Source organism: Melospiza georgiana, chromosome 4, assembly GCF_028018845.1.
Source record: "Melospiza georgiana isolate bMelGeo1 chromosome 4, bMelGeo1.pri, whole genome shotgun sequence".
In the NCBI taxonomy this organism is placed as follows: domain Eukaryota; kingdom Metazoa; phylum Chordata; class Aves; order Passeriformes; family Passerellidae; genus Melospiza; species Melospiza georgiana.
Genome location: NC_080433.1, coordinates 17764422 through 17836510, shown reverse-complemented (window position 1 = coordinate 17836510; position 72089 = coordinate 17764422). Strand labels below are relative to the sequence as shown.

General features: G+C 39.5%; 1 protein-coding gene across 1 annotated transcript; it reads left to right on the top strand.

Annotated features, from left to right (window-relative positions):
• Positions 1-12680: 12680 nt before the first annotated feature.
• On the top strand, positions 12681-58230 carry SYT10 (synaptotagmin 10). Its single transcript, XM_058022142.1, has 8 exons — positions 12681-12871; positions 25729-26086; positions 32175-32739; positions 43695-43815; positions 44146-44317; positions 45805-45934; positions 47010-47172; positions 51747-58230. The coding sequence occupies exons 1-7, from the start codon at positions 12721-12723 to the stop codon at positions 47079-47081; spliced, it is 1569 nt and encodes a 522-aa protein (XP_057878125.1). The 5' UTR covers positions 12681-12720; the 3' UTR covers positions 47082-47172; positions 51747-58230.
• Positions 58231-72089: the final 13859 nt, after the last annotated feature.

The following is a 72089-nucleotide window of genomic DNA, read 5'->3' as shown; positions in this document are numbered from 1 at the left end:
CAGGGGGAGTGCCATATTAATGACACACCAAATATCAGTGCTCCTCCGCCCTTGATCTCAAAAATAGTGTGCTGGAGATTAACCTCAGCATGGCCAGGTTTCAAGGAGTTATGTGAAGAATTAGCATGCAGATGGAATAATTTCCTTCTTCTCCAGCAGATCAAATTTGAGTCACTCACTGGGAAAGCCATGAGAAAATTTGCTGTCTTTTTGTACATAATCTGTAGATAAAAATAATGTATAAAAATGTATAAAAATGTGTAAAAATATCTTTGGAAGAAATTCTGTGATTGATGTTTCTTTCAGTCCAGATGCAGATGCACACACCTCCATTTTCTGAGTTTAATCCAGACATAATAGATGATTTCCATGTAAGCATAGAAGGTCTTTGTGAACAGAAATTAAGTGTTCATGGAACACTGTGTGTGTACAAAGTGTTGTACATGAGTGTGTATGTACATGAGTGTACATGAGTGTGGGTTCATGTTACTAAGTATTAACTCAAAAAGTATCCATTTTAGAAACTAGATACATAACCTAAGTTTAGATATTTGTGTGGAGAAAAAAAACCCAACCCAAAATCCCAGGAAATACAGCTACCCTTTCTATTTATTGAGCAAAATGGACCTCTTATATAACAAAGAAAAATATCAAAATTTTCATGCCTTATATTTGTTACATTTCCTTGTTACTTGTTGTTTCATGCCCTTGTAAAACTCTTCTAAGTGACACAGGTTGATTCTTTTCTTGAATTTTACTTAAAATTAAGTTCATTTGAATCTGCATTTTTCTTCATGAAAGCCAACATAATCAAATTGTTTTATCCAGATTTACACAGCAGTGCTCTTTTTATAATGATGCGATAGCTGCATTCATTAGGGTTATACTGGTATAAAAGTTAGATAAAGCTAGTGAGGAATCAGAACCCTTTTCTCCTCATATGCAGATCAGTTTCTGCTGGAAACAAAACCTGCATGTTTTCAACTTTACATATTTTAAATTAGCTGTACCAAAAAAGGGAATGATGTCTATTACCAAGACCTACACTCACTATTCATTATATCCAGAAAGAGAGGACAGGCTCAGTTCATTACAAGGTTGTTAAATTTTTTATTAGACCCTGGCTAGTTAATCCATTAAATGGAACAAACTTCTTTTCCTCAAAGTTTAATAGCTTGCTTATATCACACTGTGAAGAACATAAGAATGTGCACAAGAGACAGCTCAAGTTTTGAAAAGTTTTATCTTTTCATAGAGTTGCTTATCAGATGAAACAGATGTAAATATATAGTAGCCTTGTTTAAGACACAGGAGAGTTTTTAATGAATACTTTGCATCATGTTTAGTGTCTTTTATACATTATTTTGATCTATGATTTGTTCTGAGTGCCCTCTACTGAAAAGTGAGACGAAGTGCTTAATTATTTAGTATCCAAAGATGTAAGGCTAACAAAAAACAGTAGAGAGTTGTGCACTTAAAAGACACATGTATTGATACATGAAAGGCTTTAGAGCAAATTTACTGCTTCAGAGATAAATGCATTATGTGAATGTGTTTATGTGTATATTAAAATATGGTGTGTTTGTGCCTTCTGCTTTCAACTCTCTGAACATATTTTTTTATTATTATCTAAGATTGTATAACAGCAGGAATCCAGTGCATTTGTCGAGTAACAGGCATCTCTTGAGAGTTTGCACCAAAACCCCTGGAACTCAACAAGAATCTGCTCATTAATACAAGTGAATTGGCCCTGAGTAGGTACTGTACAATATTAATCAGGTACACAGACAAATTCAGGACCGTTCTGCTATTGTAGGACAACAACAAATTACATATGTATTTTATGCATATACACATATATAAAAATGCAAATCTCTGTCTCTCTAAACAGCTAAAATGAAATGTTCATCTTGAATGCTGTTTGAATCCTTACTGTTCTACAAGCTTCCCATCCACCATGAATTATCATGGCTTTGCTCAACAGAGATTATACAAAACTCATACTTTTAAAATGCTGCATTATTATATTTTTTAGTCTTTTATAGCCTATTGGCATATATTTTTTAAAAACAGAGTCCTCTTTGATTACTCCCAGCCAAAGGACATGCAGATTTTTTTTTTGAAGTAAAAAAATAATAATAATTTTTAAAACTGCATAATTTTCTGTTTGATAAAACCAGCAAGATATAATGCTTCCTCATGGTATTGGTTAGTAAATGTGGGTAAGGGATTGTTATCTGGTACTGCCAACCCAAGTGCATGAGCTGGAGATCCCCTGCCAATAAAGCTCTCTCCATCCCACTGCAATAAATATGATGTGTCACCTGCTCCTGGATCACAGCTCAGTGCTTCTGAACCTTATTGGCCACCTTCACCAATTGTCTCTGCATTCAATGCACTGCTCACTAACATTTGGGGCGTCAGTCTCACCTCCTGTTCCAGCCTGCTTTTCTTCTTCAGTTCCTGTCTTATCTTTATGCAAAGTTTTCTGCTTTTCTGGGGGGATTTTTTGCTAGTCAGAGCCGGCATAACTTTAAACATTCATTTATCTTTTATTTCCCCGGTTTATTTACAATTTTTTTGATTTTAACTTCTCCAACATGTTTCCTTAGTCCCTCTGAAGAATTTCTTGCTGTTAATTCTCACTCAAGTAGCTGACTATTACTCAGGTCAGTCTTTTTTCTATATCAGACTCTATCTTCTTTAGATTTGTTCACCAAATATCATGTAAATATTGTACACTGCAACTTTTTCTAAATTTTTAATGGATCTCTTAAATATCAGTCTCCCTTACATCCTCATGATCCTTCTTCCACAAAAACTGCTTTCACCATCACTGCCATAAAAAATATTGTTATGAAATGATTAGTTCACTAGCTCCCAGCTTTGCTGTTCTTTCCAATGAGTTCAGATTACCTTCAGAATTAGAAATGATAGAATGTTATTTTGTTGAGGACGTAGAAAAATTGAGAAAAGTTGCTACAAATATAGTTTTTATTTAGGTTAGTTCCTCACACAGAATTTGTATAAAACACACATAAGTGAATTTGCAAATGTGCAGAAAAACACATTTACTTTATTCTTTTATTGAGGATGTTCCACTCCAGACCAGTTTGAGCTCATTTTTTGAAGAGATTTACCACTTCCTAGAGGGCACACCTGTGTTCATTGTAAGTAATTCCACATACCCCCACAGCAATATCAGCTGGATCCATGGATATTTCATAGAGTCATGCTCTCATGTAGGAGACCAATGGAAGGGTTCTGGCCTCCCAAGATGAGTGGCTGAAGGAGAAGGTTCTACAAGAAGACTCCAAAAGTATTTTGGACTATGGCTTCCATCTCAGACGATGTTCATCATGAAAAAACATTCCAAAACTCCCATGAGATCAGTCTGTGTGTGAACTGTAACGCTAGTGAAAGGGTAATTCCTTTCCCCAGAACCTCTGACTTCCATAGTTTCACAGAATAATGCAACATCTGGATGCTTTCTGTGTGAGCCACTGTCTTAGAAGACTGAACTTCTCAGTCTCAGAGTTGGACTTACTGCCCTGCACTGCAATTCCTGTTCCTGTTTGGGCTGGCCATCCCTCCCCTGTCACTCTCATATTTTATGAAAAATCCCTTAGCTAGGGTTTTTCTCCTGAGAAGCTGAGAAGCCTCAGAAACGAAATGTAAACAATAATTATCTGATTGCTTGGAATGTGGTTTTGAGGTTGCTTACCAACAGCATCTTTGATTGGTTCCATGTGAATTGTTTTAACTTGATGACCAATCACAGCCAGCTGTGTCAGGACTTTGATCAGTCATGGGTTTTTTATTATCATTCTTCTCTAGCCTTCTGATGTCTCCTTTCTGTTTCTTTAGTATAGTTTTAGTATAGCATTTTTAGTATAATATCATAAAATAATAAATGGACTCAGGATTCTCATCTCTTCCCTCATTCTGGAAATCCTCAAACACTTCCCAATCAATGGAGAGTAGATATGCCAAAAGAAAAATTTATCTCATCTGAAGGTAGCCAGTAAGAGGGCTCAGATAATTCACAGTGCAGTGCCCACTTCTGTCCATAAGCTATGAGCAGATGACAGATAATACATCTACACTGTAAATAGCTAAATGCAGGAAAGACTAAGAAATTCTTCTGCACTCTTCTTTTATAGGCTAAGGCCTTCAGAACTCAAGGGCTCTGAGTTTTACCTGATTTTAAGCTGATGGACAGGCATAATGGGTTCACTATCTATTAGTGTATATTAGAAAAACATTTTAGGCTGCTCTGAAATAGAGCAAAATATGAAATCTTCATCAAAATATGAATATATTACCAGTCTCACAGCTAGACCTACAAGTGGCTTCTTTGTGAGCTTCTTTCCATTAAATCAAATGATAATTTTATGTGGAGAAGAATGCAGCAATATATTTATTCTTTTTGGGCAGAAGAAATCGCTGTCTACAGTGCCTGCCACAGAATTTGTGCAAAAGCTTTTAAGTTTACAAAAAAAAAAAAAAAAAAAGCCTCTTTTATGTTTTCCTGCTTTTACTTTAAAACCTGCATTTTCAAAGTTCATCTCCTAGTTTTCTCCCTAAGTGCATCATTCACAGTTAAGAATATGAAACACTCCATGTTCACAGTTATTTGGCAGTGATTCTCCCCTAAAACTGTGTCTTGATTTCTGAATTTTACAGTAAATGGAAAATGCTGTAATTGCAGTAGGCCAGTATTTTGCTCTCAGTCAGGTAATATATGACTTTATGGAAGCATAATTATATTATTTTATCATTATATTTGCTGCCTTTGACTATATGCATTGTAAACTATTTGGGAAAAACATTTTTAATAGAAAAAGCACCTGTGAGAGCTAATTCTGAAAAACAAATGTAGCATTTTGCAGGTATAGATTTTCTTTTGAAATGGTAAAGCATCCTCTACAGTGCTACCATGTTCCTGCTCAGGTAGTCATTTCTGGAATTAAAGAAACACTACAACACCTCCCTGTAAGGACACAGAGAGCAGCTGTCAGGAGAACCTTTCCATGAAAGTTAGTGAATCACGCTTTAGAGACTCAGATGTCCTACCATGAATGATTGAAGCTGCTTCCACCTCTTTCATGGTGTGCCTCACCAGAATGTATTTATTTAAATACTGTTCATATACATACACCATGACTATATGACAAGTTAGACACCCCTGATATGAAATCTTGATGAAACATTCATGGTTCAGCCACATTTGAGACATGATTTTTATATGTTTGGGTTATGTGTATTTACCCATACATATTTTTATATGTATGGGTAAATATCCGTATATCCTTACTCTTTCCAACATGCCCATATGCACCCCAGGACTCTTACCAATGTGGGGGGGCAATCTGCCAGCATATTCAAACAAGTTGAAAAATATTTTCTTTCCATAAACACTAAAATAAAAAGAAATGTGCTTAAAATAAAATACCCCTAATACAGCTTTCACATTATTAATTGCTGTGACCTTTAGGCAGGTTCTGCTGCTGTCAATCTCCCCAGTGCTCACACACCAGATCAACAAATTTGTAAATATTGTACTTTGTGATATGATTAGTAACTCAAGAGGGCTAACCAGACTTGGAGGTGAGGTGGAAGGCATCAGCATCCTTACCATTTATTTAAGCCTTTTGCAAAGCCTCACTTGTGGGTCCCCACCAGGAAATCTCATCTCCTTGAGGCTGAGGGCAAAAAATTTGCAGCTCACTTTTTCTGGTGTGGGAGACTTGGCCGTTTTGTCAACCTGTGCAGGAAAACACCTGATGCCACAGCCCTGTGTCCTCCCTTCCCATCCCTTCTGGGAAGCTTTGCCCACTGCCAAATAGCTCTTCCAGCCCTTCCAGACTCCAGTCAGCAGCAACCACACTCTGCTTTTATGGAAGACCCCACAAGCAGCTCTCTGCATGGTACTAATTCATTGTCTTTGGGTATTGTGTCTGACTTATTCCCCTGACTGTAAACAAAAGCAGCGATTCAGGGCTAGGAAGAAATCCCTGTATTGAATGATTATGGAAAATCGGAGCTGTGTTAATTAGAATTACCAGGGATTAGCTCCTTTCTCTCACTGAAAAACAAATTAAATTACAAATTATTAGAGAATGGAAAAGCTCATTTTAAACCCAACAGAATTTATTTACCATGATCCAGGTGGGAAACTGGCTCTCTGAGAACCGGAACATGAGATATCACTTTATGTCTGGGCACATTGTTAAGGTTCCTCAACCCAGCCAAAATATGCAGCAGGAGTTATAAGTGCAAAAGGCACAGCAAGGGGAATCAGATTAGTTCTCAATTACCTAAAGGGACTGCTCTGGTTGAGGATTGTGAAGGACTACTGTGCTCTTGCTGGCACTGTCAGACCTTGCAAGAGCCCCTGTCACTGTGCAAGGACGTGTCAGACACCTACAGGAAGCTCTGCCTGTCCCCCAGCAGAATGGGAAGGCAGCAGGGTGACACTCGTCCCCAGATGTGTGAATGGCACCTTCTCTCTCTAAAAGTTACTTTTCTGTGCTCATTTTCCAGCGCCTGTTGTGAACAAGGAAAGTTGTTCCTTGTTCCATGATCCACTGGTTAAGAGCTGAGAACCGAGCAGAGTCCTGACGCAAATGAACATAATTTCTATTGTGATTAAAGGACACTGTACCCACTTAAGTCAAAGCTGAATTTGGCCAGTAACATGCACCAAGCTCCAAACTAGTGATGACAGAGCTAATTAAGAAATAATGACAGTGGAATAGAACAATGTCACAGGATAAAGGTCTCCTGCTCTCAACAAATGCTGAAATGAGGCTCATTTATCATGAATGAATGTCGAGGCAGAGATGCTATCTTCTAAAAGCATGGAGCTTCACTTTTTTGACAATGCTGAGTAATAATTATTTGTTTCTTTTATGTGGAACTTAATGATTTATATGGATGTAATAATTTTATTACCTACATGTACATCTCTCCAGTGGCTATTGATAGTGTAGGTGAACAGGTGTTTATTCCATAATAGTGGATCTATTTCATTCTAATTATCTTGGGATATGAATTTAATGTATTGCAGCAAAAGTGTTGCCCTTCAAAACAAATGTTTTTGCTGTAGCTGCACTACCACAAATTATTTCAGTGAGTTTTGTGCTGTTGCATTAGGACCTAATCACACATTCACTGAATAGTGTTGCTGTGAGAGCAGGTTACAACCAAATGGGCCACAATACCCTTAATTTATCAGGATTTTTAAATTAAATACTTTTTAAGCAGAATAAATTTGGAGCTGTTATAGGAGGCACTCAACCATGAAAATCAAGTAGAGAGGAACAAAACTGGAACAAAAATTATATTCACCAAACAAACTCCTTGTGTCTGTGTTTAGGTTGATAACAGAGCTTGAAAATCATTAAGGAGCATGCTCACAGCTGTATCACTAGAAGGCACACAGAGACAGAAATTCATTAGGTGCAGAGGAATAACCCAAATTAATCAGCAAAACCTGGCTGCATTGAACAATTCTAGTAGCAAAAAATACCTTATTTCACCAAAGCTTAGGGTTGGCTTGTACTACCAGAGAGTATTTTAACAAAGCTGGCTTTCAGGAAAAACTTTGAAAAGTATGCTGAGAAAAGAAAAATATTTTTTTCCTATTATTCTATGGATTCTTCATACCAACCAACTTTGCAAATCATTATTTCAGTGTGATATCTTGTCCTGAAGCTGAAGAAACCTTGCTAATTCCAGTCACAACCTCATTCCTCAATAAGTGCAACAAAGAGAAAGAAGGGAAGGCAGTAGGAAGAAAAATGGCAACAGAGATTCTTAACATGCTATGACCCAATAGAACATGTCCTTTTGAGGCGCCATGTCACACACACATGCTCCAACACGTTGCTTCTCTGTGACCTTGCTTTTCTTTTGCTTCAAAAATTCTGTGAAAATGATAAATGAGAGGTTGTGTGGAGACAGCCACAGAGAGGAGGCAAGGAAGCCCTTCAGAAATGGCAGATATAAAAGGTTGATTGGACCCAAAAATACTTCATGTACTTAAAAAAAAAAAAAAAAAAAGAAAAAAAAAGAAAAAAAAATGAAAAACAAAAGTATCAGAGGTGGAAACTGTCTTAAATTTACCCTTCTTACCTCTTCCCAACAGCCTGGACACATCAAGTGAGGACCAAACTTTATCCATCCTCCCCATGAGCCAGGACGAGCTCTAGGGATCTGCTGGCTGCTCTGCCATTCCTCCTGCTCAAACAACCATAAAAAACACCACACTCCATGCTTAGGGTTTTGCAGTGAAAAAAGGGATTTTATGTAATTACATGCTAAAAAGCAAACAACAACTCACAGTGGATGCACGGCTCCAAGACACCAAGAATTTGTCAATGCCATGCATCACACAAAAAGCACAATTTGAAATAAAATACAGTAGTAATCACTTTGTCCTCTCTCCCTAACCAATTATTCTGCAGGACTTATAGTAAATCTTCATAAATTGTTCCAAGCTATACATATTTTAAAAAGTGTTTTCACAAAACTGCCAACACTGTTAGCTGCTGGCTCTCAGAAGTGGCTTCATCTGTTTGTGCAGGTCCTGAAGGACTGTCCTTGCTCAGATTTGTAGTCTAAAGTACCAACTGCACCAAATCAAGTGGAAAAAAAATAAAGTAACAGTTGCTCAGTATTTCTGAAAATTGAAGAAGCATCTGTTTGGACAAAATATGGGGAGCTCTCTTTATGATTATGAGTTTTATTCACAGTAAATTAGTAAATTAAAAGTTGGAAGAAGCAGCTCAGAGGAGGACTCTGTAGTACCACATATTATGAAACTGTGGAAGCAAGAAGAAAAAAATATAAGAATGGTAGAAAAAAAATTAAATTAGATGGTTTTTGTATTACTGCTTAAACTAAGGAAGGGTCCCTGTTTATAAGTGCTCATGGCAGTCTTCCTTTCTAATTTGCAGGTTAGGAACATTCAGCTTTGACTGGCTCCTGGACTGCTGTGTGCCTTTTTATTTCCTTCACTTCTTACTCAAAAGTAGACGATTAAAAATATGTAGATAAATCAATCTTTAATGTTTCAGGTTTTATTTTGCTGTTTACAAGGAATTTACAGAGATGTTATCAGAGAAAAAATGTAACTGTTACAAAAACATTTGTAACTATTGCAAAGGCAAACTGTGTTTGCAACCTATAGTTTCCATCTTTTCTTCTACTCGCAGCTTCTTAAAACCTGAACGTTGAAATGTCTCTTTTCCCCCAGTCCCAATGTTTGTTGGTTTGTTGTGGTTTTTTTTTTTTTGTTTTTTTGGGTTTTTTTTTTTTTTTGGCATCCTTATTGGATTCCAAATCAAGACACCAAGGCCAAAATTTTTATCTGTGTTTATATATAGGCTACCTATGTTGCCTAATCTTCAAAACCCCTCAGTGAAGTATCCCCATTAAAGGATGCTTCTCACAAAACCGAGCATTTCGCCCTGTTTTTCCTGTCCAGAGCACAGTACCCTTACCTGTTGTTGGGCACTTCATGGACAACATCAGGATGTGAATACATGCAATTGATTTGGAGAAAAAGAGGAATTTTCTCCCTCAGCCAAGAGGAAGCTGTCAAGGCAGTATGAACCTGGTAATGACCAGCATCAGAACAGCAGGAGCTTGTATGGCGTGGTCTGATGGCCCTGCCTGGAACCCACTAGGCAAGAGGTTATTTTGTCCTAAAACACCGTGTGAGACCCCTCCCACAGGGAAAATTAATGGTCTTGGTGGATACCAGGGCACAGGATGCAGCTGCATATTAATTTAAAAATTGCCAGGCTATTGAAAATCAAAGCAGTGGGAGTTGTAGCTCGAAAACAAGCTGTTATGTCCTTCCATATGCAGAAAAAGTTGTTTTCCACTGAAAGAACATATTGGAGGAAAAAAACGCCATGATTGGTAATCTGAATTTATATTTAAGACTAAAATTCTCAATAGAAAAGCATTTACTTCATCAATAGCTTGACTCCAAAAATAAAAGTTGTTTCTGGAACTGGTTTAGGACAAGTTAGTCAGCATATCTCACCAGAAGAATCATTAATCTCCTGGTGAAACTAATCTCATGGTACTTAGAATGAGAAAAACTATCCTATTGATTAATTTAAGTTTATATCCACGCTGCTTACTGAACAACAGGATTTAGATAATTTAAATGTCTCTGATAAAGGTACAGTAGTACTAGTTAGGGTGGCTGGTGTTTGCTATATACCTAAAAGCATTTTTTAAGATATTTAGGCCATCTAAGAGAGATGAGTTGGTATCCACTTCCAGATACCTACCTGAAAATCTCCAAAAGCAGGAGCCTTTTTTATTATTGTTTACTGTAGAGTACATCTTTTTGTGCTTTTCTGCATCTATGTACATGTCAATAACATCTATAACACCAAGGTGGTGTGATTTTCACTGAAATGAAGTTCTTGTGTGCAAAGACAAGCAGTTGAGAAATGCACCAAAGTCTCACTACACAAATAAAAAAGCAGGATAGCAAACTGGTCTGTGTGTGGAACTTCACTCTAATCAGGGGCAAAAATTTCATTCATGGGCTGTGTGATTCATCCATGGGCACAGTCTGTAGAAAAGTTCAAAAGTGAAGGAGCTTAGTTCTCAGCCTTTAAATGCAGTCCTTGCTCTCATTAATGCCAATTTCTGATTAAGACCCTTTCTATGTATGTGTGTCTCCTGTTAGCTTTTGCTGGAGTTCTGGGTAAGTCTCAAAGATAAACAGACTGCTTAATTATTAGTTGGTGATGCATGACAGAATTTTGGGAACAGGACTGTAAATGTCACAAAGGCAGTAAATATGTTCATATTTTGATGTTTGGATGTAGGCAGCAGTTGCCTTCACTCTAATGAAAATATCTACATACATTTTTATTGCTAGCAAGTCTATTTTAATAATTATACAGATTTAGTTCCCTGTGAGGGTGAAAGGAGTCTTCAAATAGACCTCCACAGTTCTGTGCCCTGCCTAGCTACAGTCTAAACATTTTAAGATTTGACAGAACATTTTGCAGCATTAACAAAGGGTTTTGACAGTGCTAGTTTCAGGAAAGGCATTAAATGGGGAACAATTTCTTTAGTAGCATCTGATATTTCTGAAATAGGTGATATATCTCTGAAAAAAAAAAAAAAGCTCTGTGGAAAAGATTTTGTGTTGATGTTACAGTTTCTGTACAACTCAGCCTACTACTTCCCTAAGATTTTGAAAAGTGCATGTGCATGAATTCACCTGTGTAAATGCATGCTCCTTCAAACCACCAAAAGGCTGGGGTTTAGAAATATCTTCTTGTGTTTTTAACAAGTATCTATGCTATATAAAGTATAGAATTTCAGAATTAAAACTGGAATAATAATCCATTTTCTTATTCTGTAATTCAGGTATCAAAGGATGGCTTTAAAGTTTTCAACAGTTAAACTTGACAGTTTGCTAGAGATATTTATTTACAGGTAATAGATAAAAAATTCAAAATCCAGGGGGGGAAAAAACCCACAGCAGCACAGAAGTTAACTTCTCATGCCTATGAAACCAAGACACCCAAGCAGCAGATTACAGGCAGTGCTGCTCAGTAAACTGCTGGCAGACACCCTTCCATCTATGCCTAGTTAGAATTAAGCATTGCAAGACATATTTATGCAGTCAAACTAGAGGAATCTTCCCTCAGAAACATAAAATTGTGTCAGAATTTCAGTAAGCAGATGAACAAGTTAACAGACGAAGTCTTGCTCAGCTCCATAGCCAACAACTGAAACAACCACTAGTGGTACACGCTGCGCTGATTTTTAGAAGTATATTCAAACACACACCATCGCTACAACTTTTTTACCTATAAAATAACCCAACTTTACAGAATTTGTAGAGGAAACAAACCAGACAACAGTAAGGTTCCTCTAACTCCTTTAGAAGTCAAAGAAATCGACAGAGTCAATGTCGATCGCGGGGAAGCGGAGCGGAGCGGAGACGGTGATTTGGTCAGTGAAGTTACTCGACGCAGCGAAGATCACCTCGCCGAGGTCACCTGGGAAGAAACGCTGGGGGAAGAACTGGCGGAGCGCTGGGGAACCGGCTCCGCTGGTGAGCGGTCGAGGAGCAGCGCCCGGAGCGCGCCGCTGTCCCCGCTGTCCCCGCTATCCCCCCGCTGTCCCCGCTATCCCCCCGCTGTCCCTGCTGTCCCCACTGTCCCTGCTATCCCCGCTGTCCCCGCTATCCCCTCGCTGTCCTCGCTGTCCCCGCTGTCCCCCCGCTGTCCCGGGGGTGCTGCTGCCGGGCGGGGGCCGCGCTCCGCCCACCGCTCCGCACCGCACCCCTCCGCACCGCACCGCACGGAGCGGGGCCGCGGGGCGGGGGAAGGAAAAGTTTCCCGGGGGATGCGAGGGCCCCCCGCCCCCCGCGCCGGGCTGCCATTGGCCGAGCCGCCTGCCGGAGCCCGGAGCCACAAAAGGCGTTGCTAAGTGGATGTTTAATTTTTTTTTCCCCTCTTTTTATTTTTTTTTCCCTCCCCCCCCCCCTTTTTTTTTTTTTTTTTTTTGCCTCCCCCCGCTCCTTCACTACTTCTTGGGAGCACTCGCGCCGCTCCCGCCGCCGCCGCCGCCGCTCCGCCCCGCTCCGCTCCCCGCGGAGGCAGCGCGGGTCGGGCGCGGAGCCGTCCCACTCCGGCCATGGCCTAGCGGCGGCGGCCGGGCCGCAAGATGAGTTTCCCGGCGGAGGACGGCGTGGGCAGCCTCTGCCACAAGGCGCTGCAGATCATCTCGGAGCTGTGCCTGGGCGGGCAGGTGGAGCGGGAGAAGTGCGCCGGCATCTTCCCCCTGGAGAGCGCCCGGCAGGGCATCGGCGGCACAGGTACCGGCACCGGCGGCGGACAGCCAGGCGTGGGCGGCCGGAGAGCGCAACTTTTCCCTCCGCTTTCCCTGCGTGCCGAGGGGGCGGAAGGGGGGCAGGCACGCAGCCCGCTTTAAAATCCGCTCCCTCTCGCAGCGCGCCGAGGAGCGCTGAGGGGAGCGCCGGGACCGGGAGCAGCGCGGCGGGGCAAACGCGGGGGCAGCGGGCGAGGCAGCGGGCGTGGGGCCGGGGAGCACGAACAGGTGCCCCGGGGACGGAAATCGCCGCCGGACACGGCCCCGTTCCCGCGCAGCTCTCTGGCTTGCCGCCCGCAGCTCCGCTTCGGCGAGGTTTTCCTTCCCCACGACGGGAGTTTGTCTGTACGGAAAGCCCGGAGCCGGGATGCCGCTGCTGCTGCTGCTGCTGCATGTGTTAGCGGGGCCGTGCGGGGGGGCAGAGGTCCGTGCTCTTGTCACGGGTGGGAAGCGGAACAGAGGACTGTGATCCGTGCTCTTGTTACGGGTGGGAAGGCAGACAGAAAGCTGCGGTCCGCGCTCTTGTCATGGGTGGGCAGAGGGCTGCGGTCCGTGCTCTTGTCAGGGGTGGGAAGGGGGACAGAGGGCTGCAGTCCGTGCTCTTGTCACGGGTGGGCGGGGGGACAAAGAGCGGTGGTCCGTGTACTTGTCACGGGTGGACAGCAGGACACAGAGCTGTGATCCGTGCTCTTGTCACGGGTGGGCAGCAGGACACAGGGCTCTTGTCACTGGTGGGCAGGGGGACAAAGAGCGGTTGGTCCGTGCTCTTGTCACGAGTGGGCAGCGGGGCATATAACTGCGGTCCATGCTCTTGTCACGGGTGGGAAGAGGGACAGAGGGCTTAAGTCCGTGCTTTGTCACGGGTGGGCAGCGGTTCGGTGCCCAGGCGCGCCACGCGTGATCTGCACCCGCTCTCCCTCTCTTGTCCCCCCTCTTGTCCCCGCTGTCCCTGTGCGTTTGGCTGCCCGCACTGCGTTTGAGGCCCGGGCAGGGCGGGCAGCCTGCAGGGATCGGGCGCAGCTCGGCACGTCCCGCCTCGCAGTCTCCCCTTTCTGAGTGGGGTTGGAGGGCTTTGCATCCTCTCCGCTCATCGCTGGGGGAGGCAGGAGAGCCGTCTGACAGGCGCTGGGAACCTGTGGAGTCAGGGCAGAGCTTCGGTCCGGCCCGGGACACTTGCCCAGGAAAATTTGGGTAGGGTGAGAGGAGAAAATTTGGGTTAATTTAAACGTTCAAAATTAAGAAAAATTGTCATATTGAAACTAAGATTTTGAGTCCTAATAGCGGTGCCTTTGCTCCCTGATATCTGAACTTTCCGCACCTTTTGGAACCAGCTCTGCACTTTTACATTGTCCTGTGTGGTGCTCTCTGGACACCTTGTTTTCCTCGGCACTTATTTTTAGGACAGGGCTTGAAAGTTGCTCAAAGTTCTGTGCTTAATTTCTGCTAGATGGGTTTGATAACCTCTGCTGTCTATCCATAGAAGCAAATGAACAGCTTGCATTATGGCCAGCAAATGCCAAGTGTAACAGTGCAAATTAAATAAATTAACACCAGATCATGTAAAGCAGCAGGTTCTCAGCATGTGCCCCAGCTGTGCTGTCGCTGCCACTGCTGATGGGCTTTTGGTTGGTGTCTCCTTTTCTTTCAATACCCACAGATTTTACCACAAATTTGGGGTTATTTGTAGTATCTCAGATCAAAATCACTGTTGTCTGACCCTGCCCTAGTCAGCCCAGCCAAACCCAGCTGCTGGGTCAGGGCAGCAAGGCGAGGAGAGGTGAGGGGGCTGCAGCCTTTCCCCCAGCACGGAGCATGAATATTCTGATCATGCTCTGTGTTAGTCTGCATGGTCTGAATGGGAGAAGGTTGAATGAAAACAGCATTATCCTATGGAGCCTGGAAAACTGGGCTCTGCAAAGGCCGTGTATAAACAGGTGGGATATGAAGGACACAAAACATTCCATGAGGTAAACCAAGATCTGCTGTTTGGAAAATGAGAATCTTCAACACTTGGTTCAATGCTGCATTATGTATAATAAGATGAGCTTCTTTTTAAGCATTTCTTGAAGTCAACAATCTTCTTTGATTTCCATTTATAATACCTTCCAGTTGTTGGATTAGGGAAAAAATATAGTTAACAGGAGCTGGAACCACAGGGTGCCACATCTCAGCTGAATTCCTGAATCTCACTTTTTCCCCCTTAAAAGGAAACCAATATTAGATGATGGGTGTCAACTTTATTGAGATGCACAGTATATTGAGCATTATCTCGTTAACAACACTGCTAATGAACATATAGTAATACTCTGTCTCCAGAGGAGGACCAGACACACTGTCATTGCTGATAATTGACAATATTTTAACATGTAAACACTTAAGTAGATGAGATATAAATATAACTTTCATCAATTTTATGAGCATAAATACTCTAAATACAGTTTAAGCTGAGAGAAGTGGTGTCATTAAAAGGTGAGCCATGCCACATCTCCTCTTCAAATGCACGTAGAGTTCCTTGTAATCTCTATGAATAAAGCTAATGTTGTCCAGAGCACTGAACAACCATGGATCCTCTTCATTAAAGGTGGAAATGTTAAGTTCATTCCATTTTCCTCATCTCAGAAAGATACCTAAAAGTATCACAAAGGTTGATTCCAAAAATCACTAATGAGATGTCGCTAAAGGAGAGAAGTCTAAGCAGCACCAAGCCTGACAGAGCTCAAGAAGCATTTGGACAATGATTCCAGGCACATGGTGTGGTTCCTGGGGATGGTCCTTGTGGGTCCAAGGATCCTTCCAACTCAGAATATTCAGTGATTCTGTAAACCACGAGGAGACACATATTTGAAAAGGAAAGAACAGTGCAAGCAACCTTTCAGAAAGTAAAAGAGTAGATGGTAAAAAGGAAAGGAGACCATTTCTATTTAATACAAGGATAAAAACATGTTCTGGGAGTTGAAAACACTGTGAAATGCAGCTAGAACTGCATTGGTGTGGTTATGTTAGTGAGTGTGGGGATAGCCTTCTGTTCAGCCAGACCATGAAAAGCAGCCCAGCTTCTCAGAGGAATCAGCAACTTGAGGCAGAAGATGCATCACAGGCTCAAAGCAAAATATGAGACAATATTAACCCCATGACCCAAGAAGTCTCAGAAGGAAGCAGAAATGCTGGGCAGTGATTTTTTTTTGATAGTGTATATGCCTAGATGAGAGAAATAAGCATAAAGAAGATAAACAAACAGAAGAGGAAGCTGGAGATATAGTCAGAAGAAAAAATGGTGAGTATGGCTCTGGGAAGGCAGACTGTAACAAAATGAAGCTACAAAGCAGAAAGGAAAGATATTCAGGTTTCCTGCCAATAAGGAAACAGACAGGTTTACATCAAAGAAATTATGGATTATTCAACAGGTTTTTTCCTCTCAGTGCCAGCACCAACACCTTAGGACCCTCAATTACTGCTCACTACTTGGGTCAAGAAGGGGTGATCATATTTAGTGTAATGAAAAATCAATCTACAGAACTCATAGCAAATAATCTTCATGAGACAGAAAATTTAGTAAATTTCTAAGAACTTTAGACAAGTGTATATAGACATCTGCTGTTATATTTTCTGCCCCAGCAATGACAAGAACTATTTATTTGCTAATCTCAGGGGAATGCTCAAGTGAAAAGATTAGGAAGATGTTTAGGTTTATAGTACCTCTGTATGATTAGATGACTGTGAGCTTTCTTCTGAAAGTTATAGCATTTTTGGCAAAATGCACAATTAGATGTGCAGCTGTTTTGTTTTTATTTTACACCTCCAGTACATTTGGGCAAAATAATTAAGATGTCAATTATAAGAGTTAAGGTGGAAAATAAGTGGGATATGGATGTGCAGGATTTCACATAATAAAATTTATCTCTAAACTTATTAAATTATTCATTTTCTATAACTGTCCCAAACTCATATAAGCAGTGTGGTTATACTGGTGTCTTGGCTCAGGTTATCTCATTAAAAAAGGACTCTAATTAATTTTTTTCAGCTAAGCATCCCTCCTCATTTTCAGTGGAACCAAGCACATCAAAGGTCCCAGTTGTGAGCATTTCTGAAGATTAAGCCAATTGCATATAGCATAATGAGAGGAGTTTGGACATTCTACTCTAGGGACACATGTTTAAAATTCATTTTATGTCCTCTGCAAATGGTGGGTACTTTGTGCTCTTTGCCTTTTTTTAGGCCTGCTGGTCATGCAAAACTTTACTCTCTCATTATCAGTTCCCATGGGTGACAAATGTTTGTTACAGAGCTGCAAACCCAGCTCTGCTATAAACATTGAGGGCATATTTTAGCCCACTAGAATGGGTACTGAATATCCTGAGAGTGATGTTCACTCTTGCTCCTTTGTTTCAGACAATTGATTTTTGAAAGTTGACCATGCAAAGAGCATCAGCTTCTAGGGGATCATTTGTTATTCATGTAAATATTCCACTGACAGTTATTCTGTTAACATAACAGTTTAACATATCAAGTTTTTAACCCTACCCCTGACTGCCAGTTTGCTATAAAAGTGCAGAGGGAGCAAGAAAGCACTGGAGCATCCTGCCCATGGCCAGTGTGTAACACAGGCTCACTCTTCCACGGAGAGCAATGCCTTTTGTCCTCCTGCTGTAGCTGCCATGTGCCTCCTGTTGGCTGTCAGAAGCTTCTCTGACAGCTCTCAGCCTGCTGGGTGGCAGCTGATTTAGTTTACATTTAGTCCTGGCTCCTTTGAACACGCTGTGCTCATGCACACAGTGCACACACATCCACAAGCAGTGCGAGCTGTGCCTGTATCTATTTAGGGGAGGGGGAAGAACAGATTTACACCACAGAGTGCTTGTAAATTCTGCTCAGCTGCGCCAAAGCGTGAAGGGGATGAGAAATGCCTTGGACAAATGTGAAGGCTACAGTGATCAGGCTGTCATACAAGAAAGGAGCATTTTTCTTTGTGATAAAGTAACTGTTGCGTGAAACGAGTGAGCATTATGTTACAGAGAAATGAAACTGTGTCTCTGCTATAGAGGAATGTGAGAAAATCAAATAATAAACATTTTAACAGGTAACAGACGGACCAGATTATTTACCATGCAGTTCATCACCTGGTTAGATCAATGTTGCTATCAGAGAAGTAAGGCTTGGTGGGAAAAAAAGTGCAGGGTAACTAAAAAACATGACTTACAAAATCAGTGTTAATAAGCTGTGAAATGCAGAAATACATCTAATTCAGCAGCATAAAGGCAAAACCAGGGGGGCAAAAGTACCACTGAGACCAGATTTATTTACAGAAAATGTGAAGGTAGTCACAACAATGCAGACAGCAGCAATACACAGAAAAAAAAAAGGGGTTTACAAAATAATCTTACTCTATACACATTTCATAATGAAATACGGGGAGAAATACAGAAAGATTTATACCACCTGGAGAACAAATCTATAAAGATGATGAAGAGACATAGTGTTTCCCTGGGTCCTGTCATATGTGTGAGGTGTTTGTTACATAATGCTGGGTGAGAATAATCATAGCCATGACAATTCAAAGGTGACACTTGAGCTGCAGGAACCTCCTTACAGCTTTTGGTGTGCTTGTGGTGAGCAGCAGCCCAGTGAGCTCATGGTGTGTTCTGACTGAAAGAGGATAGTGAGGGCTTCTTGCAGACACAAAGAAATCCTCAAAAGTGTGAAAATTGCACAAGCATAAGGCTGTAGTTTGGGGGGTTTTTTTCATTTAATGGAAAGCTAAATGGGCAGATGTGAGTCTAGCAGAGAGTCCCTCCTGTTGAGATTAAGTGAGAGTCAACAAGCAGAAAAGCATGTAGGCCAGAAAGAGCCTTGAGAGTAAAGACCAAAAATTTACAGACCCAGCCAGGCAAAAGTGAGACCCATCATCTCTAATATAGCTTAGATAAATTGATTTTGACAAGAGATTAATAATTCTGCATGCTGTGATCATGTAGTAAATCACAGTGATCCCTGAATTCATTTGGCTCCCTTCCTGTCAGGAAAAAAAGCTATCACAGAGTTCTGCTAGCATTAAGAAGTGATCTATCACCCAGAAGATGGTGGTGGCTGAGTGAAAAAAATTCAGACACCAGAATGAATTAACAGGGAGGGAACACATTCACAATAAGGCCAGAGTAAAAGTCTGAGGAAGATCTTCTAAGGATGCTTCTCCATGGGAACAGGAGAGGAGGTCACACCTACTCTTTTAAGTGAAAGGCTTTTTTTGCCATTTGATATCTAAGTCAGGTGTTTTGACAGGTTCAGACTGAGAGAGAAAATACAAGAATCTGCACCTGCCACTTTCTGAGGCATGCTAGATCATCGTGTCCCCATCTGAAGGGACTTGGATGAGACAGGATTAATTGTGGAAGATCTGCTAATGCAGAGTAAAAATTAATACCAGCAAGTTTTTATGTGCTTAAAATTTCCCCAAGGAAACCTAACAGCAGAAATGATGTGTTGAACTAACTACTTGATCTACATGGGGATAGGGGAGATTTATTGGCCCCAGACCTTTTATAATTTATAAGGGCCCTGCTTCCCTTCAAATCCTAGAAAATCAGAGACATTAGTTTATCTGATTGAGCTGACTCCTGGTGTTACATACACAAGACTTCCTTTATTATGGAAAGAATGGCTTGATGAACAATAGAACAAATTCAAAGTTAAAGAAAAATATGTTTGAACACAGGTTGCAGACAATGCCCTTTAAATATTTAAGGGAACCAAGAGCAGATGTAGACAAAGAAATGGGCCAGAAGAGACTAGATCCCTCCTTTCCCCAGGTGTTTCTTTCACCCCTGCTCATTTTCTGGGAAGAATCCATTCTCTTTAAAGTGGCTCATATCAGATGTGTCTGACCCTCACACCTGGGCATCTACAGCACAGCACTGTATGTGTTTCTGTCTCCATTCAGTACCATGGGTTTCTGGAGTATGTTTTTCCAAATTCAGCCTCATGAGGCATAGGTTGCCTAAAATGTAAGTGACCTTAATTTGGTCTTGAAGTGGAAGTCTGCCAATGTGCATGTTTGCAAACAGATCCATGGGCAGAACTTTTCTGAGGCAAGTTCCGAACAAAAACTTTTTGAAATCCATAGTACCAAACCCAATACTCAAGACATTACCTAGCATACAGAAAAGAAAAAAAAGTAACACATGGGGATATTTCTGAAGTACTTGCCTGATACGAAAAACTGACTATCAAGAAGACTTCTATGGTAGAAATGTATCAGAGGGTGTTTATAAAAATACAGAGAATTTTTGAGGCTTCTCAATAGACATGATTTTCTTAAATAAGAAATATAAAATTGTCAAAAATTTCATATCTTGAATGAGTACTTTTAATTACAAAACCATGAGGAAACAGGATGCTTTCAGTTACTAAATTTTATCAAGACTAGAAATATGACATTTAGGACAATAAATGTAAAGGGAGTAAAGGGAGCTCACCAAGAGTGAAATGAAGCCATTGGAAGGTCTCCCTCTGACTAGAAGGGGATGGTGTGAGGCAAAAGATCTTCTTGACATTGCTGAGTGTGCCAAGCATGAGAACAAGAATGGGAAATGCAAAATTCTGCAGTGTTTCTGAATTTTCAGAGGGATGTCCTGTTCTGTGCAAATCTAAATCATTGCAGACAATCTGCAATTACCAGTTCAGAAAGAGTTGTTCAAGATTGTTTTTGGGTTTTTTTGGACCAGTGAGAACATTATTAACAATGTTGACAATTAATGCTGTACCAGCATTATTTCCTCTGCCATTAAAAACTTAGTCAGTCTTTGAATTTGTCACCAGTTCTATATCTTAAAATAATACTTTTTATGTGAAGTGCAACCCTGATCTGATGGCAAATCCATCCTTCAGTACCCGTATTTTTTCCAATCAGGATTCCTTAGCAGGGATGTGAAGAAGCTCCAAGTCTGCAGAACTTCATCTTAATGTTCTGCATTCTTGAACCAAACATCCTACAAAACCTTAATATAAGAGGCATATCCAGGGTTTGACTGCTATTCAGATGATTTCACTCTTCACATAACAACAAATCTCTTATAATTTCTCAGTTGAGTGACTGACAGAAGGAAGGGCATTGAACATTATGATTTTTATGTAAATTTTGATTTCATGGCATAGTGATTGTTTTTTAGCAATTGTGGCAATAAATGTAATTAAGCAGTTTTTTCTAATGAAGTATTTTTTGTAATTTTTCTGGCAATTCAAACATTTCCTGTATTTTTTCACTATGAAATTCAACATGTGAGGCTGTTAAATTTATTAATAAAATAGCAAAAAAATGAGACTACAACTGTTTATAGAATTAGTTCCTTATCTCTGCTTGTAAAACTTCAGATATATCATGAGATTATTTTACAGATATAAAACATATTTTCTGTAGAGATTTTGGAAGCTTTTTCAACTTTGAAGTGGCTTAATGGAAATCCAGAAAAACAGCTTAGAGAAAGTTGAAGTACAGGAGTAGGTGTTGAAAGGAGACAAGAAGTTATTTGAAGGCTTGAAAAATGTCTTGCAGTGAAAAACTTAAATTAGAATTGGCTAGAAATGCTTTGATGCAATGTTTTTCAGCTGATAGTATCTATTCATCAAATTGAAGCTCTGCTGGAAGGGATCAATTTTCATATTTCTGGTTTTGAAATGTTTCCAGCAGTTTCAAAGTTGTTAAAACATCCTCCTTCAACATTTTCCAAATGGAAAAAAAACCCTACAATTTTCAGTTCTAAAAGTCTTCCTCTCAAAATAAAACCTAATTATGCCAACTGTCCCTAAACTGAGCTGGCAATATTGCAAATCACCCAAAATTGAATTTAATTTTTGTTTTCTTCTCTTTTTTATTTTCCTAATTTTTATTTATTTCTGGTAGACCATCAACATTTTCAAGAGTTCCACTTTTTGTAGAGAAAAAAAATTTGGCCAGGTTGCCTGACAATTGGTCTGGTCCAATCTATCAAAGAAGATTCTTCAGTGAGGCCTACCTCTGTAGGAATATATTAAATTCACTTTTGACTGTGCATTGGGTTTGCCTGGCCAGGTTTTGGTGGCAGGAGGGGGTTTCTGTGAGAAGTTTCTGGAAGATTCCCCCATATCCAGCAGAGCCAAGGCCAACCGGCTCCAGGATGGCCTAGGCCGAGCCCTCCAGACACAGGGGTTGCAGAAAAATGTTTTTAAGAAGGGAGAAAAAAAATAATCTGCTGTGCATCATCAGCTGGAGGAGGGGAGTGAGAATTTGTGAGGAACAACTCTGCAGACATCAAGGTCTGTGAAGAAGGAGAGGAGGGAGAGCTCCAGTGTGGTGGTGTTCGCAGGGGTCCCGGGATGAGGGAAGAGACGAGGATCTGACTCCATGTTTCAGAAAGCTGATTTATTATTTTATGGTATATATTATATTAAAATTATACTAAAAGAATAGAAGAAAGGATTTCATCAGAAGGCTAGCAAGGAATAGAAAAGGAATGATAACAAAATCCTGTGACTGATCGAGGCAGTCCAGGCAGCTGGACTGTGATTGGCCATTAATTAGAAACAACCACATGAGACCAATCACAGATGCACCTGCTGCATTCCACAGCAGCAGATAATCATTGTTTGCATTTTGCTCCTGAGGCCTCTCAGCTTCTCAGGAGAAAAAATCCAAGGAAAGGATTTTTCATAAGATATCATGAAAATGTTATGCTGCACTCCAGGTGTGAGAGCGAGGCACCTCCCACTGCAGGTCTTCACTGCGGCAGCCCATCCCAACCCCAAGGCAGGTGAATTCCCAAAGGAGGCTGTGACCCTGTGAGGAGCCCACCCTGCAGAAGGCCCCCGGCAGGACCTGTGGACCTGTGGAAAGAGAGAGGATCCCTCACTGGAGCAGTTTTGCTGGCAAGTTTTCCTTGTCGCCACATTTCTCTTCACAGAGAAAAGCAAGGCACAATTCTTCCCAAGAATATTTCTGGGTTTCACATTCTCTGAACTTCAGAGAAAGGAAAAACAATTCTTATCATTTGCTGTGCCTCTGTTTGTGCAAAAGTAGAGTGCAATATGGAGATTGTTTACCCAAAATGATGGTGTTTTTTTTCCTTGGCCTATCAGGGCCTAGCGTGTGTGTGTGTCGGAAGTGCCGCTGACAGTCACGAGATTCTGCGCTGTTGTGTGCAGTTGAGTGTTCGGCAGATTCAGTTTAGATGTAATGTAATATAGTGTAATATAATATGGAATAATATAATATTATAAAGTAATTAATTACTCTTCTGAAAAGATGGAGTCAGATGCATCATTCTCTCCCCATTGTCAGGGGGAAAAATATCTACAGTGAGTGCTGACCCTGCAGTGGGCTGGTGCTGGAGCAGTGTGCTCCCCAAGGTCTGCTCCCAGCTGAAGGGACACCCTGGAGCAGTGTATGGGAAGGATTCCCACTGGAGTTTGTGCAGGAGTGGCTCCTGTGCCAGGGACCACATACTGCAGGAGTGTGAGGAGTCCTGAAGAGGATGGAGCAGCAGCGACAATGTGTGATGAGCTGATGCAGCCTCATTGCCCCTGTGCTGCTGCAGGGGGGAAGCAGAGGAAGCAGGAGTGAAGCTGAGCCCCAGAAGAAGGGAGAGGTGTAGAAAAGTGTTTTATGTCTTGGTTTTATTGATTTGATTTGTAATAAATTTATTTCCCCAAGTTAAGTCTGTTTTGCCCATGACAGTAATCGCTGAGTGATCTCTCCTTGCCCTTATCTTGACCCTACAAGCTTTTTTGTTATATTTTTTCCCCTGTCCATCTGAGGAGGGGACTGACAGAGCAGCTTTGATGGGCCTCTGGCATCTGTCAATCAACCCACTATAGACCGTTCCCTGGAACTGAGGTCATGCAAGAACCTCTCTCATTGCTGTTAATGCCTGTCATCTGCTGAAACAGAAGGGCACATCCAAACCACCCTCTAAGAATGATCATTTACCTATTGTAATTCCTGATCCCTGACTAGGAATTGGCTGGAAGGCTATAATCTCCAGACTACAACATTTTCTATACATTTTTGCTTTTCTCACGCATTTTCATGAAGAGTGGTCTGTTTGGTTCAGTTTGGTTCTGTAAGTTCTGTTTGTTACTGAGAGATGCATCTGGATATTATATATTAACAAAGAAAACATTGCCAAATTTTCACCTTCAGCTTTCCATCTTCATCATTCTGCTTCATCTTTCTGTCTTCAATTCTCATAAGCACTAGTGAGGTAATAATGTTTCATGGAGCTAATCCATACCTTTATACTCACATATAAATCTATATAAATAGGCTCAAACCCTCTTTGCACTTTTCCAGTGGTTCACTTTAGTAGCCTGTAGACTGTAGTTATGGATACAATCAAGTATTAGCTGTTAAACTGTCAAAACTCGTTGTAACAAACAGCAGCAGCCATTACTTGAGGGATATTTAAGCAGGGCTTAGTGAATAATTTTAAGGCATATAAAAGACTGTTTTGAAAAGAAAGGGGATGTTTTGGTTATAGTATTACAGGATACTGGAAAACTCAAATGGAAGCATGTCACATAGAATAAAACTCCTAATTAGGGCTCAACTAATCACCAGGCAGTCCTGGTGATCCACCATCTTGTAAAGCTCATGTGTGTCCATGGAATTTTGTTGCTATGAAATCTGTTCTCCTATCTCTGGCCAGGCTATTGCATATTCTAAGCAGTTTTGGCAGCAAAAGTCAAACACAGGGCAGCCAGAGTAGCTCAGTGTATAGCATGATCTCTGTACATCTCAGGGCATTTTGCTGTCTTCTCTGAAGCCAGCTGCAATTCCACAGCAGAATTGTAGATACTGATATATCTGTGCTATCTCGGTCTGACACAGCCTTAGTCCAGAGCTGGTGATTTAACCACAGAAATCTCTTATTTATGACAGACTTTATCTTGTTCCTATTTACACCTAAATTTTGGGGTTTAAAATGTTTCTGAAGCAGTTGGCGCAGAGTCAGAAGTTTGGCAAATCTCAAAGAAATTTGTGCATCAGCCTTTAGCAGTTTAGATGTAATCTCTCCTCATGTGTACTGATAGAAAATGTTGACTGTGACTTAACTTTTCCATCAACGTGTTCTTGATGTTCTAAATACATGTTCTAAAGAACTAAGTATCAACAACCTCTGACTGAAATTAAAGTTGTTGATGTTTTCAGCATCTGTGTCCTCCATCTGAAGCTAGTAAGCAAAGGCATGTGTACATTACCCATCAGGAGAAAGCTGTCTATATAGGTACTTGTTTTCAAAATAGGAAATCTAGATTTGAGAACAGAATTCTCTTGTGTTTGCTTTAAATCTCAGTGAGGATATTTGTTATTTGATTATAATAACTTTGCTTTAGCAAACTAGGTCAATATTACTTACATCTACTGATCTCAACATCCTTAGCCAAGAGTAGCTGGGAGGCTTTGGGGTTGTTTCCTTACTACCTGAGAAAGGAAAATTCCTGATAAGGATGTCTGAGTATGTAGTGAGAGGTACACATACTGGCCCTTGGCCTGGACAGCTAAAGGAATGTTTGTGAAGCAGATATTAGAAAATAATAAAGAAGTTGTTTATTTATAATTTATTTATTTAATTTATTCATTAATAAAGAAAATAATAAATTTTAAAATAATAAAATAATAAAATCTTAAAGGTGCAGGCTGAGATATCAAAGTGAAACAGAGAAAAACAAACAACAACTCACAACTTTTAATAGGACCTTAAAGCTCTACACAGACATAATAAAAAGAATGCTTCTATCTTCTTGCTTGTGTCATCTTTAATTTTTTTTCACTGCATGTTGTCTGTCACGATGCTTTTTGTTTCTAATTCCTTGCAGATGTCTCAGTCAGTCTCTTAGCAGTGGTTGTCAGCTTCTGCGGGCTCGCCCTGCTGGTGGTCTCGCTTTTTGTCTTTTGGAAGCTGTGCTGGCCCTGCTGGAGGAGCAAACCCCTCACCTCCAGCGCCAGCAATGTCCCACAGAGCAACTCCAGCGCTCCCACGGAGGTTTTGGAGAACAGCGAGAAAAAGGAAGTCAAAGAAAATGGGAAAGCAACGACCAAGGTGCTCGAGGCAGCGCTGAAGATCAGCCACACTTCCCCTGATATCCCAGCAGAGGTGCAGAACGCGCTGAAGGAGCACCTGATCAGACATGCCAGGATGCAGAGGCAGATCACAGAGCCCACGTCCTCATCGAGGTAGGTCAGGGGCACCCACACCTGTGGCACCTCTCCCAGGAACAAGGAGAGCAGGAACACTGCTGAAAATTTCCAGGATTGCTGGATTATTCACAGGTTTCTTAGAAGTTATGGGTAAAACATCAGTCATGTGAATGTGAAGCCACATTGTTCTTTGGGCAGAATATTCTGAAACATTTAGTGTACCTTCAGTTACATAATCATTTTAACATATGAAAGGGAAATCTACATCTTCTACTACTTTGTAAAGATAGCTGTTGCCACTTTAAGCATTTCCCTTTTGGGTTTTGATTACAGGAAAGCATATTTCAGTGCTTTTTTAAAGAACTGTGAGTCTAGATTTTCACAGAGATGTTTTTTATAGATGCATCAGTTGTTTTTGCAGATGAAAGTTTCCCTTTCAACCAAATGAGTGATAGACCCATTGTTAATGGCATATTTCCTGAAGACATGGTTTGCTGATTGTGAAGGAAATTAAAATTCCAGTCTAAAAATACAGATCCTTATGGACTGATCCTAAAGCTGCACAGATTCCATATAGGTCTACAAATAAATGAAAAGCATGCAACATTCCTTAGTGGTTTCTTGAGTATTAAAGTGGAGGACACAAACTTTAATTTTGCATCAGGTGCCAGTTTATATTGAAAAGCAGTGAAGATGTGTAGGGACCTATAGATTCAAATGGAACTTTCTTCAAACACTGTCAGAAAATTTAATGCATGGAAACAAACAATGAACTGCAAAGATCAAATCCTGAAATAAAAAGGGGATTGTTTTATAATCAAAGATTGGGAAAATTAGGGCTGAAAGAGGCACCTGAAGTATTGTGTAATGCCATAAGTTACAGTACAGGTACTGTGTAGGAAGTAGCATTTTTCTCAAAATGCTGTTTGCAAAAGAAAGATATATTACCAAAAAAAATCCCCAAACCAACCATATGAGAAAACCCACTAAAACCAAAGAAACACACAAACAAAAAAAGGCTCACATTCACAATAATTAGAGGCAAAAGGAGGAGAAGACACATGCTTTACACTGAGTGGGCACATACTTTGCTGGCCTCCTGGGAGCCCTAAAGACAATGTTTTGCCAGCTCAGTGCGCTCATTGTGGCAGTGAGTGCTCAAGTGCTTTTTCTCAGCTGTTCCAGCCTCACAGACCAGCCAGCAGGAAGGCACATGAAGCTCCCAAAATGAGAGCACTCCAGCCAGAGGAGGTCACTGACTGGCTTTAGCAGCCCAAGCATCTCCTGAATTATGAGCCTGTCCAGCTGGCTTTAAGCCACATTACCCTGGCTGTGCCTGGTTCCCGCTACTGTATCCATCTGCTCAGAACAGGAGCACAGCATCCAAACACTGAGGAACATTCCCACCACACTCCAATAATTCTGGACTTGCAACTGTTGCTCTAAACACAGAGGAACAAAGATTGGTACAGTTTAGCATGGCAAGCCCATTACCCAGCTCACTGCTGCCTAAAAGGGTATTAACTGAAAAAGTTTATCCATCAAATCCAAGTTTTCAGACTGTCTGACCTCCTGAATAGACAGAAGAAATAGCTGGCTGGCAAATGGACTTGAATAGTCCCAGTTGTACTATAGGGGGAGAAAGAAGTTCCAGGGATATGCTCCAGATCTACTTCAGGCAGTGAAAATATTCTCACAGGTCTCTGGAGTGATTTGGACTGGGATCTAATTGAATACAAAATATTTGTGAAGCCAAGGACAGTTTTACATAAATAAAACTTCCTGTCAATACCAGTCGTTCTGCAACCTTGTAAGGGAGGTTTCTTTTTGTCTTATCAAGATTATCAGGGTTAAATCTCCTCTGAAAGGGACAGTTCCTGTGCTTTGAGTAACTGATTGTCCCACCACAGCCAATCAGTAGCAGGGTGATAGGAAACATCACCTTCTTTTAGAGTTTGGTGAACAATTCTTCATCCTTTAACAAAACATGTTTAGAATGGCAGGTGCCTTAAAAATTACCCAGAAATTGTGATCTTTCTGTTTGTAAACAATTTATCTACACCCTGCCTGCCTTAAGGGAGTCCTAACCTAACAGCCCATATTAACTGCTGCTGTCAAGAATATCATATATGAGAATGAGGCTGGACATTTAGACCAGGTTTCTGAATTACTCCTTTTTTTTCTTTTTTTTTTTTCTTTTTTTTTGTGTTAAGCCCAGCTGGCAACAATGTACCAGCAAAATTACTGAAATCTGGCTCTTATATTCTTGACTAAGGAGCCTCTAAATAAAAAGGAGGCAAAGGCAGATGCAGAGGTAGCACAACTTCCCTTGCACCATTTTCAATGCAGCACTGCTTTGTTGTCCTCAGGACTCCTGAGGGATTCAGATGCACCCTCTCCTAAATATATTCCATTAACAAAGGGTCTGAGAGGAGTGTTTGCTCTCTGCATTGTCTCCTGTGCACTCAGCTCACCTGAGATGGGGCAAATTAAAGGATTGTAACCAGTTCTGTGATGGCTTCATGCAGCCATCAGCTCTTAATAAAATAAATTAATCCATATTAAGCAGTTGTAATTGAAGCATGAGGATTTTAATAAGCCAATCAGAGCAACAATCAAATGTGCCTGATCACATTTTTTAGATTGTACATTAGCACAGAGACAGTTAGTATGGGAAAATGATACATTTCTGTTTAGTTATAACATATTTTAGTTATAAACATATTTCTGTTTAGTTATAACATATTACATATTTTTCATAGTCCCTGATAACATGAAAAGACCTGTTTCTTAAAAGCTCTTTAGTCCTTGATGCCAATTAACCACTACATTAGAAGAACTGCAGCAGTGGTACTCATTTGCAAACAACTTTGCTCTGTGTTTTTGAGAACCACCCTATCTCCTACTTTGTGATAGTATTTTGCAATATAGTTTATTGCTTCTATGGAAATCCATTCTTAAAACATTCACCTGTACTTTCCAAGAACGTGCTTTTTGCTCTTTAGTGTCAGCTGGAGAGGAACATGTTGAGCCAGTCAGTTCCCAAGAGGCACGAAGGCAAAACTGAGGTGCTTGGGTTTGTTAAGGTTAAAGAAAAACAAACATATCTGTTGATTTTAGTGGTTGCAAGGATAAGCTTTTGTTCTGTCTAAATACCACCAGTGATCATGCTCTTTTCTGGATTTGGGCCAAAAGATTGCTCAAATGCATCTAGGAAAGCGAGACCCAAGTCATCCTCATAAATCTCAAGTCATATCATAAACCAGCACCCTATCCCTCCCTTTTGTCACACATGTGGCAGTCTCACTGAGTTATAAATAAGCTTCATAGTGTCATTATGCCCATGGAAATACAGTCTTATATTACATTTACATACAGATTTGCTATTACTCAAAATGCATTTGTTCTGCTAGCAAGTCTACTGTAGGAGTGCTGCATGTAAGAGTCAGTAGAGGTTGACATACCTGGATTTGCATTTGTTGGTAGCTCTGCCACATTTTAACAACCTGGTTTTCTGACATCCTTGTATTTCATTATCACAGTCATTAATCCCTTTGTTACTGCAGAACAAAGGAAGATAAATATGTTGCCATGACAACAATGAAACATCTTAATAATTAGCAGACCAATTAGCTGTCTTGGTGAAATGCTGTGACTCAGAACAAATACTAGGCACTGTGTAATTAGGACTTTGGCTTACTAGAGCAAAAGTGCTGCTGATTCCCACAGGGAACAGCCATACAAATGCATTCTTTTACTTTGTGACATCTCACAACAATTCAGTAGAGGATCTGAAGTGCATGAAGTCTGAAAATTTAAAAGAAGTCTAAAAATTTAAAAGAAACCTTGCACCTCAGAAATCATAGATTTGGGGTGTCATATATTGCTTTTGCTTGCATTAACCCAGGTTGTCAAAAATGCAAGAGAAGTTGAAGAGAATTTGTCATGTACCTGTTTCTGATCAAGCAGATGTTGTATAATCAGCTTCACTGTTTCCCTTTCACTGCAAAGGCAGTTTCAGCCACTGCTTGTGTACAGCAGGGTTTGAACTCCATCCCCCATGGCAGGGGGATTGGAACTGGATCATCTGTAAGGTCCTCTCTGACTCAAACTATTCCATGACCCTGTGATCATCTGGGCATCTCAGTAGCACAGCTGCAGGAGTGAGGAGCGCTCAGGGAGCCCTCTCTGCACAGGTTTCCTCAGCACTGACAGAAGCAGCACTAACACAGATCTGCCTGGACCTCCTTAGGGGTCAAAGATACTAAAAAATAGTCCCTAAACTGCTGCCTGCTCAGGAATTCATTGCCCTGCATTTTGGGTCGAGTTCAGCCCCTTCCCCATGTTTGGCACACCCATGAGCTCTTGTGCTTCTTGGAGGCAAAAGCACAGGAACAGCTGTGAAACTCCCTGATGACAATATTCTACTTTTCTGACCAGTCAGGACCTTTTCATTCCTCACTCCATTCCAATGTGGAAATTAGACACTATGAATTCAGGGAGTTTTAACATTTAAGAGAAAAGAAAATCTTTCCACTTGTCTATCTGTAGAGAAAGAAAGGCCAAGTGTGTTACAAGAGGGGTGCAGTGCTCATCTAAATTTGACATCCAAACACCTGGGGTTTTTGAGCTACTTCAAGTCTAGACTATGTAGCTCTCCCTGCCCTGTTCTTGTGTTGAGCTAGGACTGCTCCCTGCGCCTAGCAGGGCTCAAACAGCTGAAAGGGGAAAGGTTCTTGTCTATTATTTAATAGCTGCAGATTACCCTCTTGTGTCTCTGCTCAGCTGAACTGCAGCAGTTTTGTGCTCCTTGCCTTCTGCAACCTCTCCACTTACAGCAAAAATACAAATAGTATCTATGAAATGAGTCCTGGTTGCTTTCAAATGGACAATTTGCATTTCTGTTTTAAAGAAAGAAACACACAGCTGTGACACCTCTTGTTTTCAGAACACAACACCACAGGGAAACCAAGCAATAAGGCAAGGCTACATGTGGCATTAATAAGCAATTGATTGCAAAAAAGCAGAGGAAATTCTGACAATTGGATTGTTCTTTAATGGCAACCAAGTGTGCTCACAGGAGGAGGTGGTAAGCTTCTGCAGCACAGATTGTTGGGGTAGGGAAGTACCAAGGAAATGTGAAAATGCCTAAAAAATAAACTGGATAGTGTAGTCATAATGGCATCTGCTGCTGATAAATGCTGTGAAGCTTTTTGTCCAGTGTTTTTATACTACTCTAAGGTTGTATGGCATGCCAGGGGTTTGATTTCACTCTTAGTAGGAACAGCAAAACTTTCCATTCAGATTCATGAGCCAAGATAAGCCCATAAGTACACATGTTTATGTAACATTGTATTCAGAATTGCAAGGAATTTAACATACTGTTTCTTGCTAGCGGCACAGGAATCAGCTTTCTAATTCACTGCATGGCACACCGTGAGAACAAAAGGAAAACCAATGGCAGAAAATTGTTGGCAAAACTCTGAAATGCTTTGCAAGCAGAACAAAATATTCCCAGTGCTTCTGGAGAAAGCAGCCTGCACCTCAGTGTAGCAGATACCAAGCAAGTGTATATAAAATGTTGTAGGATGGCAAAGCACTATGCTAAAACCCTCCAGACACAGCTCTGCATTTCCCTTTCAGGTGCCTTTTACAGTCATCAGTGTGAAGGCTGGTAAATATTTAATTGGAAAACCACCATGGAATGCCTCCAAAAAAGCAGAGAGTACTGAGGAAAATTCTGCAAGTGCTTTTTTTTTTTTTTTCCTGTTTGACCACACTTTACTCAGGCCCTGGCAAAGTGGGATCATGCAATGTTGGAACTGTCAACTTGTTCTGTGAAGGAACATGAATTCAGTTTCAACTGCACAGTCTGAAAGCAAAGCTATAAATATATTTATTTCTGGGACAGTGGGTGTCTCCTGGGCCAAGAAATTAATTCTGAATGATCATTTCCTCTCAAGGATGCTTGAACTCTTGCAAAACACTGAAGGGGGTGTGGAGAGGACTATTTTTTAATTATTTTAGTCTTTTCACTAAGTTGTTCTTATATTTTCTATTGAGAGATGGTCTTTTCCCAGAGATAACCATGGCTTGCTTTGTGTGTCTGTGTGTGTTTGTGCAGGCACAATTCCTTCAGGAGGCACTTGCCAAGGCAGATGCAGGTGTCCAGTGTTGATTTTAACATGGGGACAGACCCAGTTTTGCAGAGGGGAGAGACCACAACCAGCATTGGGAGAATAAAACCAGAACTCTACAAACAGAAGTCTGTGGATTCTGATGGGCAACAGGAAGATGTGAAAACATGTGGGAAACTAAACTTCACTCTCCGGTACGATTATGAGAATGAACTTCTGGCTGTCACAATTGTCAAAGCCTTAGATCTGCCTGCTAAAGACTTCACAGGAACATCCGACCCCTACGTGAAGATTTATCTGCTTCCAGATAGGAAAAAGAAGTTTCAGACACGAGTTCACAGAAAGACATTAAATCCAGTCTTTGATGAAACCTTTCAGTTTCCTGTAGCCTATGATCAACTCAGCAACAGGAAATTGCATTTCAGTGTTTATGATTTTGACAGATTTTCTAGACATGACATGATTGGGGAAGTTATTCTTGATAACCTTTTTGAAGTCTCAGATCTCTCCAGGGAAGCCAATGTATGGAAAGACATCCACTGTGCCACCACAGTAAGTAATGTTACAGAAGCATTAACATCATATTTTTGTTTCTCTTTTGTAGTTTTTGGCAGTGCACCCTGTTTATCAGCAGAGTCCAAAATAAAAAACATTTAAAAAGAGGAGCTGTCAATATTTTCCTTTGAGCACAGAGAATAATGCTTGGGAAGATATAAAATTTAATTACCAAAAAATCTTCTGGGAGCATGCTGTCATCTTTATGGCTCACTGTCTGTATATAAATCACATTTATTAATTAAATGCTACATCATGAAAGTCATTGCTTAGCCAGAACTAATAACATTTTCCTGTTAGCAAAACACCTTGTCCTGCAAAGTGACCATCTATTAAGAAGAAGGGCCCATCCTATCCTGCTCTTGTTAGGAAATTTTCATAGGTTAGAAACCTTGGTAAGGAAAAGAGGCTAAAAATTCTTGAAGTGTAAAATGTTCTTTGCTGACTGCACTGTGCTTAGGGTCCCCAGTAGTTGTATCTGCATTGCTGATGGTTGCTAGGAAAACTCAAGAGGCACAAGCAAGAAGAATTAGGAAATAAAATTAACATTTTTATTGTTGCAAGCAAGAAAAGGAGGTCTGTGCACAGGTGGCAGGATGAATGACAGGCTACCAGAGAACAGCAGTCTCCAGATAGTGCTTTATTAACCTTAAATTCCAAACTCATGGTCCCTGATGGGAATTTGAAAGGGAAAAAAAAAACAAACCAACAGTTAAAATAGTGAGGTGTAAGGTGGTTTTTTTGGTTTTGGTTTCAGTTTCTTTTCAACTAGCATGCTATTTCTATAGAAGTTTTGCCATCCTTGGTTCTGTGGGCGTATCCAAACAGTGTGACTCATCCCAGGGTTTCAGCACGGGCTGGGTTTCCACATGGGGGTGAATGGAGGACAGACCAGAGCTACACATCAGTGACAGGAGCTTCACACTGTCCCTTCCCTGCAGCCAGAGACTTCCTAAGCCTTTTTCACCAAAGGCTTTCCTGATGTTCATACCTGCTAGACAGGTCAAGGTCTGCGTGATTAGAAGGACAAGGAGCACTAAATGTCCTCACCAGTTTGAGCATGAGCACTGTGATCCCTGAGGAAAGAGAAATATCAAAGAGTATCAAATAGTGGAGTCAGTATTCAAATGTGAATTCACAACAGCCTCTATTTATTTCCACTGCTGGGCCTATCAAATTGCTCTGAACAGCCTTCAGCACACCTCCAGAAATCTGTGTATGCTTAGTTTGACCGAGCTCAGACTTAAGGTAAATTTAAGAATTGTGTTCTCAAGCTTAAAACTGAATCTATGTTTAAGGTCTTGGAATAATAGTCCACATAACCATTTTTAAAAATTTCTTCTAGCTTTGATATTGTGTTTAATATTTTAGTAATTACTTAAAAGCACTGGTCACTGGCAGCAGGTGCGTCTATGAGATTTTCAACTGATAACTAGAATGGTTTCAGCAAATAATGATCTCTGGACTGTTCATCACTGGTTTTGAGCAGATGGAAACGCCATACCAGGTCATGCATTTGGGGCTGACACTAAAACACATATGGATGAAAAGAGTTGCTAAACTTGGCACTGGATCCTGGTTCAAGTTTCTTCCTCACTAAGAGTTAAGACATGCAGTTTTAGTGCCTAAGTCACTCTGCTGGTGTTTTCTCTGTGTCAAGCTTAAAAGAAAGCATGAGGCTTTTAGATTTCAGCCTTTCAGTCAGTTTAAAGTACTACATGTGTGTGAAAAGGTTGTCTCTACTTAAATCATCAATAACAGGCACATAAAATTGAGATATGTTCTAGTGCTGAGTAACCTCATCAGCTTTCACAAACCTTATCCTATTCTCAGAAAATTATGTAAGAACTTGGCAATTGATTTTTTTTCCTAGAAAAATTAAGCCTTCCAGAAGATGTTCAGTAACTGTGGGTGCAATGTCCTGCCTTGTGTTTTACTTGAACTGTTTTATTAAATAGGGATACAGGCTTCTAGTTTTGTCATTTCAGAAGCTGTAAGTTGAGAGAGACAAACCTTCAAAGGAATAAACACTGTGTGAGATGTTAATCAGTGAGGACTCACTGTCTTGAACACCAGATATAAAGTTTACCAAAGTCACTAACTAGCAGTTAAACGACTAGTGATGGCCAGAGTCAACTGGACTTTGATAAAACTTGAAAAAGAAAGATCCAGCTGGTTCTACAGTTGGTGGAAAATCATTCTAATCCAAGCAAATATGCTTTGGTGTTCATAAAGAATCCTTGCAAATCAAGCAGGCTGTGTGAGTGGAAAAGGCCATTCCCACCCCCTAGAGCCCAGGAGCCAAGGTGCCATTCTGCAAATATATTTCTATCCTGCTTTTACTTCTTCACCTTTGCTCTGTTTTGTTGTATGTTCTGAGAAGTTTTTTGTCTCTGTTCAGATGTGATACCTACACCCAGTGGTCTGCTTGTGCTGTTGCTAAATGATAGATGTGGAAAATAATAGAAGTGACAGATCAAATAATTAGTCCAAAACTTACAAAAAACAATGGAAGCAGCCTCTCCTCAGCTGTGAATTTTTACATCTCTTCTACAGTCAAGAGTTTTCTCCTCAGAAGTTAAAATGAGGGTAAAAACCATTCCTATTACCAGTCTGAAAAGAATCTATTCTTGTAACACCAAACTCTGCACTATTAAACGCTACTAGAGAGATTTACCAAGAAGACGAATTGCAACATTTTGCCTATGAAGGAAATTGCCACAGGAGATCAGGAGATTCTTTGTTGTGCAATTCTTTGTCAGTAGCTAACATAATTTTTAAAAGATTTCTTGTCCAACCATAAGGAGTTTTTATTTGGTACAGGAAATGCAGTCTGGGAAAATCAGACTGGCTGGTTGCATTGAGTCCTTTTGGCTCTAAACCCAATGATTCTGTGAATCTACATTTTTAATACACTTCATTTGCTCCTAATAATAATTTGAATTTTTTTTCTAGAAGTGCAGGATTGCCCCCCCCCCACACACACTCATTTTTATTCTCATTGTTTTCTGATGCTGATATTTATTTACATTTTGTAGTTTGGGGTTTTGCCTTAATTTCTTCATTCATACCATTGCTTCTCTGTTGTATTTCTGTGTTGCTGTTGTTTCTATATTGAAAACATACCACATTTTATAATATGTAGCACGTACCTGTTTTAAGTGCTAAAGTTAGATTATTAATGTAAATTGAGAGTGAAATCAGTAGTGTAGGAGGAGTATCTTAGACATCTGATGTGTCCCCAAATTTTGCTTGAATAAGTAATTGAATTTTCAATTAATAATCCATCATTTGCTTCTGTTCACCTGATTAATTAAAAAAAAATAATCAAGAGTCAGTTTTGGACTTCCTGTGAAGGTTGTTCATTATATTGCAATACTGTAATTCTCACTACACTTGAGAAAATTAATTCATTACATTAGAGGCAAACAAATAATATCAAATGGATTGTTTAATCAACACATGAAGCTTCTGTTTTTGTCAGGTGTTTGCAAGTTTTGCATAAATTTCTTTATCAAAATAGAGTGCATACTGAAAAAAAAAGTAATCTCTCTGTTTGGAATTGCTAACAAGCACTTCTAATTAACAAGCACTTTAAAATTTTCTTGGAAAGAAGTCCACTGCTTGTGATCTAACAATTTCTGCATGTAAACATTTATTAAGTTATTATAATACTTTAAAAAATACTTATCATCTGCTTTGGAAACTTCCTCTAATGCTGTTGCCTAAAAAAATTGGCAAGTGACTGTCGGAAAGCTTTTTTTTTCTGAAGGTATGCTGTGAAGTCTGTTAGAGTAACCAATTATAGGAAACCATGCAATTGGGAAAAAAAATAAAGCTCAGAATTTAGAGGAAAGCCATTCCTATTTCCAACAGTGGTAGTCTCTTGGGGATCTTAGTCATCAAATTGTCATGTACTTGTACCCTCTTGAATTATCTCATGTAGACAGATGGAAATTGATTATTATTTAGTTCCCCAACACCAGGCATTTCAGTGCTGCAGTTTGCTCATTTGTGAAGTGGAATGCAAAAGCAGATTTTGTAAGGACATAGTCTTCATGTGTACAACTGCTGTTTCTAAAGCAATTGGAATATAATTATTGGCATCTCTGGGAAAGACAGAAGTGCTTAAATATATATATTTTTAAATAAGTAGGACAGTAACATTTGTCTCAGCTCATTTATATCAAACTCTTGCCAGAGCAGGAAATAGCACAGGTAATTCTGCTGGCTGGTGGCCTCTGTTATGGAAATAGATTCTTCTGATTTCCTCATCAAACAAGAATGAAGATCACCTCTGAATTTCACCCAGAGCATAATCTTTGCTTTGTTTTCTCCATCTCCCCTGTTTTGTAAGTGGACAAAGCTTTAGACCTTTTTCTGAGTAGGGCAGTTGTGGTAGAGAGCTGGCAGAGACTTTTTTTGTAGTCCAGCCTTGAGGCCACATTTCAAGGATTGTCCTTTTTCCTTGTGTTCAAAGAGCAGCACTATGAGGAAATGTTTCATCACCAGCAATGTGATGGGCCAAGCCCTACAGTTACCCATCTTCATCAGAATGCGCTGAGACCTGTGAATGTCTCTGGAAATGCACCTGAAGGGTTCAACAGAACCTCAGACAGGTTCCTAGAAGTCTTAAAAAACCTTAAACAGGTTCCTAAAAGTCCTTAAAAGACTCAGCCCTTGTCAGTGTAGGAACATTCATCATCTCTGCAAATGGGAACAGCCCCTTCCAAGGCAAGAACTGCTGGCACTTGCATTTCTGCTCAGGGCCAGTGATGAAAGGGATCCATATGACCAATGCTGCTGCTGAGCAGGTGAGAGAATACTCTGGAGCATTCTTTAAACCTTTTGGAGACCTTCATTTATGATTGGAACTGCTTTAGGTCTGGCTGATAACTAGAAAAGGCAATGGAGTAAGGGTGGGTTTCTGTCCAGTTACTGAAGGCAGAGAAGGTTTCTATTATTATAATGTAATGTTTTCATTTTAAATGAAAAATTATTTTAATATTTTGATTTTCTACAGGCAAACTGCTACTTTCACTCTACCCTAATGGCGATAAATATTAGGTGAATGAAGGGCATGGTTTCCTCAAGGGATTTTAATATCTCTGCAACTGCAAAGTGTTTTTGCAGGCATTGCACTGCAGCTCCAGAAAAGCATCTTTCTGTGGGGGACCACAGACAATTTGGTTCATTCTCCTGTCACAGCTGGTTCACAGAAGCCCTCTGCTCTCAGCTGTTCTGAGGCAGGAATGGGCAACCCCCCAGTGCAAGACAGATGGTTCTGTACAGAGGGAGCAGCACAAGAATCGCCCAGGAGGCTTCCAGGGCATTCTGCAGCCTCAAGGAATTCTCCCTCTGCCATCAGGGCTGCAACCAGCAGCAGAGCTTACCCAGAGCAACCAGGGTGACAGGCTGAGCCAAGCATCAGCCCCCCACAAGCAGAGGACACAGCCATTATAGAGCACAGGCCCCACAGCTTCCATACAGTCCCCCACAGAGGCAAGAACAAACACAAACTTAATTGATTCATTTCCCAGGGCAACAACTCAATCAGGAGCTGGTGCTGAGAGGAAGGCAAGAGCTGGGTTTGATATGCAAAGAATAACAGGAGATGAAAATAAATATTAGCGGTGGGGACAAGGTTTCCAAAGGGAAACCCCCTCGGGAGGTGGCAGAATTAGCTCTGCAGCCTGAGCCTCACAGAACTTTTAATAATTTCTGTGATAGCAAGGGTACCATTGGATTCTAAATGCGTAAATGAGAAAACAGACTGGTAGATTTCTCTTCTGTTCTGTACTATCACCCTTTGAACTCTTGCTATATGCCTCAAAAGCAGGAATGCCTTACTACATTCTTAGCTAATTTTCTCAGGGCACGAGTCTTCTTTCTCCATCCATCCAACTCCTGACATTCATTTTTATACTTTTATCCCTGATTCTTGAAGTTTAATGTCAGTAGTTTTTTTACTGCAAAGCAGAAACATATATAATATGTTTCTAAACAGAGAAAGAGAAATCTGTGCTATGGGGGAATTATCCTCCTGCAATATTTGAGTAATCCAAAGGTCTAACTCTGCCAACGCATTTTTCTTTACATTTAAATTTAAATTTTCTTTAAATTTACATACTATACAGAAGAACAGTTTTCAGTATTACTAAAGGAAACAGCTAAAAGTCTAGAGAAGCAAATGCTTGAATACCTTCTTAGGTAGCTAGAAAATTACTATTATTATTTATTACAGTGACTTACTCAAAATATAGCAGGAAAATTGAGAATGAAATTTGCAATTAATTTGGTTAGAAATCAAGTACAAATGGAATTCATGCTGCCATTAGTATTTTTGTTGTGCTCCTCTTACATGCAGTCTTTTTAACATCATTCCAATTACAATTAATAGGAAAGTAGTTCCATATATTAAAATTAAGAACTGAATTGTTACTGTGGATTATTATAATATGAATGATAAATAAAGTAGCAACAAGTAATTTTTTTGAGGGAATCTAATTTCTACTGCACTACTAATTATGCAGATACTTGTTATTTTAACCATGGAAATTAATGACAGACAAGTAACAACAAAATCATGTAAATTTTCCAGTTCCTGCAGCATTTACATAGTTCATTGTAAGAATAGAGAGCAAGCTGCTGTTTTAAGATTTTGTTTGAATTTCAAAGCTTGAAAAATTAATGGAAATTAATAGGCAACAAACATCAGTGAAAAAATGGTCTAAAGTTCCCTTGTGACTCCGTAATGACACCTTTGCTCATATATCAGGTCCATATAAGCTTTTCACCCCTGCTGTCATTGGAAATCGGTTAAGATGTTGGCACAGAAGAGGGAGACTATGAAAGTCATAGAAAGTATCAGTATAGGCAATAAACAGTTTTCCTGTTCAATTTCAGAGTATTTCTACCTGAGTAGAACCACCCTGAACATGGAAGGATACATAACCACCTTCCCCACTGAACTTGTGGGGGTTCCTAGTTAAAAGTTGTCTCTTTTATTGAATTTTGTGGAGACTACTGAGAAAATTAATTGGCAGCAAAGCTTTTTCCAGAAACAGCAGTTCAAAAACCTCGATCAGTTTAATTGATGCTCCCCTACAAGTTCTCCAAACTTCTCTTCATATCCATATCCCTTTTATCCAATCCATTATTGTGAGTGGGGAGCACAGCCTCTGTAGAAGTGCTGCAATTTTACAGGCATATGTGTGGAAATGAGAGCACTGGTTTCCATTGGGTATGATAACAAATAGAATAGAATAAGAATTTTTTTAATTCTGACTGCACCAACTCCTGGACTGATTTCCCAGGAGCCCACAAAGCAGAGAATGTGGACAGATCCTAATGGATCCATCCTAATGGAAGTAATGGAAAAATATTATTAGCACATTCATTCACATGGTTATTAACGTGGGATGAGAATTATGCTAATTTTAAAAATCTGCATTCTGTAGCTCAAAACCCACAAAGTTCATCAGAAAAACTGATATGTGCATGTGAGACCATTTTTTTTAGTTTGTTTTGTTTTGTTCTAGACCCACCAAACCAGAAAATGGATGGGGTAGAGGTAAAAGGGTAGCTTTGAAAGTAGCTGAAGCTGGTAGAGTTCTGGGCAACTGTTTCAGGTCCTTATTGCTGTGTAGTGGCTGGGAAGGAAAATATTTCACAGGGAAATAAGTGAAGGAGAGATTTGAGGTGTCAACAGAAGCTTCCATTTGCATAAGTGCAGCTGTGCTCGATGCTGTGTTTTCTGTACCTGTTATTGGAAGCCAGTGGGAGGCAATCATTACAAGAATCCATGAAGCTGGCTGTTAATTGAAACCCAAATTTAGTTCAAGAAGAAAAAGAAAAAATCAAAATAAGTCTATGAAAGAGATGAACTGTCATGGGACTTAAGTCATATGCAATTTTCATAAAATATGTGATACATGTAAGGCAATCTGTGGATTATTTTAAAATATGCACAAATCTCAACCACTGGATTGTGTCCTGTGAGTAGTGTTTTGTTTGAGGCACACTGTGATGCAGATGTGGGTGTTGGTGGCAGTCTGTGCCTTGGTTTTTCAGGTTTGCTTGCACTGAAGGGCTCCTGTGAGACTACTTGTGTCAACTTAATTATCTAGTGAATTACAAAGTGAAAAAACTTATCAATTTTCCATAGCACTGCGATTCTAGATTAAATTGAATGCTATATTTAAATCTCAACTAAAATTAATAATGTTTAAGGATCCAGGGAATTTTAAAATGTTCCTCATGATAATTAATGTGATTAACAAAGACTGTCATGAGAAGTTTAAAAAAAACCATAAAAAACCAAAGTTATTATGTTTATAATCTAGGTCTGAATCTGTGTTTTCAGCTCCAAATTTATGAATTTCTAGTGCTCAAATTGACAATAAAAGTGTGTGTATGAAAATGAGATATCTCAGACAATTTTCAATACCCAGTTTCTTATACTATAATTATGTAGGTACCATTTTAATCTTAATTCTTCCAATGAACATTTAGAACTTCACTTCACACATTCACACTCTTGTATGAAAAAAGATCACCAGTCTTGGCAGATCCTCAGGGCAGAAACTGCTTTTCTCTGCCCCTCAAAAATGCAGAGTAACAACAGCGTGAGTTTGGCAAGCATTTTGAGCAATGCTTCTTTCAAAGTATTTTAAAATATTAGTACATAGGCTGTATTCTGCTTTATCAGCTGAGCTCACACAAACCTTTGAGTGTCTGCCCAAATCCTCTTCAAAAAGAAATAATAGAACACTCAAGTTCATACTTCTATCTTCAAAAATTATTTTTTCTCTATTCACCTACACAAACCATCTCTCTGAAGAAGAAAAAATTAGATCTTTTTATGAGCTACCCATGGTGTTTCATGATCCAACCCATCTTCATCACCTTTCTCTACACAGACCTGAGGTAACTTTGAAGCACTAAAACTCAGGGGACTCCATTTTCTTTTCAAACAAAAGAGTGAGATCTGTTTGATATATGGACATGAGAAACAACCACCAGACTCTAAATTCAGAGAGCAATGCCAGAAGGAGAAGCTCTGCTTGAAACAGTGTTCACATATGTCAGAACTGTAAAATTTAATACATCACTTGCCACTGTAACAAATGAGTGGAAATAATTGCCATTCAGTTGTTCAAGTTTTATTTGTTTTCTGAAATAGAAAATTGCGTTTGGTAATTTAGTCTCTGACACAAAATTCTGCACTCTTTGTGGCAAAGAAAGGGAGAGGTCAAATAGCCGTATTTGTCCTGTGTGAACTGAATGGGCCCAATCATTTTGAAATTCTGGGAAATCTGAAATTCTGACAAGCAAGAAATTTGCCCACAGTGCATGTTCACATGCTTATCAAACTAGTAATTGTCAAAACAAAATCCCAACAAAATGACTGAACTTGTGAATTGACCAACCTGCACAAAAGTCGATATTGTATTACCACTGCAACAGAGACTTTAAAGCTATTCCAAAACTGTATTCTTCAATCTAGTCTGCAGTGCAGGGGAAAAAAACAATAACAAAACAAAATACAAAAACCTCACACCCCGAAGCATGTGATTAAGTTCATCTTTACTCAAGAAAGATGTGAAATACTTGTTTCAATTTAGACAGAGTATTAGCCTGAAGGAAGTCAATAAAACTGTTCACAGCAGCTGAAGAATGTGAACAAGTAGCCCAGTCTTGTCTTGTAACAGTAAACAATATATTTTTCATCGACACAGCAATCATTATTTTAATATGTTTCATTTAAAAATATATTATGTTTGCCTTCCCTTCTGATGCTAGAACAGCTGTATAGTAAATCCAGCAGCTCTCAAACAAATTTGTGCTCTCAGGATAACTGTAGGTTAGACAGATAAAATACTGAAGCTGAGATGCTAAAAATATGCTTTTTAGTATTAGTCCAAAAATAAAAGTCCTTTAAGATCTCATGAGCATGCTTGAGAGTGGCTGCCTTACAGAGTAGCTTCCTTACATGCCCCTTACAAACTCATATCCTAAGTTCTTAATGTGCAATTTTTTGGAGGGTCGGGAGGTAGATGTAGTTAAAATTCAGAACAGGAAAAATTTAGAACATAACAAACATCTCGAAACTTAAACTTTTGCAGTGCTAGGATAATTGTATAGCTGAGAAAAGGAAAAAATAAGAACTGGTAGAAACTCCCTCAGGTTACTCACCTCAAGTATTGTAGTATCTAAGCTGTATGGCAACATCTTATTTAATGAGTACTTAGCACATGGTCTCGATATAGAAACTGTTATTAAAATTTGTATGGAACCTATCCATCCTTCTGAATATACTATCCTCCAAAAAGTTGTTGTTGATTCAGAAAAGCTGTAGGTGCTACTCCTTTGCTTTGCTTTTCTTCTGAAACAGAACAACCTCTTAAAGCACATTGAGAGCAGTAAAGAGAGCAACTTTTACGAGCATGTTCTTCTTTTTGAAGCACTTTGACAGGACTAGCTTTCTATACACATATCTGTGCAGAAATTATTCTCCTACATAAATCCCAGTGTCTAAAGGGTATGTAAATGTGCATGATCTAAATATTCCATCAGATTTCTTTCTATTTGCGCTGATGGACTATGAGCGTTTTCAAGAGCGCAGAACTTGACATTCTACTTCCAGCACCTTTTCATTTGTGTGAATTCAACACAAAAATATCAGGAATCCAGAAAGTTTTGTCTCTGATTTTGTTTTAATTTCTCAGTTTAGTAATTGAAGATCTTGTCTCTAAACTATTATTTTGTTGTTACTCCTCCTGTACTTTACAGAAATAATTTTTGAAAATTGCTTGTGGTGGTTTCTTCAGAAGCATCTGAGGCTGCAAAAGAAGCCTCTCTCCGTGTTAAAAAAAATATTACAGTTTTGCATGATCTGAACTGAATTTGGTAGCATGATCAGGTTTCTAATAATTGCTATTCTTTTTCAGGAAAGCATAGATTTGGGTGAGATCATGTTTTCCCTTTGTTATTTGCCTACTGCTGGGAGAATGACTTTGACAGTCATCAAATGTCGGAATCTCAAAGCAATGGATATAACTGGTGCATCAGGTGAACATATTTCTTTTAAAAAAGGCAGAGTCCTTTCAGGAAGGGGATGAGTAAGAGCTCCTTGGGTTTTGTGTGTCTAACATGGCTGTGGGATGGAAGTAGCAGAGAATGAACACAGACCCTGTTTGGATGGACTGGCAGCCAGTGTGTCTGCTCAGAATGGCTGTACCTTTCCTTTGCATTTACAGCATGATGTAGTTTTCCAGGGTCACTCAAATCTTTGCAACCTTTTACCTTAGCAGTATAACATTCCTACCACAAATATTGTCCTTATGCTACCATTTGAATGGCTTTGAGTCCCAATGCATGAGCTGATTATCTGTTACTCAGATCCGTACGTCAAAGTGTCGCTGATGTGCGAGGGACGGAGGCTGAAAAAGAGGAAAACAACCACGAAGAAGAACACACTGAATCCTGTTTATAATGAGGCCATCATCTTTGATATCCCTCCAGAGAACGTGGACCAGGTCAGCCTCTCCATTGCAGTGATGGATTATGACAGGTAAGCACAGTTCACTTTCTGACCAGAGACAATTCCTGATCACTGCAAATGACTGCTTACTGCCTTGAGCTTACAAGCAGCTTCAGTGTCACAAAAGTTAAAACCTTGGGGCTTTTTCATGAAGAAGTTTAAAGCTTCCATACCTTTTAAAGCACATGGCTTTTCATCTGTGTCATAAATGACTGAGATAAGGAAGAAATACAGTTCAATTTTCTTCCAGGCCTGACATACATTCCTGCCCAATTCTGGGGGCTGCACTATGTACAAACTTTATAAATCAGGTATGTGTTCTAGTTTAAAAGAGTTCCTCACACCTCTAATTTCTATTTAAATAGCAGGTATTTGAAACTAAAGAAAATTTCAATGACTAAAAAGGAATTAAATGCTAATTATGTTATTGAACTAAGTCGTTAATTATTTCTTTGATTGATTCAGTAAAACAACCTTTCAATGTGTAACCTTCAATATGGAACCTTTGGGTTCAGCACTCACTGATAACGTCTTAGGCTAATTATCTATGGCTTCACTGAGAACTGACAGGAAAAGACTCTTGATCAGAGTGGCTCAAGGACTGCAGGTTGATCAAGACTGTGACTGACAGAATCCTGCCCAAGCCAAGTCTGCTTCATTCAAGAGCTATTAGTGATGAGCTCTTGAGATTGAAGGGCAAATAAACAGTGAAAGTCCAATATAGTAACATCACCCTTCAGATTGTTTTCCCTTGCCATCAGATTTCTGGTTGTTCTCCAAGCTCTGCCAGGAAGGCTTTCTCACTCAGACGTGAGAGTGGCACCGTGGTGCCATTAGCAGGGAAGGAGCAGAGCAGCTTGCACACTTCCAGTCCTCCTCAGCTCCTCCCTTCCCAGCACATGCTAAGGGGAAATTGGAAAGCATTATTCTAAGGTACACAGAGTCAAGGTACAGAAAATTACTTTCTGGTGTTCCTCAACCAGTTTGTGGCACTGTGAGGAGCACGAAGTATTAAGGTATAGCCTATTACAACTATGACTCTTACCTTTCACAATTTTGACTGAACTTCTGAAGATCACAACAGCTAGAGCTAAGAAATAGTTACAAAATTATGTCTGAAGCATTTGCAGCAGGAAATGTATTGCCCACCATTTTCCCTCACCTTCCTCTCTCACAAAATTCAAGCGTATTTTCCTTCAGATAATTTTGTGTATTATGCTTCTTTTCTGTCCTTGTGTCCTTTGGGTTGCAACCTTTTAATGGCAAGGATTATTGTTTTCATTGCTATTTTTATAGCTGCTAGAAGCACTCTGGTCGTGGCTGGAGGCTTTTGATGTTACCATTACAGAATTTAATATTACTATACTACCATTACAACTAATAACTGTAATAAATGATGCGAAAACTTTGGCCATGTATTCTGTGCCACACTAAGCCAGTAAAGAGGATTGTATATCAGATGTTATTAAAACTATTTTTTATTAAAAATTAATCATTTCTCACTCCGCAATTCTCAGAGTAGGGCACAATGAGGTCATTGGAGTGTGCCGGACAGGAATTGATGCCGAAGGCCTTGGAAGAGATCACTGGAATGAAATGTTGGCTTACCCACGTAAACCAATAACTCACTGGCACCCACTACTAGAGGTAAGAAGAAGCAAAATTTTCTCCTTGATATTGAATGGTTTTGCCCCCCACATTTATGGGCTTTTGAGAATCATGAAAATCATTGCAGCACCAATAGAGCAGGTAGAAGATCATTAGCACAGCCTAAATCTACTTGCATGGGTTTATCTATCATTTAAAAGGGCCATTTCAACAGTTTCCATGATGCTCTGATAGCATTGTAAGATTGCATTTAGGCATTTTAAATTCCCAGAGATAAAGAGCTTACAGCTACTTAGAAGAGATCATTTGCAAAAATTTCAAAAGCAATAATTTCCTATTCAAAAATCTTTAGCATAAGCTGCTGTTGCTAAAACATTAATCTGTAACTGGCCTGCAAATTAGGTTAAATTGTGGCAACATACCAGCAGCTCCCTCCAGAGTTATTCAACAGATGCTTACTGGAAGCTTGTTCAAATGTAGGAATGATTATATCTACAAGTCCTTGGGCTTGGACTCCCTCTGTGATCTGCTGTGGCCACACATTGTTGGTGCTCTGTACACAAAAATCCTCACAGCTCTGGACTCAGAAAGACACATATTGAAGCCTTAGGAAGCAGCAGGGCACAGAGGGGCTGTTTAGCCCATCACAAAAGCAATCTGTAGAAAAATGATTTGCTGCCTGAGGCCATGTGATTCCCCCACTCTGTAGCACATGGCTGCACAACATGTCCTGTGAGAGGTAGCAGAAGCATATCAAGGGTTCAGTAAATCACCACGAAGAGTGTGGGGGCAAGAAAACTGAGTCAAGGAAGTGTCTTTTGGAGGTTCATGGCTCTGTCTGATCTATGTAAGTTAGGAGACAGAGGTGCCACCCCTGTTGGTGAAATAAACCCATTCCTGTGAAACGAGACAGAGCATTTTTAGAAGGTCACTTCAGAAATTTTCTTTCCATTATTAGTTCTGCTGGAGATTTTGACACCAGAGACTTTGATCCAGAGTCTAGAAAGGGTCTGAATGTGATCTGGATTCTTTTTTGAGTACTCTCATCCTCTGAAATGAGTGTGATGCCCAGCCAGATGTGATGACATTTGTAACAATAACACTTTTCTTGCAGCTACCTGGCCGAGCAACCAGTTTTGACAGCCAGGGATCCTGTTCCTCACCCAAACCACCGCTCACGCCCTAGGAACCAGAATGGATCCATCCTGCTCAGTGTCCAGAGCTCCCCCCTAGCTCACATCTACATCAACGGAAGGTTTGCATTCTGCAGATGAACTGTATCCATATTTTTTTATCAAAATGCATTCTAAGTCTTATATGACAGTTTATAATAATTTGTTAAAGCGTGAATGAAGTTGACTCGAGTCAAATATAACCCTTCCTTGTGCAAATCCATTCACCTGTTTTATCTCTGGCATGTATCCAGAGTCATATTCAAGCAGTGATTTGATGGGGCCTGTATCTTTTCAGAGGCAAAGAAACCAGACAAAAAGATCCTTTAAGTAATTCAAAACTACTGCACATTTTAACACCTAATTCTTTTGAGTAAATAGTCATATACAGCTCATGTAGTAAATTCCTTCTAAATTGCACTAAAATCTCTATGACTTTGCAAGATAGCACTTCAAACTGAATGTTGCACCAAAAAAACCAACTGTTGTCATGTTTTGAGTAGCTGGAAGATCAGTTCATTCCTTGGGCAGGGAGGCAGGGCTGATTTAAAGCCCTCTGGAGCTAATGAGGCAGATCTACTGGCTTCAGTGGGTTTTAGTGCAGCCCTTCTGAAACAGGTATGAGAACTGGATCTATGCCGTTATAACCTTCCAGCACTCATGATGACAGCTGCATCTCCACACAAGTCAAACTGCAGAGGAGAGAATGCTCAGATGTAAAGGAATTGATTTAATGTGATTTATCTCTTCACAAAATTGACCAAATATTGCAGTTCCCCACGACATTTCTGTGATTCTTGATTTAATGTGACAGACTTAGATTTCTTTGAAGTTATTTTGACTGAGTGCACAGCACACATGGAATTTAGTTTCTGGTTGCTGGCTGGATGCCTCTAGACACATATGCTAAATATGAATTTGAGATGTGTGTTCTGTCAGTCTATGGAGAGGGAAATCGAAATGTGACTATTTTACAAGTAAGCAAACTCATTTATTAGAATACACAGTGACAGCAAATGCAAAAATCTATTTGCTGTAGTCGGATACTTTAAATCTAAAAGAGAACTACATATTATTTTGTGGATTTATCTCCAAACACTGCAGTTTACCTCAATCAGATAAATCAGATAATTACTTTATTTTTTTTTCTTTCTTTCTGTGAAGAGTGTAGCACAGACAGTATGATTGGGTCTGAGGTTTTGAAAGCTGGACCGTAATTAGAAAAAGCTAGGAGGTGGCACTTTTTGTATCTTTGCAATATATATGAAGAAAACAGAGGAGACAGTATTTTCCAAAAGAAGCATTTTACAGAAGTGCCATGCAGGAGAAAAATTACACAGGAAGATTGATTTATGATAATGAAAGGTATTTTGAGAATCCATCTTGATATGAAGGGAAAAGGTCGTTTTGGCAAACTTCTGAAGAGCCATTTTGAGTTGGTTTAGCCTGGCTGACACAAAATATGTTCCTGAAGATCCAGTTCCTCCATGCCACTGAGTGATCTCTAAGACAGATAAAAATACCTTTAAGTGTCTTAAACTGCTCCAGAAAAGCAGGGCTGGTCTTAACATTACAGGTGTATCTAAGTCAAAGAAGGAGGCACTTTTATACCTTGCCTCCTGTGCCTATGGACACAGCAAGCAAGTGAATAAACATAAAAAAACAATCTCTCAGACAGTCTTTACAAATAAGGGGGAAAAAAGAAAATAAAAGAAAGAAAAAAGGAAAAAAAAGCAAAGGCTCCAGCCCAAGTTTTTGAATCCCTGTTTCAGGTTGTTTTTCATGGCCTCTAGGCAGAAATGTTTTCTCCCAGAGAGGATTGGTAATGCTGAACTCTGATCCTCCCTGCTTAAGATTGTATTTTCATCACCATAAATACAGAGCAGCCTTGCAGAATTTCATTCCTCCTTTTGCTCTGGATGAGTAATTTTTTTAATAGGACAACAAACTCTCCTCTGTGAGGTTTTTTTCCCCTCCCATCGTTGTTATGCTAACAAAATTCTGTGGCCTAGATAATTTTCAACATGATTCTGCAAGGCTGATATAGAAACAGATATATATGTGTATATATATGTATGGAGATTGAAAAACTATTTTATGTATACATTTATCTTAATATAAATTATATCAACAGTGCCCTTTGTGGCCTAGATAATACTTTTTGTAATGTGGTACTGTAACAGTTAATTAAATATTCTTTGCACTTTTTTGCACCTAATATCCAAAAAGCGAACAAATTCACGATCAAATGTAGCATAAGTGTTCAGCAATGAGCAACATCTTTTTACCTATTTTACTGTTCTCTGAGTATCCTGTGTGTTTCATCATAGGTAGTAAGGTATTTCAAGATTCATTTTCTTAAATTTTAATTGTTGTCAAATACCAAAGGCTCAGCTTGTGCCCCCTTGTTGTGTTATTTTTGGTATTGTTAATAACAACAGTGAATGACTTCTGTGTCTAAACCTGATTGATGGGTGCTCTGCATCTAGGAGAAATCAGGCTGCAAAATCATCTGGGCATCTAACTTCAAAAATGATCCCTTAAGTATTTATCTTTATTCTCTTAGCAGTGATTAATAGAACTAGTGAAAAAGATATTTTTTTCTCCATTGTTTCCTTAGCCATCTCAAAAGACAGGATATGTACTTAGCATAACCCATCTATTGGATTTAGAGCCTGGTTCACAAGTTACTCCCAGTGACATCACAAAAGCACCAAGGAAGAGCTTACACAGTTTAAGTCAAGGAATGTGTTGCTTGATGCATATCTTTATTAAAGAATTCTAAATATTTGAATTTGGAAAATTGGAGAGGTTGGAAGTTCTCTCTCCCATCCTGATTTTTTCCCTGCTTATCCGCATTTCTCCCATATCTTATCCATTACCCTGATTTGGGAAAAAACAAATGTGGCAAAAGGCTGGCTTAAAATATATTGCAGTACTTTTACAACAGTTAGAAAATCTTCCTTTCCTAAAGACCTAAGTTATTTTGCTTGAAGCAGTTTACTGGAAATAGCACTATACTTAAGAAATGTATTTGCATGGCCTGGATTTCTTTATATCCTCATACTTCACAGCTGAGCACAAGCTCAGAAAGATTTAAGTCATGTTCTGCACTCCATGACCTCAGCTTTGGATTCCAGCATTTTACAGTCCTGCTGGCATGGCCCTTCCCCTCACCGTCCCAGCAGCTCCTTCCTCACCATCTTTTGTCTATGCTGGTCTTAGGGATATGAATATTGGTCAGAGATAAAGTGGACAGCAACTTACCCTGCAAAATTTTTTCTTCAAGAAATGAAATTCTTGGACTACTTATGCTTAAGTAACAAAATTATACATTTTTCTTAAAGAATCACCACCACTTCCAATATTTTTGAAGAAAATATCGATCTACCAATAAATGTTTTCATTGGATTGATTTTTTTTTTCCAGGGAAAAAGAAGCTAGCTAATTTCTTTCTGTGGATGCATTTTTGGAGCAATATTAAGAAAAAAAGTTTAGTTACAAGACTCATTTGAACCATCCTTTTCTCCTTTTCTCTCAGCTTTTCAATTGGATTCAATGCAATCCCTTTTAAAATTTTTAACATGATGATGTACAACATATACATCGTAGTCTAGTTACAAGATTATTTTGCTATCTCTTTTTTATAAACTTTTGTATGTACTAACTTTTTATTATACTCCATTCATTTAACAGGCTTTATACATCTGAAATCATTTGTCTGTATTTTTTGAGTGAGAAAACATTCAAAATTTCAGAACTCAGTAATAGAGTTCTTCTTCTGCTGAAAATGTTACATTTTTCAGAAATCCATAAATGTGCCTGCCAAATTTGAAAATCACCTTATTTGAGCATGCAAAAACCTAGGTTTGCACATACAAGTACTTGCACTTGCTGGATGTACAATCACTGTTATTTAGCACTTCTCTTACAACAGAACCCTCACAGCTAATCAGAAATACATTTCAGTTCATGATAAACACTTGACAAATCTGTACTGAGTGACAGTTTCTTGACCTGAGAAGTTCACATGACATTATTTCTACAAATGAACAGGCTTGAAAATTTGACAGCTGCTAAAATATGATGTATATGTTAATCAGTGAGGTGACTTCTGGGCAAAGCTCATGCAATATGTGTTGGACCATCCAAAATATGGATAAAATATACCATATATATGAGAAATATTAATGCAGGTTTTGATGGGACATTTTCTCTCTCATTCTCACCACAGCAGACACTCAGTTTAGCTCAAGATTCACTTTCATTTAGCTTCTGAGTCTTGCCAGACTAAGCTGAGCTCTCTGAAAACAGCTAAATTATGGCACAGAGCAGACCAAGAGCTGGGAAATGATGAAGGAAAATGTGGCAGTAGACACAAAGCTGTTCCATGCATCTGCAAATGCCCTGAAATTGAAACCTTCCTCCTGAAACTGAAATAATTCCAGTAGTTTTACCACTGGTACTTTCTTTCTCTGCTGTAAAACAGGACAAAAGAAGCACATTCCTGAAGAAGCATCAGCATTAAGCATAGGAATTTATTGAGGTGCTGATCACAGCCATTTGCCTTTTCCAAGGCAAATAATACCTTAACTTCTAAAAGTGTCTTTTGTTTACTCGTTTAGATGAATCAATATCTCCTGCACAAGGCACTTTACCTTAACCCTGGAAAATGGCAGGTTTTTAACAGCATGAAGGAAACCAGGAGCTAGAAATCTAAGAGAAAGTGAAGCTGCAGGTGGGATTTGAATTTCACAGGGCAATCTGGTCAGGAAAATGGAACTAACACCTTCAATCTTGTGCTGAGTGCTAAGGGATGCTTGATGATAGCAGGTGCTCAGGGCTGTGATTTGATGTTTTATCTGATAGCACCTCTACAATGTTGCTGTTGCTGGGAAACCTCTTTGCAGGCTCAGAGAGGAGAATGCCTCTGCTATTGCCACGTGAATTTTTTTTTCCACCCAAGTGTAGACTGTGATTCTTGTGTTCCATGGGGCCCAGTCCCCTGGAAGGGCACAAAGCATGTTAAATTTGCAGAACAGGAAAAATCAATTTGGGACTGTGCCATCATGGGGACTAGTCACTTTGTTGGTATTAAAGACAAGTGTTTGTGCCTTGCTGATCCAAGGGAGGACATTTCTTACAGCACTCTGTGGCTGAGCCATGCTGATGCTATTGAAGATCCTCAGTACCAACATTGTCAAAATATAACCAATACATATAAATACAGCTTAAATAGGTGGCCAGAACACCAAAGCTCCCTCCTGTGGAAAAGGAATGATGGCTCCCTGAAAAATAAATCAAGGCAGTATGTTCTGGAAGTTGGATCTGCAGGTAGTCACAGAGCTGCTGTGATGAAAGTGGAGCTGCTCTGTAATAATTTATGAATACAATATGTTGAGTTGACTATTGGTCCTGAGCTAGATGAGTTCAAAAAAATCTACTTTAGGGAAAAACAGGCAGAAAATGTTTGACAGGAGAGTGTCTCTCAGGAGCAAATGAGTTGTATAAAATGTTAATGTCCATCTTGGTGGCCTGGGAGAGTCTGCTGATGCTATAGCCAGTCTGAAAAATGCATCTCATCTAAAATGAGAAATCCCAAGCAGGCATAGGGAAAAAGGCACAGGAAAGATCAGAGCACACAAGATTTATGTCTGAGCAGGCTGGGGATGCAAGATGGTATTGTGGTTCACAGAGAAAAAAGGCTTGGTTGCTCTCCCATGAATGGGTGGGAAAGCTTGAGACAGAACAAATATGCATATAGGCTGTTATTTTCAATTCCATTTATTTGAAATATTTAAGTTTGCATATTTAAGATTAAATATTTAAATAGCATTCCATTTTTAATGAAGTGGAGTACTCACAGGCTCTCTAAAAGAAAAGCTGCACATCCATTCAGACTGCCTGCGTTGGCACAGCTAAGTCAGACACAGTGTCCCAAAGCCCAGCAAAAATTAAAGAATTGTGAAATTCTGCCTCTCCCCTAGAGAGGTGAAGTCAGGAAGCCTGACATAAAAAAAGGACTGAAGACAGACCAAGAAAAGGATGAGGGCAGGGCTGTTTCATCACAACTTTAGGGTACGCAAAGCCATTGATTAGGAAAGAGTGCCAGAAACATGTTTTCATGGCAGCAACCTGCCTTTTATACAAATTTCCTCTCTTTCAAAATACAAGCATTTAAGTGTCTTTGAGAGATTGCTTTTAAACAGTTCAGGACATTTTCATACCTTACAAATTCAAGACCCTGAAGTAAAGTAAATCCATGCGTCCATCCATGAGGAAAATAAAGTAAAATTTAAACAAGAGTGGGGAATAAAAACTTTCTGAACAATAAATAAAGCTCTAGAACATGCTCAAAACTGCTTTCCTGTGTAGAATAATGGTATAGATATAAGACCTAATACTCTGGGACCTCTTAGTTTAAAAAGGAAAGATGTGCTTCTGATTGTAAAGCAATATTTTCCTGCAGGTATAGAATTCCTAGTTGCCGGGCCCTGTGTTATTTCAAATATCAGAAATGTTCCAAGAAATATTCATCAACATCACAGATTGGGATTTTAGGCACTTAAGATTAGCACTGACAAAAAGGAATCTGGGGGGTTTTTTTGGGACACTTTCTAGGTTAATTTCAGGAGAAATTGCAGGCTGTTGGATGTTTTTGTGAAGCAGATACATTTCCATAAATGTAGTCTGCAAGAGGAGAGAGAAAAAGGGTCAAGTTGCTTTTTTTCAATATGCTATGAGTTGAGACTGATAATAGGATCAAAAAGTGAAGAGGACTGAACAAGAAGATATTTAAAATTTTGTTATGACATCTGAGCCATAACAGGAGACAAGAGAGGACAGGAAAAGCCTATAGAGTAAGAAGAGAACTATCTGGAAAATTAAACAAACAAACAAAACAAACAAACAAACAGAACCTCCAGAAAGCAAAAAAACCTGTTAAAAGGCAAAGGGGAAAATATAAAAAGGGGTTGAAGACTCTGTTCAATAGAGAAAAATATATGAGTAACAAATATTCCAAACAGAAAGAGATTTTTGACGTGATTCTCCACTTCATATCTTATGCAGCCATTTGCAAGCTCACAAGGGTAGTAGGAGCCAATTTCAGAACCTGAGTCTGATTTTAAAATAAAAACAACCCTCTGCCCCACAGATCTTGCTCTCAGAGGATTCACAGAGCAAAGAGCACTGGTAGTTGCTCATGGCACATCCTATCCACCTGGTCTTCTTCTAGCAGGACAGTTGAGGCAAAAAAGGACATTTCCCACATGTGCTCTGACACATTCCTCTCTGGATGCTGTCAGGGCCTCCTATTTATTTGCACCTGACATAGGTTGGAAGCTCTCCAACAGGTGAAAAAACATTTTTATATAATGTCACCTCTTCACATGATCAAAGCTCCTGACAAAGAGTGCTTGAATAACCAATAGGAAACAGCTCTGGAAATGCTGCTGTGGTACACAAAGTACTGGTTTTGTTCTCAACTCAAGCCTCAACTAATACCACAAAATGGTGGAGAAGTCATTGGGCTGCCGCAGGTGCTAATTCTCTGATGACTCAAAAATATGAAGTCATAATTATGGTGTATTTCTCCCTTAATATCCCACAGGTCTTTGTGCATGAATAGGGTCCTGGAACTGAGGTTTCAGCCAAATTCTGTCTCCTCCTGTTCTTCCTATTCATGGAGGTTCAGCAGAATAATGAATTCTTATTCCTTTGTCCCAGACTGTCACAGAGTAGTGGGTGTACTGTGAATGTTTCACCCTGGGAGTGGCTGCCTCTTATTAAAAATCAGAGTGATCAACAGAGGACCATTACTTCCCTCACCACGGTTTTCTGAGGCTTAATTGTGTAATAATAGCTATGAGGGAAATGACTGCATAGCTGAACAAGACAGAGAATTGCCAGCTGTAATTATTTTTGTCAAATGGGTATGTGTGGATGGGTGTGTCTTTCTTCTCCATATAAATGGAGATTTGGCTACCACAGAAAATGAAAAAGGAGACTTTGGGGACTCTCCAAAGAGCATGTCACACTCTTACATCTACTCCTTTCAAGCCTCATGTATTATAAGTGTTTAATGATCTTAATTACCCTTATAGCACAAGAACCTGATTAATTTATTTAAAGCTACAACCTTTTCAGTTCTTAGTCCACAAAGGTAACTTTGGGCTATGGAATCAGAGTCACTAATGAGAAAGTGTAGCTTTATCTCAGCCAGGAGCCGAAATCTGCGCAGCTGGACCTTTTCTGTGTTCCTCTGGAAGGGAGCCTGGCACTATTGCACTTTAGCTACTTGCCAGTAGCAGACAAACAGTTGTAGGTCACAGCCAGGTTTCAGAGAAGCTCTGGGGATTAACCCCTAAAATCCTGGCTCTTATTCTCCTGCCCACCAGGCACAGGGCAGTCCATGAAGTCAAAGACCAGTTCTACCCAAAGGGGGCTTGATGATGAGCAATCTGTGCTGAGAAAAGAGATTTCATTCAAATTATATCAACATAGCTTTTAAATTTTTCTTTCCTTTTTTTTTTTTCATGCAGTGTTGTTAAAAATTGACTTTTTCTCTCAAGATAGAACATTTTTGTTTAATCTCTAGCAGGGCAAAAAATGGTACTAGAGTACCAATCTACTCATGCACTGAAAATAATGCTGATGCAAAAAAAAGAAGTAAAAAAGCCTTTCAGCAAAAAATATCTGTGGCAACAAAATATAAAGATGCTGCCAAAAAGGCATATTCCCTTATATGTGACTTTTTCTGACTAGAATTAGAATATTCCACCTCCATTTTTGGGCTGAAGAAAAACACAAAATGGTAAATGTATCTAATGTAGTTTTAATAGTTATTGGAATAATATAGCACAATAAAAGTGATTTAATTCAGCCTCTTAAGGTGTAAGTATTAACAATACACATTTATTTATATATTTTGGATTGCTAAAAAATCCATTTATCACCCTATTCCAAATATACAAGAATTCTAGCATGCTTTCAAAAGGAGCTTTCTTTTGGGCTAATCACTTGCTACTTTATACGCCAATAGTTCTTGTATTGATTAAAACAAAAATATTTTCTTAATATCATGACAATAGAGCATTAAATGGATCCAGCAAAGTCACTCTGTAGGTCTTTTTAATATGTAATTTCCTCTGAGAGCACTTTTTACTTGGCCAGCCCAACACTGAAATCCAGCAGGACCACTGCTGTTGATTTTGGTGCACTCCGCATCAGGTCACATGTGAGGATGTGCCAAAGCATCCAAAGAAATGAGGCCAGTCTCAAGGCAAGCAGAATGATTTCTCTTATATCCACCATGGATTTTTGTCACTTTCTGACAGCTCAGACTATATTAGAAGTCTTCAGCACATCCCTGGGGTATGAGCTACTATTGCAAATGCTGATTTTACTAATACAGGTAGGAAAGATGAGCCTCAGCTGCCTGACTTGGTAAATAAAAATGTCTGCTGTATGTAGTCAGACATGGAGGTGATGTGTTTTTACAGATTTTTAATTTAATGGTGGCCTGCAGGTTTCCACAAAATGCCATTTTGTTCTGAAGCTCAGAGGGTGTGTGTATAGAGTAAACTTTGATATGGAATTTTTAGATAGTCCTGTTGCACATCAGATATAAAGCACTTCTTTTCAGTCTATATTTCTATGGAAAAAATATTGAACAAAGTTTAATTTTGTTAAATAAATAGAAAACTATTTCTCAATAGAAGAAAAAAGCCTAGATATATATTTAGTACTGTCCCTCGTTTCTTTTTCTTCCAAGTGTAGGTCTAAATTCTTTCTATGCTTCTCTATTTAGGTTTCTGTAGGATATGTTGGACTTAAATGAACATGTCTAAGGATGGTATATGGGTTGTTCTATATCCTAGAAGTTGGCAAGCTGATTTGGAGAGGCACTTCTGACTTGTGCTTTCTCCACCTTCTGGGGGAGATCACGAGGGTGCTTGTTGAGAAAACTATGTGAAATATAGTGTTAACAATATGAACCTGTTAACCTCAGCTCCCTCCATGGCAGCACAGCCCTGCTGGCTGGGATGGGAGCCAGATGGCATCTCCTGCTTGCCCTGCTCTGCCCAGCGCCCACCATCCCGGGCAGCAGGACTGCAGCATCACTCCTCTGAACCAACCAGGTGCTCCTCCAGCCCCCAGCCACAAGGGGAGTCCCAAAAATTCTCTCCTTCCTTCCCATGAGCTTGTAGTCCATGCTGCATTCGATCTGACTGGCTTCAGCGGGCTCCTCATGAGCGCTGAACCGGGGTGGGGAGAAGAGAAATCAGCCACATCTCTGCTTCAGCACAGAACATCCTCTTTTCCTGGATATGCTTGTTTGTGGGGAAGGCATTCTCCAGAGTGTGTGCTTCAAAAGGTAGGAAGTTAAAGTGGAGTTCCTGGCCACAGGAAACATTGACAGCTAAAAAAACCCCACTTTGTATTTAAACACTTAATATCTTGATATCTTAAATGAAAGGACCCAACACAATGTCTGTCAGGATTTGCTGTGACAGTGAGGGCTCTGGATTTAGGCCCTAACTGGCCCAAACTCTAACAGAACTCCCTACCTTTAAAATAATCTTTATGATTAGATCAGAAATGTTGCCAAGTCTATGTAGCTTACAAAGAACTGCAGAGTTCTTCTAAGATTTTGTCTCTTCTTGCTATGTGGTGTTGGCTGACCAAGATCTACTATTAAATACCTGACTGTTTTAGTACCCTTTATTCAGTGTTCATGATGTGACTTTTTAAATGAAGTCTGTGATTTGATACCTAGACATTGTTCAAGTCAATATCCTTGGCTTCTGCGTTATAGAGACAAGAAAACAAAACTTTTTGACCTTGTGTTACTGGCTTTTTGTATGCGCTAAATGGCCATTTGTGAAACTTGACAACATAAATTGTACTACTGATAGTAAATAGGTTTTTTTGCACTAGCCTTTGAGAGCTGTAACACATTTCAGTATTTTTACAATGTATTCTCTAGAAAGTGTGAATCTATTTGTCAGTTCTGAAAAAAAATATGTAACAATGAAACCTCAAAAATGTTATGAAGTGTACAGTTTGTGATAATTTTATATTTTAAAAAGATGAGAAAAATCAAAGAGTTCATTTGAAATAATTTTATTCTAATTGTTTCATATGTATTTTGAACAAGAAATAAAGTGATTAAAATTATTCACTTTTTTCTGTCATTTTTACAAAAGGACACTTTGCAAAGGTCTATAAAGATCTGTGGATTACAATGCCCCCAAGTTGAGCAACCCTGTAAATATCCAAGGTCTTTTCTTCTCATTAACTTGTTACTTTAAAATTCTACACCTTGAAGAAGCAAAGGATACTTTTGCCACCAAATTTGCAAGGTTCAAGGGAAAATGCCCTTGAGTGAAAACAATTAAATCAAGCGGCTCCATTACTTTGTGTAATTCTCTCCACATTATCTTCCATTTCCTGCTATGATATTGTTTACTGTAATCTTCAAAGTCATTTGACCATGCTTTAAATAATGGATTAACAATTCAATTAAATATTTTTAAAGTATTTAAGAATATTGAAGTATCGCACTAAAGAGACACAAGCCTAATTTCCATCTTCCTCGTTTCTAGTTGCACAATCATATAGATCAAATAGACAAGAACTTTAACACCATTAAATGGAAAAGAATGGACAGATTTGAATAGGCTTTATGTTTAAACTGATTTGGTGTTAATGACAACACCTTATGAAGCAATGATTATTCAGGGTAGATAGGCTCAAGCATGGCAGAGTTTTGCTGGCACTTACAAGGACTGTTTAAAGAGGAAAACTAAACTGAAAGTGTTCAGTATCAGCTGGATGTGATCTATTTCCATTCTACCAAATGCTTAAATTCCATATTACAAACACTGGGGGCGGGGGGGGGAAACAGCATACAAGCAATTGACCTCTGGCAGAAATATGTAATTCTCCAAGAGAAATGAGATATATATATAATGTGAGGTTCCCACCCTCTTTCTGATCTCTAATGGCTGAACATCAATTTATCCCAAGTCAAGCTTTTTCTAAGATATTAAATACAATTCTGTTCTCTGTTTCAATTCAAAAACTTGGTCCACATCTGTGATTGAGTGAGATATTCTGTTTCCTTTGGAAAACTGCTTTCTCTGTCTAGCAAGGCTAATGTCATTCCACTTTGCCACTGCCTTTAATCTTAATATTCTCTCTCTCACATATAAAATGCTGATTTTCATTAGAGTGATGGGTTCTGAGGGTTATGAATATTACAGTTTATTTTGAAAACCTGTCTGTAATTCATGCAGAGGAACACGATCATCTTTAAGATTTCACAGCAGTCTGTGAAGTATAATTTCTGCATGAAGTCCTAACCTTTTAGCTTCAGTCACTCCTGAATATATCTTCATTCCTTACAATAATGAAATTTACTAGCCCACAGAGAAGCTGAGCAATGTGCAGCTTAAAATGGTGCAAGAACCAGAAGGAAGCAGATTTGTCAGGAAGAGAGGAGAAGAAAGAAAGACAAACAAAAGCCAGTGAAAAGTAAACACAATAAAATCTTGCAAATTATCGAATAGTCTTGCATATGCACTATCTTTCAGTCACTGAACAAAATATACCATGCCTTTAAAAGTGATGCAGAGAAAATCAGGGATCAGAAGTGAATCCAGATCTCCCATCTTCTAGACCATAAAACTCCCATTCCTCTACTTGGATTTGTACTTTACACGGAATTACGTGACAGTCTCCCAAAGGAAAAGCTGTGATGCATAAGGAGGCAGCAAATGAATTAAAAATATATGTGTAGTAACCTCTTATCCTGCTAAAACACATTGGTTCAGATAAGGAGACAGAAATATGATTTTCACACAGTATTGTTTATATGTCATTCTGAAAGTTGAATAAATGCCCTCCTGCTGCTACTGCTGTAGATAACAGGACCTGTTTTTCAACTCAGAAGACAGACACACATATTTTCAGAACAAAAGGTCCTGAAAGAGCTCCCTCCTCTGAGCTCAGTTGATCACAATGCTGGTTACAGTAATACAAAACATTTTAAAAGCTTTAAGTCTGTGGAATAATAAAGACAGAAATCTTTATCCCTTATCACATTCTGAATTGTGGCATTTTGGGAGCAGTGCAAGTGCATTGATTTTGCTTAACATACCCACCATGCTTAAATTGATCTATTACTCTCCCCCTTGGAACTTCAAAATGCAGCAATCACAGCCTAAACTCTTTTGCTGAAGTGATGAGCATACTCACTCACACTCAGGTGCTTCATTTGCCTTCTCTAGGATATCTTTCTTATGTCCTCAGCCTTCAAAAAATATCAATTCTCTTTGTGTCTCTTTTGTACGTCCCATGGAATGCATTTCCAGTTAAGGTTACCAGCCACAGTTTCCCATTTTAATTTCTTTCATAGCTGTTCTGTATAAATTCTCTTTGCTCTACTGCTGTTTCTCAAGAAAAATGGTCAACACAATTGCCTTGCTCCAAAGAGTGAGACTGACAAGAGTTTGTTTTGTGTCCCAACTCTAATATAATGTTAAGCTCAGAGCATTTGAGGATCAAAATTGGAGTGACTGAAGGATTTCTGTGAGGTTTTCTCTTATGACATGCTCACTGACTTACAGGAACCAAGTCAATATCTGAGACTTTACATATTAAATGCTCTATGTGATGTTATATAAAGTATTTGTAAAGTCCTGACAATAGTGGAATTGTGCAGACATGTTTTATGCAGAATTGATAGTGTTTCACTCATTGAATATTAGTTTTGTCGGTATTGACAAAAAAAATCCCCAAAAATATTTAAATACAATAATGGTTTTGTGCTTAATTATAGATGAAACTAACAGAACGGAATTTACATTTGGGAATTCTTGACCTTTTGACTCTTTATTTCTGAACTCTGAGCACATTAAGTCCACAAAGAACCTGCCTAATAAGTTTCTGTGGCCTTTAGCCTTGATCTTTTGAATGTGTTTGCTAAATCCATCTGGTTAAAACCAAGTCATAACTATCAGTTTTGGACATCTCTGAATCGTATAGTCATTAAATATTTTTTGTTAAGGAAACATCCTACTCAGAATCCCTGTGCTACCAAGTGTGAAGCAAGCTGGATAACCATCCTAGTCACCCAGCACCTTCCTCACCATTAACAAATTACAGCCAAACAAAGAAGTGCCCATGCCCAGGTTCTTAGGATCAGGGCCTGACCAGCACAGCAGCCAACCTCACAAACCTGGAAGGCATCCAGAGGGAGAACACCGAGCAATTCTTTGCTTTTCTGCTGTAGCTTGTGCCTCTGACTTAAACATGCTGAGGTTTAGACAGTGCCAGGTCTTACAACTGCTAAGGAAACACCTTGGCATGGTGTTAGCTGGAGAGCATCACCTCCAGGCAACCAACTGCTCCCTGCACTGGAAGGAGCTGGAACAAAACTTTGGTTAGGAGCTGTGGCCACTGGCTAGAAGTTGAAAGTAGGTGCTCCTGGAACTGTATGTCCATTTTTTATTATTAAAATTTTATTCCTAAACTCCTGATCGGTACTTTATTCCTGAAACCTGATAAATTCAATCCACGAAGGTTAAAGGTTGGGAACTGAACCTGTCACACAAGCATGAAACAGTGGCAAGCATCAGAAGAAACATTTGCTTATCTTCTTCCCAAGCTCCCTGCAATCACTTTTGTATTCAAAACTGTCCATTGCAATAACATGAGGGATCATTCTCTTTGTCTCACAAATGTTTTTGTTGGCAGCAGAAACTGAGTCATGTGCCCTAGCTGTGGCACAAAGGCTCCTAATGAGATCAGCATAACCATAAATTCAACCACTATTCAGGAGGTCTCAGAGAAGCAGCCTTTGAGGTGAGAGAGAAGGAAGAAATCCAGGGTAGATAAGAAAAAGAAAATTAAATATATTGTCAAACTACACCAGGTTTGGCTGCTTTCATCTCGTTCCCATTATTCCCTTGGCCTGATTTTAAAGTGGTTTTAAATAAATATCTCTAGCAGGAAAACAAATGTCATTCAGGCATATAAAAACCATTTATCTGAGCAGCAGTAGAGCTTGGTTTCTAATTCTTTCAAATGAGAGAAGGAAAGCTGACACTGCCCAGCCATGGTGCCACACGGGGTCTTAGCTGGAGGATTGTATTAATCTGCCTACAGCATGGTAATGCAAGCTAATTTTCATATCCATTTAATTGCATAAAGCACTCACAAGCTCATATAAACTCTGGTTATTTTGCAAGTGCACTGAATTATGTGTAATTTTGACTGACATTGTAGTCTGATAATATTTATGTTTGTGCTTGTCAGCTAGTAAAAATTAGATTAAAATATTTACATTGAATTCTTATTGAATTTTGGATATTTAAGTTCTATTATGCAGACAAATGCAGGCTACATACTCAAGTAAAATGATACCAAGCATAGCTTTCAGAAAACTAATTGAACACCTGCAAGTAATGTTTTATAAGTGCATGCTATATGAATAGCTTAGTCAGCATATTAAGAAATTAAAATATTTTTGAGTATATTTATTTTCTCCTACCTCAAGAGCTATATATGTAACTGGGAAACTCACATCTAGATTCTTTCCCATTTGCCAAAGAATATAAATTTCTATTTTGTTCCAGCTAGAGACCATGCTTCAGCAAGGTGTGGGATTGAAAGGAAAAGTTGTCTTGTTCCCTTCTAGGCATGCCACCTCTGCACCAATGAGCTCCTGTACTTGCCCTCTCTGTGGGTGACATTTAGGGGACTGGATTGAGCCTCACTTCCCCCTCCAGAGACAGAGCTGGCAAAGCCCAGGATCAGCCTGGAGCAGTGTGATCTGTGGCATTTCATTGTCTTCATGGGATCGCTCTTTTGCTTCACAAAGGAAAGCATGTGTGACTCTTCTCATAACAAGTTATTATCTTCTCACAACAAGTTGTTGTCTTCTCACATCCAGGTCATTTCCACTTGAAATGACACTTTGAAAAAGCCAAGCTGAGCCCTTTCCCTACCTTCTCTACCTCCCCACCTGCATAGAGAGCAAGAACTTGACATGAAAATAACCCCACTCTGCTCTGAGTGACTTCACACACAACAGAGAGCAGTTGTAGGAGATACTGTGGGATTCTGCTCTTTCTCCACTGTGTAAGCAAGAGCATGTCCTGTCCTCCAAGGAACTGGCTGCCCCAGCTCCTCTGTTCCTGCAAAAACAGAGTCCCGCCAGATCAGCTTGTTTCCTACCAACACAATTTTCAGTTGCAAGGGTGACTCTCTGCCTTGCCCATCAGTATCTGCTCTTATTAAACTCTACTTCCATCCTAAATAGATTGATGAAGAGTTGACAAAAAAAGAGGAAAGGAAGGGAAAGGGAAGCAAAGGGAACATACTAAATTCCAGTGAAAGTCATGTGGTTTTTATTCTCTAAGTGCACCACGGCTCGTGTTGCTTGGTTTTGTTTATAAAATTCTGTGCTCAAATCAGCACTGCAGATTGCCAGATATGTCTAAATAACTGGTCTGTCCAAAGAAGTTGAATTTAAAAATGGATCTATCTTTAAACTGATTGTGCAAGGTGAAATGTTAAAGGGTAAGAATATATTGTTTCATATCTTCAAACACTTCCAAAGTTTCTGGTGATTGTCTGGTGAGTGATGACACTTGCCAAGGGCTGGTTTCAGTCCTAGACTCATGAGAGATCCACTAAAAATATTTTTCTGTGTTGAATTCAGGCTGCTTGCTCCTGTTGGTATTGAATTAGTCACCAGAATGTGCTATTCTTCTTTTGCTCCACTGGCACAAGGCTTGGTGATGTCAGTACTAATCCAAATGCCCTAGGGCAAGATTAGAGGAACACAGACACATTTCCTTCTGCTGTTTACCTAGGAAACAGAAAATCTCAAGCAGCTTTATCTTCTATCTTCAGAAGCAATGCTTGGTGACAGTAGTCAGACAAATTTCTCTGAGTGCTCAGTGTCACTTAGTATTATTTAGATTTAATACATCAATAAGGCATCTTCCTTTGGAACATCCATTCAAATTGCAAGCATTTTGATTCAAATATAACTATGCATTCCAGAGAAACAAATTAGATAGGTAGGTAGGTAGGTAGGTAGGTAGATAGATAGATAGATAGATAGATAGATAGATAGATAGATAGATAGATAGATAGATAGATAGATAGAGTTAGCATGTCTCTGCATACAAAGGTAGATTTTTCCCAGGAAGAATATTCTTACTCCCTGCATCCCAAGGAGAGATCCTGAATATGCAGGTGGATTCACTGCAGCTCACAGTCCTGTTTCTGGAACAATCCCATTGCCCTCTGTGATGATTAAGGCCAAGGTAGTACTGTTCATTTCTTGTTTCGGAGGCACACTGGCTGCTGTATACAATCTGTAAAGGGTTTTCAAATTCACAGATTTATTTATTGCCTATCAAGATTACTACAGCCTTGGTTTTAATCTTGGATAGGGCTTTTGTCTGTATAAGGGACCAAAGAAAACACAGAACTGCTCCCTTTGACCAGGGAATTGCCAGATATCTCATGTTTCTTATGAAACCTACAGCACTTATTCTGAGGCATTTGGGGTTTTTTTCCCCAAAACTTCAGCCTTTGACCCCACAAGAAGGTACTAGGTGTTAAGTCAAAAAAATTGAAAAATATACAACTGAACCTGAAAATTGAAAATTTGAAACTCTAGCATACCTGGAAGGCTACAAATTCAGGCCCATGTAAATACTGACATAACCCGTGAGTACTGCTTCAGTTTTTAGGTATTCCTGTGAACTTGGAACTACTGGAGATTGATATTTACTCTTGTGAAAATTCTGTAGTTTTCTTCACCTTTGAAGTTTTTTGGCCACCAAAGCTAAGGATTTCCTGTGTGGATTACTGAAGAGATGATGGGCAAGAATTTGCAAAGTAGCTTTTTCTGTCTATGAAAGGCCAAATTAAGATCCCTGAACTGTAGAGAGTGTGAACAGACCTCAAGTTTATGCATTCATGCCCTGACCTACCCATCTTCATGGACAAATATTTTTGCTCATCCCTGAGAATACCTGGTACTCTTCAAACCCCCTCAGTCCCCCTCTGCCTCCCCCAGCTTCATAAACCTCATCCTGCTGCACATCTTTTTATTTTAAAAATGAAAATAATATCTTCCCTTTTTGTCACAACAAATGGAAGAATTTCCCTTTCCCTTTGCTGCATCTTCCCTTGCATCCAAACCTTGGAACACTGCAAGGTCTCTCTGGTATATTTCCTCCTGTACTGAAGTCTCCTGAGCAGCCAAATGTAGATGAAGTTAATTTGTGTCACTGAAAAATTTCACCTGCTAAGTTGTCCCAAAACTATATGTGAAAGTAAAGTAGATTACAAATTATATCATCTTCTTAGGTAACCAAACGAGAAAAAAGGCAACCTCAAAAGAAGCCCAGAACAAACCCAAAAATCTTGAAGCAGCACAATTTAACACTAACCACATATAACAAACTTGTTGGTAATATTTGGCATCTAAACCACAAAAAAAAAAAAAAAAAAAGAGAATAGCCCATTTATTCCTTTAAAAAGTTTTAAAGAAATTCTAAAGGCTCAAAAAAAATATAAATAGGGAAAGCAAAATACTGCTTGAGCCTGCCTGACTCTTATATTGCAGATTTACAGACATTTTTATATGTATCAAATATTCACTCATCTCTGCAGTAAAAAAGGCTTTTTTTAACCCAGAGAGGATCAGGAACAAGGCAGTGAGGAAAGCACATTGAATATGAACAGGCTCCAGTGGCAGCACCCAAATCCCTTATTTCAGGAGCCCAGCCCTCATCTTCCAGTCAAGTCAAGCTCTGTCAGGAGAGACCTTGGACACAAGCACCATCCACAGCTGTGCATGAGCTAATATTCCCATCAGGTCATGATCTTACTTTTGTATGTGTCAATAACAAAAAGCTGGATAGTTCAGTTCACAGTGGTTACCTGGGCTAGCAATAGGAGTCTAAATGTATTCCAGATGCAGGATTAATTCTTGAATGAACACTGAGAACATTTGCAGCAGTGAGAGTTTGGAAGCACTCAGTACTCCCACTGCCAATTTATAAAAGCATAAACTGCAGCCAAGAGCCAAAAAAGAATCAAAATAAAAGCAGCAGGATGGAAAAAGTTCTTGAGAAATAAAAGAGAATGCAATCCTTTCTGAAGAGAATTTTTCCCCTGAAGAGAACTAAATTTCCCCTGTGGTTCCTCCTCACATATAAACTGCAATTCCACCTGCAAGTCTGCAGTTCTATGTCTGTGTTTCTCCACCAAAGATGCCAACATTTGTGCCAGGAAGGGCTATACAGAGAGATTCCCAGTGGATGAGTCCTCCATGAACACTGTATCTAAAACTACTGAAGTTCAGTTTGATTTGGTCAATAAAATGAGAATGAGTCCTCTGACAAAGAGCTAAACTGATTAGGTGCCTTTTGAGGTTTTCGAGAAAAGTAAACATATCCCTCTTGGATGTCTTCTTCAAAGCCCGTTGTATACCCAGAGTTTCTCGTGTAATCAATAATAGATGCAGGTAATATGCTGCTTTATCTGTTTTCCACAATTGGCCCATGGGTACCTGCCTAGGGTAGTAATCTTGATAATCACAGCTGACATTTCACTCTGTGCCTAAAATCAGATGTTTTTCTAGGTGCAAAAAGAAATCCCTGCCTTGCCATGTGTGGGATTGTTTGATAGGTCCTTTCTGTCACTTAGTCCATGGTGAGTTTTATCTAAGATTAGCATCTCGTGAAAGGTGATGTGCAGGTTTTACAGCCACAGACCAATGTCAAGGTACCAACAGCCCAGTTTAGCAAAGAGCTTTGGTTTACCATCCCCAATGCACAGAGAGATCTGCTATGCAGCTGTGACCTTACTGTTACAAAGACTCATCTAGTGAGTGATTATGGATAATTGAATTCTGAACTCGCTGTCACATGTGAGCTGACACACACTTGTTGTATCAGATCTGCCATTCACACTGTGTCAGCTGAGCATGTGATAGCCTTGAGTGTGCAGGGACACACAGACTTTCTGCAGACCCAAATAATTACCCCAGTGGAAATTTTATGGAAAGCAGTACTTGGAAAGAGGACTAAATTTCCTTTTTACAGTTTGGCTTTTGTTTTGTTTTGTTTTGCTTCTGTCAGAAAAACAAATAATGTGGTTATCCTTGATCCCAGGCTATGCAGTGTGAGAACAGAGGTTGACTTATTTTCCATCTGACACTGACATTTTGGGCCTGAGTGTAGTTCCTTGCAACAATTTCCTTCCTTACCTTGGCACTGCTCTGCACTGGGTCGTGTATTATACCTGCATTTTCATGATTACCTGATTCAGATGAATTGGCTTTTGACTCACCTGAGGAACATAGGGTCCTACACAAAGTTATGTGTCCCAGACATATTTTATGAAAAATCATTTCCTTAGGATTTTTCCTCCTGAGAAGCTGAGAGGCCTCAGGAACAAAATGTAAACAATGGTTATCTGCTGCTGTGGAATGCAACAGGTGCATCTGTGATTGGCCCATGTTGGTTGTTTCTAATTAATGGCCAATCACAGTGAGCTGGCTCGGACAGAGCCCAAGCCACAAGCCTTTGTTATCATTCCTTCTTATTCTATTCTTAGCCAGCCTTCTGATGAAATCCTTTCTTCTATTATTTTAGTATAGTTCTAAAATAATATATATCATAAAAATAATAAATCAGCCTTCTGAAACATGGAGTCAGATCCTCGTCTCTTTCCTCAGCCTGAGACCCCTGCGAATACGGTCACAGTTATTTCTGTTGCTACTGTGTTTGTCTATATCACTACTGAAAATAATGGACTCAGCTAGAACAATCCCCACCTCTGCTGCCCTTAGAGCCAATGTGCTAATGCACAGACTAAGGGATCTCTTGATTGCCCACTGTCTCCAGCCCATTTAGTCTTAAAAAATGCACCAGCCAATGTGAGGCAAGCATGTAAAATTTATGCCAGTAAATTTAATCCTGTTCTCAAAAGGAAGGCACAAATGTAATTTTGCATTCTAATTTATTTGGATGCATTTGCGTGCTCCTTCTCCTCAAATAAATGGTGTCAAGCAAGCACTCATGTAATTTACTTTAGTCACAAACTGCAGCTATTTGCAGTGACTAATATCTTGTTGCCCATCAGCTGGGCTATTACAATGCCAGATATGCTAATTACTTCCTTGAATGTGCAGTACAAAATGTGCTTGCCTTGAAACCACTCTTTAGACAAGTAAAGCACGTTGGTTTTCTTTCCTGGCAGTTTAATTGCACGACTGTCAGCTGCATCAGAGCAAACATCTTTTCTTCCCTCATCCTTCATGCCTTGGTCTGTCTTCTTGCAGTGTGCTTGCAATTGCTAAGCAAAAAACACAACTAAACAAACAAAAACCCAAGAAAAATAAAAAAAAAAAAAAAACATTTACAGTTTATAAAGCCACATATGTAGTCTAAATACATATAAATACAGTTGAGTAACACAGTCTTCAGGACAAATGAAGAAATCATTTAGGAGAAGCCAAATTTCTGGAAGTATTTTTGGTATGTCCATGCTATGGAGTTTACAAAGGCCACTGAACACTTTCACAACTGAGGGGGTGTTTGATCTGCCTACATCAATTGCAGCCACCTGTGTGAAGGCTCTCCAGAGAATTTAAAATCTGCTTTGCAAGAGAGTAGGAATGGAGGTCAACTGACTGGCTGACTGCTAAGGTGTCATCCATAAGTACCCAAAAGCTGGAACAGCAATGTGGATCATAGAAGGACATGGATAAATGTCATCCCAAAATCTCCTACTTTTTATAAATATAGTATATTAATAATACTATATTAATTATATTATATTGTATTGTATTGTATTGTGTTGTAGTATATCATATCATATCATATCAAATCATATCGTATCATATCATATCATATCATATCATATCATATCAGCTTATAAAATATAAATGCAAAATATAGAATCATGCATCTAAACTGGCTAGAAATAACTAGCTTTTATAATTTTAGATGCTCAGAATAAGAGTTTTGGCTCCAATCAATGCACTTGCACTATTTTAAAAGTAGTTGCGCTTTAAAAAGTTTTTCCCCTGCTCCGCGTCTCCTTTGTTCTCCAGACAAAAATAGTGAGTTCTCTGAGTTCAACCATAAGGTTTCTGCTTTAGAAAACTACCAAGATCAAGGTCAACTTTTTAATCCATTTTATCTATCCCCCAGGGGTACCCCTTGTCCACAGGAAAAAACTCTTCATGTATAAAATAACCCAAAAAGGTTTTAACTCTTTGTCTGGACCCACAGCCTCCATCCAAACTCTGTGAGCTGATGTCCTGTGACCATGATAGGAGGACAGGGCAGTCTGTTGTGGCTTCCTCCTTGAAAAAACTGGTGGTGGGGGGTGAAAAGACAGCTGGGTCTGCATTCTCTTGAAATTCCAGCTGAGCATCAGCCACGAATAAGGTCAAAAGGGACATGAGATGCCAGATATCCAGAACATGATGGGTGTTGAAATATTGTTGTCACCAATTGTTATGGTGTTCTGGGGGTCCCCAGGATGAGGTGAGAGATGAGAATTTGACTCCATGTTCTCAGAAGGCTGATTTATTTTTTTATGTTATTATATTAAAACTGTACTAAAAAAGAGAAAGGATACATGAGAAGGCTAGACAAGATTAATAATAAAAACCCATGACAGACCAGAGTCCCGACACAGCTGGACTGGGATTGGTCATTAAATTAAAACAATTCCCATGCTGGTTAAACAATTCTCCAAATCACATTCCAAAGGAGCAAAACAGGGAGAAGCTGAAGCTTCCCAGCTTCCCAGGAGAAGAAATCCTGGCAATGGGATTTTTCATAAAATATCATGGCGACAAGCTTTGAGGGACAGCTATCTCAGATGCAATGTTAACATAAACCTGACCCTTTCTCTGCATTGTTAATGCATACAGAGGCAAAGAAAGTCCCTAATATTTATCCTTAAGAAAATAAATACTTTAAAGTACATCATTTTCTTCATTTCATTCTGCTTCTATGTTGAGATAGGAAAGATCTCTGAACTTTGCTTCGTAAGAGTATTAGCATCTCTGCAGCCAGACTGAATCTTCTCTGACGTTGCTCAGATCCTCTGCACAGGCTTGTAGATGTTTTCTGAAGTGTTTCTTTCTTTGAAGATTGTGTTCTTTCACATGCTGATAGGTTGATAGTGCACATCTTGCCTCAGACACATCGAGCTGCCTTCAGGTAGCCAACACCTCAACAGTGCTCCAGCAGTCTAGCATAGCCAGAAAAAAATCTAAAAAAATGAAGGCACTACATAAAATTATGGTTTACTGGGAAAGGGGGAGAATGGTGGGAAATGGCTTTTGTCACTGCTTTTTTGTCCCACATCCAGGTGCCATGCCCTGCAAACCCCATGAGCAGTTGCCAGTGAGGCACTGTGGTAGTTCAGAGTAGTTATGGCCACTACAGGTGCAGCAAAAACTCTGCAAATGAAAACTGTGCCCACCCAAGGAATCCACAGTTTAAAAACTTCCTGTTTCACCTAGAATCCTAATTTTAATGTAGCATGGTAGAAGACCTTAAAAGGAGAAAGAAAAAAAAGCCTCTAAAAGGAGGTTATAGGATGTGTTCCTTGTTCACTTGAAATTAATTAGACTTCAGATTTCTGTGTGTGTCTCACATGCCCCTGAATTCCAAAAATGAAATGCTGGGTTAATAGGCACAAAAACAAAAAATAAAGAGAGAAAAGGTATTGCAAAGTGTGCTTGCCCTGATGCATTTTGTCCTGTAAATGAAGAGTTGTCAATCAGGATAAAAGAAGGTTGTTATTTCTTCTTCTGCCATTGTTAAATTGTGCTAAGACTGGAAGTGTGAGCCCTGTGCATTCAGCACTGGAGGTGTAACTCATTAAAGGCACATTTGGCACTTTTGCTTATTACAGTGTCATCATGGGTCATTTCCCACTGTGTACTTTCAAAAAGATGATTGTCAGATCCAGAAAGAGAAAGAATAAGTATCAGCTAATTGAGTGTTCACACAGCCAAATAATTGGCTTCACTGGAAAAGGTAAAAAGAAATAAACTTGAATGAATATAATTTCTAAAGTTCTGCAGAGGGCTGATCTATGCAGAACTGAAGTTCTGTGTTTACATGAGGGCCCATGTCCCAGAAAAAGCCAGTCCTGCACCAGTGAGTCAGTGGTGGGCTAAGCCAGCAACCCATGGATTTGGGAGCAATGTCAAAGAAAATCCTTCCCTGCATCCAAGTGCTGCTCAAGCGTAAAATTCTGGGAGTCAATTCTGTTTGTCTTAGTTTGCTCCACAGTGATATTAAAGCATCCAGAAGCACTGGAACAGATAAGATAGATTTTCCTCACAAACTCTGTCCTCTTCTTGAGTGCCTTCCTGCCTGGTATGTATGTGGAAGATGGAGACTGAGTGGCAAGGTTTTATCTGTGATAAACTTCTCTTTCATCAAGGTAGTTCTGCTTACCAGGCAAACCTGGGCCCTTTGCTGTTTCTGAATGGTACAAGGGGGATGTGTTAGCATTGAGGTTCTGTCTGTCTTTCCCATCTCCACTGTAAATACTTAGCATGCAAAATCTGTGCTACCAAATGTTACCTGATCCTGGAAAAGTGTTTGAATTTTGCATAGTTTTGTTTCTATCCTTATAAATAAAAGGTCAGCCCATACCTGAATATCTTTTGTGTACCGTGATAACATGGTATAGGTTTCACTGAGAGTAACAGTCATGACAGTAAAGGAGGAATGAAGAGATCAAGAAACCAGTAAGAAAAAATTATATGGATAAACACTGGGAGGAGGTGGAAAATAAAGAGCATAGAAGAATGGACAGATAAAATGCAAATATGTCATATAGGAAGGCTTTCAGGATGTGAAAGTGCCCAAACCAGGTGAACCAAACTCTTTCATCAAAGAGGTCCTTTGTGCATCTCCTCAGCAATTGTCTCCCTGCCAGACCTC

Bases quoted from the DNA above. Each gene is read 5' to 3' on its own strand.
- SYT10 (XM_058022142.1), top strand. From the start codon at position 12,721: ATGAGTTTCCCGGCGGAGGACGGCGTGGGCAGCCTCTGCCACAAGGCG. The intron at 12,872-25,728 runs GTACCGGCACCG...AATTCCTTGCAG, and splicing joins GCAGGGCATCGGCGGCACAG to ATGTCTCAGTCAGTCTCTTA. The intron at 32,740-43,694 runs GTAAGTAATGTT...ATTCTTTTTCAG, and splicing joins ACATCCACTGTGCCACCACA to GAAAGCATAGATTTGGGTGA.